The sequence below is a fragment of the Eleutherodactylus coqui genome, chromosome 7 (assembly GCF_035609145.1).
Source record: "Eleutherodactylus coqui strain aEleCoq1 chromosome 7, aEleCoq1.hap1, whole genome shotgun sequence".
In the NCBI taxonomy this organism is placed as follows: Eukaryota; Metazoa; Chordata; class Amphibia; order Anura; family Eleutherodactylidae; genus Eleutherodactylus; species Eleutherodactylus coqui.
The window spans coordinates 100993521-101065609 of NC_089843.1; the positions used below are offsets into that span (position 1 = coordinate 100993521).

General features: G+C 44.7%; 1 protein-coding gene across 2 annotated transcripts; it reads right to left on the minus strand.

Annotated features, from left to right (window-relative positions):
- Window positions 1-12237: 12237 nt before the first annotated feature.
- Window positions 12238-17658, minus strand: CDKN2AIP (CDKN2A interacting protein). Of its 2 annotated transcripts, none has more exons than XM_066573494.1 (3): window positions 17298-17658; window positions 14872-15002; window positions 12238-13251 (listed from the first exon to the last, which is right to left on the minus strand). In XM_066573494.1, the coding sequence occupies exons 1-3, from the start codon at window positions 17549-17551 to the stop codon at window positions 12551-12553; spliced, it is 1086 nt and encodes a 361-aa protein (XP_066429591.1). In that variant the 5' UTR covers window positions 17552-17658; the 3' UTR covers window positions 12238-12550. The 2 variants fall into 2 exon arrangements, with proteins under 2 accessions (XP_066429591.1, XP_066429592.1); XM_066573495.1 differs by having other exon boundaries at window positions 13075-13251; window positions 14903-15002.
- Between the last annotated feature and the right edge of the window lie 54431 nt (window positions 17659-72089).

The window sequence follows — 72089 nt, forward strand, 5'->3', positions numbered from 1 at the left end:
GCCGCTGGTCCCATTGAAAGCACTAGCGATATGTTGGTTCTATACCGGCGTCTTTTTTGCGCTGAGAGGCGAGAGTTTTCTCGTGCTCTCGCAGCGCAAGAAAGAGAATATCGCTAGTGAGTGTCCACCCTAAGGGCGCCCACCCACTGGCGATTTTTTTTTCTTTGCGTTTTGTGTTTTTTCTCAAGAGCAATTAGAATTGAATGTACTCCTGTCCACTGGCGTTTTTTTTTGCGTTGCGTTTTTTAACATAGGAACTGTCAGTTGCATATGTGTCCTTATTTTTCTCCTAATGCACCCATGAAAGTCAATGGAAATTAATGGAAAAGCCGCGAAAACGCCGCGAAAAACGCGCGGAAAACGCCTTAGGGCTCCCACTCACTTGCCTTTTTTTCACGCGTTATAGCTTGCCTTTTTTTCACGCGTTATAGCTTGCCTTTTTTTCAAGCGATTGTCAATGGGACTTTCTAATGTTAAAAACGCTTTGCAAGTTGGTGCGTTTTTAACATTAGAAAGTCCCATTGACAATCGCTTGAAAAAAAGGCAAGTGGGTGGGAGCCCTTAGGGCGAGCACCCACTGGCGTTTGCGTTTTCCGCGGGAAAAAAACGCAGCGTTTTCGCCGCGTTTCTCGCGTTTTTTCCGCCCGCTTTCCGCTGCGTTTTTCGCGGCGTTTTCGCGGCGTTTTCGCGGCTTTTCCATTAATTTCCATGGAGAAAAATAAGGACACATATGCAACTGACAGCTCCTATGTTAAAAACGCAAACGCAACGCAAAAAAAACGCCAGTGGACAGGAACACATGTTATCTCTATGCCTGTGCAGGAAAAACGCAAAACGCAAAACGCAGGTAAAAAAACGCCAGTGGGTGCTCGCCCTTAATCTGTTATATCTAATGTTACAGATCCCTACAGCCGAGGATTCCTAAAGACAACAAAACCAGTTATACTGAACCTTGTGCCGAGAGAAGCCCAGAAGACTGAAAATGAGATCCCTGGGACTGCTGTGGATGGTGACCAAGATATCTGTGGGGTACAAATCAGCTGAAATACTCTGAGGGGTCCTACCCACTAGCGGTTTTTTAATGCTGCAATATCGTTGCATTTCTTTTAATGCACATGTCAATGGGACTTTGTAATGTTAAAATCACATTGCACAAAAATTGAGATGCGATTTTAACATTAGAAAGTCCTATTGACATTTGCATTAAAAAAACGCAGCGATATCACAGCGTTAAAAATCGCTAGTGGGTAGAAGCCCTGAATGTGTAGAAAGGCAAGGATCATGTATGTAAAACTGGCAAATGCCAAAGAAAATGCGATGTAAAGATGCCTGTAAAATTCTGTAACAAACCGCATGCGGACGACTCTCTGCATGACCGGCTCCATTGCCGGCCATGTGTTCTTTCTTCTGGCGGAGAGTTGTCCGCACCTGCAGTGCAGCAGTCTTATCGTGCAGAAACACAGGCGGATCGGTGCCCATGTGACTGAGCCCTTATCATGGCACAGTGGCATACATGACCCAAACACAGTTCTGATATTAGATTAACTCACTAAGGGCTCGGTCACACAAGCAGAGATCTGCATGTTTTTCCGTGCGGAAAATAAAATGCATCGGAGGTGCGGACAAAAATCCGCACCTACCAAAGAAAGAACATATGGGTGGCAATGGACGTGGTCATGCGGATTTTTTCCTGTACATGGTGCGGTTTTTTTCCGCCCAGAAAAATGTGTGGATCTCCGCTCGTGTGACCAAGCCCTAAGGCCTCATGTCCACGGGGAAAATCAGATCCGCTGCGGATTTTAATTCTTATTTTCCCCGTGGACATGAGGCCTTAGGGAAAGGCAGCAGCAGCAGCCAACACCTGTACAAGAGCACTGCATAGACATTGCTGGAGTCATCCCTTAATTTAGGTGACAAGAGCTATCAAGGCCTCATCAACCAGCTATGTCCAATTGTCTATACGGTGCAGCGGAGAATAACACAGCGGAGAGCAATCAAGTGTCCCAGAACAAAAAGGTTTATTTTTATTTTCCTGTTTGTATGGGTTTTTTTTTAATGTTATTTTGTATTGTTCATTATATTATAATATTATTATTACACATTAAAATGGGCCTTCCTTGTGACAAATGCGGAAGGGGATCTTCCTTCGACTGCTGATACTGGCTATTTATGTTATCTGACAATAGGGGGGGTCTGCCTGGATTGTTCAAAAAACCCACCTTCAAAGTAAGTGATGTCCTACATTCCCTGTTGGTGTTTCAGCGCTTTCAGTTAGGCCCACTGTCCACGGGCGGATTTGATGTGCGGAACCCGTGTGAGAGATCCGCAACTCGAGCCGCCCATAGGGATGCATTAGCATTCGCGGAACAATTAAAAGCATGTGGATGACCTTTTCCGGTGTGCGGATTGCAAGAAATCGTAGCATACTCCATTTTCTGCAGACTCCCACACGGACAGCTACCATCGAAGTCAATGGAAGCCGTCTGATTAGCGGCACACCTGCAGCTGCCACTGCGCCGTCGATCTGCAGGAAAGCAGATTTGGAAAAAAAAACACTGCGCTTGAATGCATCCGCTGTGCAGAAGAAAGAAGATCCGGCCGGGATGGAGAAGAGCCGCACCGCAGCCGGACAGGTGAGAAAATGTCAATAAAATGTCCATGGCTGCGGGCACGGGTGGAATCTGCTGCGGGATTCCGCACTTGGAATCCGTGCGTGCCCGTGGAATGAGGCCTTAGACCTCTGAGCGCGTGCCTAGGGTGTTCAATAAAGTGCGGGCGCCCAATGCTTTGCGTGGTTTTTATATTTGGATTTACGCAGCGGATGCACTGAAGTCATCATTAAATTGATTTTTTACCGCTTGTGGGAGATCGCAAATTGGGTTTTTTTCCATGTTTGCGGATCATCCGTGCAGTGACACATCTGCCATCCCATCTTTTCCCCACCTTCCTAATTGATTTTAACCTTCACATTCACAATGAATCAGCAAATATATTTACGGACGCACTGTGAATTGTAAGCTCCCAGATGAATGGAGCACATCCGCGCGTGATCTGCGGTAAAATGCAGCATGCTGCGATTTAGTGCCTGCGCACATCGTTATGACCTGGCTGGGGACCTATTACATCACATCACCCCATAGACTTCTGGAGGAATTGAACATTATAATTAACGTATTTTATAGTTTTCATTAGATATCAGTAAAAGAGCATTCTGAGAATGAGCCCCGTTGTGTTCACGTGGTCACCGCCTCGCTACCTGCGTTACTATGACTATGACTGAGGTCCCGCCCCCCTCAAGCCGCTCGGCTCTAGGAGCTTCTCCGCGGTAGGCAGATGGACGGGCAGGATTGTAGCGCGCTCAACGAGCACACGACACTTGCTGTGCCGGATCCGGGGACTTTCCCCTAGGCTGTGCGAGGAACGGCTGTCCTCAGTGCGTTGCCTAGACGGCAGGTCTTCAGAATGCCTGACACCCTCGTCGTGCGCTCCTCCTTATATACCCCGGCAGCCGCGCGAGACGTAAGCTTATGGCGACCCCCTCAAACACTGCCGACCGGCTGGTTATGTGGTGATACTGTGTCCCCCGGTACCGCGGGCTGAGAACTGTCTGCGGTTACCGGGGATATATAGGAATAAGCTAGTGGAAATAACAGTAGGTACGACTAACGCTGAATATTAGAATATGAGCTCCGCCCCCCTGTCAGGTGGCCTATAAACGTGATCTACACTCAGAAGAGGTGGAGTTGTACCGCGGCTGTTTACTGGTGGGCGTGGCCAGCCGTATATGAGACGTTCTCTATGCTGCGACGGACTACTGAGCCCTCACGTAGGTGTGAGCGCCCCCTCTGGCCGGGCGCTCGTATTAGCATTGCTGGAATGTTACCTCATACACTGTGGTTTCTGACATATAGAAGTAAGAACAATACAAATTAGGGAAAGTGCTTGGCTCCACACCCATATCCAGTGATCCAGTGCACATAACATATTCTAGCTGCGGGAATAAAGAATGGCAGTCTTTCTGCCTCCGTAGTAGATGAGGCTCACGGAGATAAACTGCCACCCAGGGGTGTAGCTAAAGGCTCATGGGCCCGGGTGCAAAAGTTTATCTTGGGGCCCCCAACTTCTCTTAACTCTTTAAGGGTGACTACCCACTAATTTCTCTTTTTTTTCCTCCAGGGGTCTATGGGACTTGTAATGTTAAAAATCGCATCGCGCAAAATAGCACTTTCACTGTAAATTGCGATTTTGCTATGATGCGTTTTTAACATTAGAAAGCCCCATAGACACCTGGGAAAAAAAACGCAGCAAATTCGCAAACGCTAGTGGGTAGTCACCCTAATGCAGAGGTGTAACTTTAAGCTCCCGGGCCCTAAAACATGGTACAGGGCCCCCAACTATAATGCTTTACTCATAGTACTGGGCTCCCAATATGGAGAACAGAGGCCTTATGGGACCCCTAAGGCTCCTGGGCCCGGGTGCAACCGCATCCTCTATAGTTATGCCAGTGCTGCCACCGTTGGTAATAATGCCATCTTTTCTTCCCCTGCAGGTAAACTGTCACCATAGGTAATGCCACCTTTGCTGTCCTCGTTATTAATAAAGCCTCCTTTCTGCCTCCTTCACATGGACGCTGTGATCTTCAGGCCGCCCACGTCACGACCGCAGTGCGGCCAAAAATGAACAAGAGACAGCTGCGATCAAGTCGCGGATGCATCCCGTTTTTTCGCCAATGTAAAAGGCTCTGGGTGTGGCATGTATACGCTGCAGCCTGGGATACCGTCGGGCGAGAGTTTAGAACATAGGAAATCACGTAGCATGGAACCAGTGCTCCATTTACACCATGGTTAATCTGGCCCTCCTGTCCCATGATCCTAGGGGGCATGCCACTGTCCCACCCGCTACCATGTCCCCAACTCTGCTAACTGCTGTGATGTGCAGTAAGGGCAGCGTCCCGCCATCACACTCAGTGGACCTGACAGGCATCACACACAGCACAGCTTCACTCCTCCCGCGGCTCCGGACACACAGTGATGGGAGCAGGAGCTGGGAGAGGAGTGAAGCTGTGCTGTGAGCGCCGCTGCTCAGGTCCTGTGAGTGTGATGGCGGGGCACTGCCCTTACTGCACATCCAAGTAATTAGTGGAGCAGGAGTACTACATGAGGGGTCAGTATAAGATTAACAAAGATGGGTTACAGAGGGGACATTATAACTATGTGGGACCATACGGCACTATTATCTTGTGGAGCCACAGTGAAGGCACTATTACTATTTGCAGAACTGCGAGGTGCATTGCGGATAGAAGCAGTTGTGGGAGAGTGTGCAGAGAGGAGTCGTGGTACAAAGAACTTCTAATGGTGATCTAGGCCGAGAGAGAAGAAAAACAAAAAAGGAGGTCACCAATCAGAGGTCACGTCATCTGTGATCACTACGGCTCCCCTGTAATCACTATCACTGGAGGTAACTGCACTGTAATCACTATCACTGGAGGTAACTGCACTGTAATCACTATCACTGGAGGCAACTGCACTGCAATCACTAAAATAAAGTAGTAATAAGCAGTACTTTGTGATTGTTTCTGGGAAAAGATGCCAGTCAATATAACCTGTAATCCACAGGTAAAAAAGACAGAAAAACGTTCACAGCCAGCATTCTGGGTGCAGTAAAAATAGCTTTATTCCTCCATCATTCACCTCTTTACAGGAGGTGCACACAGAAAGAGTCAAGCAGGTGAGCATGGCACACAGCTCCCCGGCCTCGTACAAGCACTATAACTTAGATTATGGTGCTTATAATTGCTGACAGGTTCCCATTAACTGTATTATACAGGTTGACATAATTGCAGCAATGCCATGTATGAGCAGCATGGTGGCTCAGTGGTTAGTACTGTTTCCTTGCAGTGCTGGGGGCCTAGGTTCAAATCTGTGCATGGATGACACAGAGTTTGTATGTTCCCCCAGTGCTTGTGTGGGATTCCTCCCACATACTAATAGGTGACTTTACATTGTGAGTCCCCATAGGGGAATGCCCGATCTCAGATTGTGTACAGGGCTGTGGAATGTGTGTTTCTCTTTGTTTTGCAACATGAAACCCTTTTATTATGGAAAAAAATAGTTCTAGTTTTATTTGCTGTGAACCCTTTATTTTTAATCCCACTTGGCGACTTCACAATGAATTGTTTGATCGCCTCTATGCTGTAATATACATGGTATATCAATACATTATTGTCTATTAGCAGTACAATCTGTTAGGCTGAGCCTTTGTTAGATCCCTGGCTTCCATAACAACTATTGGCATCCGACGATACGAGGCAATGGGCTCCTTCTGTATAGGCTGGACTGACGAGCGAATGATGTCAGAGTTCACTCGGGCGGCCTGTTTGTACAGCAGATACATCATTGGCTCCTTCACACGAGAAATCATTCAGTCAATCACATTCACCGCATGAGTGATGAGAATGACTGAGCGATCGGTACTTAAAGGGGTTGTCCCGCGCCGAAACGGGGTTGTTTTTTTTTTTAAACACCCCCCCCCCCCCGTTCGGCGCGAGACAACCCCGATGCAGGGGTTAAAAAAACAAACAGCACAGCGCTTACCTGAATCCCGGCGGTCCGGCGTCTTCATACTCACCTGCTGAAGATGGCCGCCGGGGTCTGCTCCCTCTGTGGACCGCAGCTCTTCTGTGCGGTCCATTGCCGATTCCAGCCTCCTGATTGGCTGGAATCGGCACGTGACGGGGCGGAGCTACACGGAGTCGGCATCCTGCACGAGCGATCCCATTCATAAAAGAAGAAGACCCGGACTGCGCAAGCGCGGCTAATTTGGCCATCGGAGGCCGAAAATTAGTCGGCACCATGGAGACGAGGACGCCAGCAACGGAGCAGGTAAGTATAAAACTTTTGATAACTTCTGTATGGCTCATAATTAATGCACAATGTATATTACAAAGTGCATTATTATGGCCATACAGAAGTGTATAGACCCACTTGCTGCCGCGGGACAACCCCTTTAAACTGAATGATTAGTGAACGAGCCAACGATGGTTTTTATGCCAGCATAAGATGAACAGTGAACGAAAAGCGAATGATGTATTGTTTGATGTCCGATTGTTAGCTGCGTTTACACTGAAGGAGTATCGCTCATTTTCACTCATTTGAACGATTATGCTGTGTAACAAGTTTTAAAAAAAGTTTCATAACAGAAAGTAATTGATATGTTTCTGTAAAATTAAAACCTGCCGATTACATTGGTAATATTGAATAATAGCAGTGTGTCTCACTTTCAAGTTACGAACCATGGTACTGGTGCATCTTGTCTTCACCAGCAGAATGGGTGGAGACAAACTGCCCGCCCACATCTACGCCCACAACTTGGGATTCGCTGTGCAACAGAATGGCTGGAGTCAAACTGCACGCCCCCAGCTTCTGATTGGCTGGCCTGTAGCACCCATAGACCTTACCGCTGCAAACATACCAGGGGAGGAATGCACTACCGGATGGTTGACGGTGGCAGCGTCTCGAGTGGGGAAACAACAGCAGCTGCTGTCAGTCCTGGCCAGAGCCGCCCAGCACAGCGCCACAGTGGTAGCCCAAGAGCAGCTGGCACTCCGGTCTTCGGCATAGCCGAACAGCACAGCGCCGGAGCGGAGTGCCAGCCGTCAGTCTGGTCCTCCCCAGAGCCGGCAACTGTCAGTGCGGTCCTCCGCATAGCTGGCCAGCCACAGCGCCGGAGTGGAAAACAACTGTGATTCCGGTCCTCAGCATGGCTGGGCAGCAGAAGTGCCGGAGCAACTTGCAGCTGTCTGTCAGTCCGCTCTTCCACCCAGGTCCTCGGCATAGCCGGGCAGCAGCAGCTTGGAGCTTGTGGCACCTGACATGCTGACAAGCTGTGTGCAGGGAGCAGCCAATCCACTGCTCGGAGCATCACCTGCCCCTTTCCTGTCACTGAGCCAGGCCAACCCATGTCTCCACCCCTAGCTCTGGTAGAGACAAGATGCACCAGTACCACGAACCATTTCCTTTCTTTAAGATAACAGTTTGGATGTGCCATAATATTACTATTCAACTATTTTTGGTGAAAAATGATGCTTGGATCTTGACTTTCTCCTGTAAGAAGCACTACTTTCCCTAATGTAAAAACCAGCAAAAGTTGTCCATCATATTCAGAATGCACTTCCCTTTGTAACGGTCTTCAATGACAGATGTCTTGCATCTGTAATAAGCAGTGAATAGAACCTATTGAGTTCAATGGGTTCGTTCACATGAGCATATTGTTTTTCAGGATGTACAATCGCATGAAAAACTACGTAGCATGACCTTGTTGGGGCGTATTACACACTGCAATATGCAATTGAAGTAAATGAGCGGGCACAAAACACAGTGAGTACACAGGAAACCTGCTTATTTGCGCACCATTTCAATGAGCCTAACTACGTTCTTTTTTCCATTTTGTCCCATAACTAGAAAACTTTACGTGGCAGAAAAAAAACAGATATATTTGAATTCGGCGCACTAAAGTTACTATGAGCTTATCTGTTACAAAAATTGTGTTGCACGGTGTAATTTAGACAGGACGAATGTCGGGCAAACGTGTCCTCACTCCCGTGCTGTTGCACAGGAGCTAGTAGTGTTGGCTCACTCACAGAGTGGTCAGCAGGGGGTCTGGGCGGCTGCAGGAGATTTCTCTCCTCGCTCTTCCCTGCCCCTCTCCATTGACTTAACATAGCGGCCATTCAATACTGAACAGCCGCTATCTACACTGACCGATCACCTCATCGTCCATCGTTTATGTAGCATAAACGAATGACGATGAGCGTTCAGTGTAAATAGCAGCCGTTCAGGACTTTAGTGCTAATTAAGATTGGGACTTCATCGTAGCAATTCTTCATTCATATGATTTTGTGGTGCGTATGAGCCAACGTAAAAATGCATACGGTTGTGTGAAAGAGCCCGCAGTGAAAAATATGAATTTCCCTAAAAGTTTCTATAGCATTTAGCATTCTATCAAAGAAATACAACTACGGCAGAAAATCTCCCGTTAATAGGGCATTCCAGGAGTTTTTCTTCGTAGTGGAAGAGACGGTGTAACAATTAATCAATATATAACATGTTACTAATTATATCTGTTGGTTATCGACTTTCCATGAGCAATGTCTGTATTTCCACCGACATCATGACCTTGCAGTCCCGTCTGTGCTGTAGATGTCCGCTGATACATTAGGAGGATCTGCTCAGTCCCTATGCCGGCGGTGTAGCAGCTGTTACACATAGTCAGTGTTATCCAACACAGTGCCAGGCACTGGCGAATGAGGCTGCTGCCCCAAACCGGGCTGGTGTATGCACTGTTGGCACTGCTTACTGAGGAGGCCGCACTTTTGAGTGCTGCTGTGAGAACCACTGCCAATGGATGGCAATATCAGCAGGCCCGGGGCAGGGAGAGAAAATGGGCAATTGCTCATCATAGTGCTATCCGTGTACTGTGCAGAGTGCTGCCTAGATGGTCAGCATAATACACAAGTATATCCATTCATTCATTCTCGCTCTACCCGTAATTGCCACATCAGCAATTGTCTCTCACTCCATTTAAAATATAAGTAGCCATTACAGTTACTTGCATTTAAGAGAAGTTCAGCTGTTGCCTTTTTATATGCGAATTCTTCCATCGCCTACTTACATTTTACAGAATATTTATGGAAATGCGAATTCATGTTAAAAGTAGCGGTAGCATGACTTTGCATTTCCAAAATATTGAAGTTACCTATGGGCATTATATAAAGTCTATGTCGCTGTGTTTTATACACTTCAGATAGGCAATTGCTTGATTGGTGACTGCTCTATCATTTAAAAATTACCCTTGCTTTGCTAAGAATGGAAGTCTACCACAGGGCACATTATCACTTTTCTGGGGGAACATTTGGCTTTTGTGGGCATCATCAGAAAGTCTACAGGAAAGATAATGGATGGACTTACTACAGTATTGTGTGATGATTTAGGATGATGTTGACTTTAGTCTTGGAAAACTCCTTTAAGGACTATAATTACATGGCAACCTGTGAGGGCTCCTGCACATCTGCAATTGCTAGGTGACTGTACTTGTTCTATTAAAGATATAGAACCATAACAGAAGGGAATCGATCTTATTCCCATTTTATTTGAGTTTTTCGGCTCAAAAAACAGAATAGCCAGGTGGAATTCAAGCAGAAACCGCAGATGTGAACGAGCCCTCACTCCCTTTTCCTCTAGTGCTTACATGGCCCTCTGAAGTATAATGAGGCGGGCAGGGAGTACAAAACTGTTAAATGTATGCTGACAGGTCAGGAATGGATGCATTGTACTCTAGAGGTCTGCAACGAGGGGTCAGCGGTATCACAGCCCTACCCGCTGCTGAGAGCTATAGGAAACCTCCCAGCAACTTCTATAGCACAGAGTGGTAAGCACAAGATGCAAAGTACACACTGGACAACTAAACCATACAGGTAACATAGTATACTAGGCTGAAAGAAGACACTGGGTCACGGGGTATAGAGCTACCTCCCCTGTCCTGGGGTCACTGACATTATTGTAAGGGCATTTCAATAACTAAGCCAACCCCTTTCTAAGTCACAGCTGATGGAGGGACAAAACAAGGGGGCTAGCCTAGTTATTGACTTGAGCTGGGCAGCCAACCCATTACTGATGCTGAAAATAAGGGAAATGGAACGCAGCGCCACCTATTGGAAGGCAGCATTCCTACAAGTCAATGTTACAAGGCTTGCATAAAGAGTCTAACCATGACAGGGAATTAAAAGCCAAGCCAGAATCCCATTCTTTCAATTTACAGTCATTATTACAAGGCTTGTATAGAGTCTAACATTGACTTGCAGGAATGCTGCCTTTCAATAGGTGGCACTGTAGAGGTATTGTTCCATCACCCTTATTTGCATATTACCCAGAGGAGCATGAATGGTCTTATAAGTCTCCTCACTCACCTACCTTCAGGAGAAAATATGGAATTCCTGACCAGCAATGGAAGCAGATAAGAAACCTTATATTACGAGATGTAATGAAGAAACCAGACTACAAGTGAAAGTGCTAGTACTACTAGTCCTAGACAGGACTTCCCAGCCAATATCTTTAACCAGGATTATTATTAATGCTCTAAAATAAAAGAGCTCAGCAACTGCCAAGCTAAAAGAGGGGAAGAAAAAATAAAAATAAAAAGAACAACCCCTTTTTAATATTTACCTGTGTCTCTCACCCATTCCAGCCTCACCATGGTCCAGGTTCCCCACTAATCCCCTTCACATCGCAGCGTGGCCATTGTCCACACAAACAAAATGACTTGAGACTTCTGGCCCAGTATAAACAGGTAGTCATTCATCTTTGAATAAATACCTGTTTGCAGTGAATGGAGGTGGGAGGTGGGGGGGGGGGGGATTGGAAGAGATCTCTGGCAGACTGACTCCCTTCACTGCACGACTTTCAATCCTGTGTGAAAGCACAGGAAAGATAAGTCACCCCGTCTAAAACCACCCGTACCTAATGATGTCAAAAGAGCAGCTAATCCGTATGCTCTGACCTGGAAAACTGGAGCAAGCATCATATGTGTAAATCCAGCCTTAGGCTGGGTTCACACGGGATAGAATTTCTGTGCCGACTTTCTATGCAGAAATTCCGCCGGCATTTTTTATCCTGGGATAAAGCAGCGAAGTGGATGAGATTTGCAAAAGTCTCCTTCACACACTGCTGAGAAGCCATTGCAGCCAAGGCGCGATGAAACTGACAAGCCACGTGGAATTCAAAGCCGTGGCAAGTCAATTTTATTGCAGTCTACGCTGGGGCCATCTCTCCTTTCTATGGGGAAAGATGGCCGCAGCAGAATGCAGGCGGTGAGTTTTGAAGCTGCATTTCTGCTAGTGGAAATCTTACGGTATTTCTATGCTGTCCCACTGCGGTCATTCTGCAAGTTTTCTGTGGGATTTACGCCCCATGTGACCGCAGCCTTAAGTTTTCCTTTTAATGCACAAACAGCAATATTTCAAGTACCAGCAATAAAGCTCACAGGTCACCCAGTGAAAACCTACCTAAAATGAAGTAAGAACATTAAGCACTATGAAAGTCACATTTATTGTGAAATCTATCATTATGACGCAGATTGAAATAAACGGTTAATGGAAAATAAAGTTATTACTTATAGCCCCAATTATACTTGCCAATACCGAATTTCTAAAATGAGTCAATAAATATGAAAACAGAAATCAAATCAGTTCCAAGTAACTTTATATTGTTCTTCTGAGAGAGAATGCGCTAAGCTTTAAAGGGATTGAAAAGTGTCAAATAATTAATCATAAAATAACATTAAAATCATATGAATTGTGTCGTACATATAAAACAGCACAAGTCAAAAACTTAGGTAGGAAAAAGAAAAAAAAGGAAACCTTTCAAGTTGTCTAGCCAAACACTCCAGTTAAGATTGGTAACATTTTACCTATTAAAACTCAAGGAAAAATACAAAATATTTGATAAACGTAACATTTAATGTATAAAGTAAGAGGCATCTAATCTCGCAATTAAAGTCATATTATTTCAAGGGGGTTTTTCACTGCTGGGGGCAAGTTTGGGCAGCGCGATTCCTCATCCAGTAGTGCCAAGTCTTCGACGTCTTGGCCACAGTATTTTCTCTTGCATATTTTTACTACTACTTTCTTCTTCAAGAAAACTTTTATTGCCTCCCTGGAGGCCACAGCTTTGGCATTTTCTTTTGTTTTGCCACAGCCCATGCCTAAATAGACACCTTGGCATCTCAGTTCGCACACTATATTTTCCTGAGTCGTCTTATTTTGTGGCAAATCTGCTAAGTCCTTCAGAGGCACAAATGCGATGTCCAGTGTAGAGCTCAAGGACTCAACCGAAGAGCTGAGAACCTCTGTATGGTTTAGGTTGGGGCTGAATCCTCCTGAAGATACCAGCTTCCAAGCTACTCTCTTGTACAGTCTGTTAAAGAACGACTGGCGGCACTTGACGTCCTCGGAGGTCAGCCTGCGAGTACCTTTCCCTGTATTACCCTGTTTCTGGGCTTTGGTGGCTGGCCGAGAGTAACTGTTACTTTTCCATTCCTGAGCAACAGGTTCACAAGATCCTGCATCTGTCCTTTGTGCTTCATTGTGAAGGGTATTTTCAGTAGTAGCATGTGAACTTTGCTGGTAGTCAGCCTCTGAATGCCTCGATGTCCCATCAGTAGACTTCACCTTCTTGGAAGGCTCATAGTCAACCCTTTCTGCATAAAAGAAGAAAATAAAAAGGAGAGATTACACTTTTCTTCATACATGGCACATCAGAGTAAAAACAGCTGCTGAGGAGCAACTTACAATACTATAGTAATAAAGGCTAGATCCACCTTCACAAAGTATATCACATGAGGAATAAAGCAACACTGCAGAAAGTGATAGATTTTCTACAGCTCCCATGTAAACAATATGTCTCCATGGTAACAGCAATTCCGTAGTTTGATCTAGCAGTCATACATAGTCCCTTCTACCTCTACTGTATTTATGGCTAACCTACCAAGTGTATATTAGCACAATGTGTCCAATTAAATGCAGGATAACATTTTACAGTAAATTAACATTTTTCGTAGTTGGTCATATACTGTATTCTACAATCCGGTTGTAAAACAGCCAAAGTTTGGTAGTTTTAGTCACAAAGATGAGAATTGTTTTTTTCTATTCAGTTGTGGTGAAGTCTAGCAATATTGGTTGTCGCTCTAAATTAGCTTCTCAGAAACCAATTATCAAACTGACACTATTGATAAGTTTGCCATAAGTTGCTGAGAAGCTAATTCAGATGGGACAATCCATATCTCAAGGGATCGCACTCCGTGCCTATTGTTAAACAACGCATGGTCCAAGTTCTATTGTTCTCTGTTTACAGCCTGCAGTGCCAGTGATATCCTGTAAATGTGACACTAGAGGGAACCTGCAGCGCAGGACACAGCCGGGGCCGCGGGAGGGGAGTATATGAACATGTGTTTTACTGTATGGGAACAGATTTACTGTAAATATATAACTCGGACCACCTGTTTAGGCAAAAAAGGGCACAGACTTTGGCTGCTGTTCTATGAATATACTGACACTTTTAGGTAAAAATAAAGCCTCTTCCAGGAAGCATCTATTGTGTTCACATGAACGGTCATGGACAAGATAAAGGTCTAGAAGAGCAACTCAGTGTGTTGTTTTTGCAGTGTTTTTGGCAAACACGAACTAATTGTCTTCTGTCCCTTTTACACGTGACGGCAGTGGGGTAAACGACTGCCCGAGTGCTGACATCACCGCTCGGGTTCTCAGCGCACCTGCAGAGCGTCCAGACCGACAGACGTCACCGTTGGATTGCGGGCTTCTCGCTCAGCGTCTCACGCAACAAGTGAAGTGCTGAGAGTTTACACGCAAAGACAAGCCCGTGATCCAGCGATTGTTTTTATGTCAACTTGAAAGTCAGCGATAAAAACCTGTAAGCAAGTAGTTAGCAATTTCTGTGCATTTACACGGGACGATTATTGCTAAAATTGGTTTTGAGTGATGATCGTCCCATGTATATGGCCCATTATACAGGACCCAATCACATCTGCGCCTTAGAGTCTGGCTAGTTTCCATTGTTCAGCTCCATCCTTGAAGCGGAACAGTGAAAATGCCGGAACCGCCACATGCCGGAGCCAAACAGACCCCGCTGACTATAACGGGATCACTCCAGCTTACGACCCGCATAGTGATTTCGTCTAGGAAGTATTTGCTCCAAAACGGAACTTCTGGCGCAGATGTGAATGGCGCCTTACCGATCACCGATGGGAAACATTGCGCAAACTCATAGTAAAGTCCTATTGGTTACATCTATGTCTGCTAACCATTGCTACTTGCAATCCCTCTTTTCTTCACCTTGGAAACCAGTTCATCGCGGGTGGTACGGACTGGGGCGTCAGTCACCTTTATATTTTCTGCCATTTTAAGGACTCTATCCATAACTGGTTGAGGATAGCTAAAAAGAAAAATAAAGAAAGGTGTAGAAGAATTTATAGCAGTCTGCCAGAGCAATGTCACTTGGTCAATCTGTAAAATTATGTATCATGGAGGGGCTATTTAGAAGGTGGCATGTGTGGCATCGCTTGTGTGGGTGCAGACGTATCCACTACGGCACTTAGTAGATACCGTGTTTCCCTGAAAATAAGACAGTGTCTTATATTAATTTTTGTTCAAAAAGGTTTAACTTTTTTACATGTATAGCTGCCTGGACACTATTTAAATTGACTTTTTTAATTAACTGTTAGCAGGGCTTAATTTTGGAGTAAGGCTTATATTTCAAGCATCCTCAAAAAGCCTGAAAAATCATTTTGCATCCTCAAAAATTCTGGAAAATCATGCTATGTCTTATTTTCAAGGAAACAGGGTAGGTTCCCATTGAGGATAAGCAGAGCTCGTCCTGGCCCGGTATTAGGCTGCGTTCACACATGCAGATAGTGATGCATGTGTGAAAATCTACACCCTGAGGGTGTGTTCTCACATGGTGGATTTTGGGGCAAATTCAATATCAAAGTTAGGAACATGTTCCATTGTGGAGCGTACCTCTAGTTTTGCAAGGCAAACAAGTCTGGCGCAGGACTTCACAATATAATCACTCCCCTAAACCACTGTAATAGGCATTCTGCTGTTACCCAGCAGCACGGACCTGCCATGTGACTGATCATACAGCTCATTACACCATCAGCATGCCACATGGACCCAGCAGACGGTTAGTCAGCATTGGACGATTATGCCATACACACAACCTCAGCTAATGACCAACCCACCCATGCCATTTATGGCCAATTGCCCTAGCAATGGGTTGAGAATATTCAATGATTGGCCAAAAAAGCAGAAATAAACACGTTTAGCTAACCCTTATGTAATATGTATGATCAGCTTACAACGACCCTCCAGTCTGGGCCAAAGTCTGTCCAGGGATTAGAGGGGAGATGCGCGTAGCTCTCATATGCTAAACGTCCACTGATGTCTATTGGGCCGCTCACACCCACGGAGAAAGAAAAAAAACAGCATGTGCTATGCTGGTGTGTAATATGCAACTATGTGGGCTACAGGGATGTAATATATGCATGGACATGTATGTTTGCTGCGTTCTGCATATTTGGGAAAAATCCCCAGGACACATACGCCCGTATGAGCGAGCGCCAATTATTCTCTGGTCTAAACAGGTAATCGTTTTTAAATGACTCGCCAACAACTTTGCAGGGAGGTGCGCTTATTCGGGGGATGCGGCTCCCACTAAACGGTCCCACCTTACTGAATATTTTGCCCTCCCGCTTAACACTCAAAATCCATGCAAGTGACCCTCCACTGAACAGTCCCTGCGGGTCCTCAGAAGCAAGCTCACTGCCACCGGCTGGACCGTTCGCCGGAGGACCGCTCACCTATTTACCCCGTTTCCCTGAAAATAAGACCTACCCTGAAAATAAGACATAGCATGATTTTCCAGAATTTGAGGATGCAAAATGATTTTTCAGGCTTTTTGAGGATGCTTGAAATATAAGCCCTACTCCAAAATTAAGCCCTGCTAACAGTTAATTTAAAAAGTCAATTTAAATAGTGTCCAGGCAGCTATACATGTAAAAAAGTTAAACCTTTTTGAACAAAAAATAATATAAGACACTGTCTTATTTTCAGGGAAACACGGTATGTGGCTGTAGACTCAGTAACCCACGAGCATGCGTTGGGGAGGGAGTCAAAAATCTAAAATACACGATTAACAAAAAGCCTCCCGCTCCCGTACTTAATCACTGAATAACGGCGCCCGTGTAACGCCCCCAACAGGTCAGTGATGGTAATACTGAACCATAAGTCCTCCGTGTGACACAGAAGTAGTTTGTACGTCGCACCGACTACTCCGCCACCGGTCGCCCCGTGTAATGTCCCCTTACACATGTCTGGCGGGCACTTTTCGCACTAGTCACCCCATCTACAGTGCTGCCGTAATCAGCGGGTACATCCTGGTAGACGGGCAACAACAACTTCCATGGATGTCAATGGAAAACATCCCACAAGGAGGTTCCACACAACCAAGTATCATAGCAACTCTGCAAAGTTCCCTTCTGCCTTGTATGTGGGCACTGAGCTGCTGGCACCACATGGCACTGCCTCCCAGACAAGCACTTCACCCTTCTAGAAAGAGACTGAGCGGTTGCCATAACAATGCGGCCGCAACTTCCTGCCTCTGGGCGGCGGAGCTGCCCGGACATGCAGTAGTCGGCTCTCCAGGCAGGGGGCGGCACCGCGCACGTACCGGCAGCCGGAGAACACATGGTTGGCCCACACCATGGAGTAGGCGAGCAGGCGGTCCAGGCCCTTGTCGTTGGCCTCGGGAGGAGGCGGCAGCTCGTCCCCACAAAAGTCCCTCATATTCCTCAGGATGAACTCCCTCCGGTGCCGCCACAGCTTGTCCGACTCGCACTCCCCCCGCACAGTCTCCACCCAGGCCGCCGCCTCCCGGTTCTGTTGGAGGTACTCGGATACATCGTCTTCGCCCGCCATTCCCATCCGGGGAAACTGGCAGCGCAGCCAGCCGGCTCCAAAACCGCGAGAACTCCGCCAACAGCTAGGAGAAACTCCGACCACACCGACAGAGCTACGTCACCGCCCCTCATCGTTACGTCACGTGCTTCCGCTACAGCACGTGACTACATACGGGCGGCGCGGCGCCATCTTAGATGAGGGCAGAGTCCCACAATAAATAAACGGCGTCACACCGCCCTACCCAATCCAGCAGTGATAATGGTGGAGGCATGTGAGAAAAACATTGTAGCTGCCACGGTGCAGGGCGCCCGCTTCAGTTACTGTTGCCACAGTAACAATAATATCCCATACCAGATGTGTGAGAACACTGCTGATTAGTGGGGATAGTTTTCTACCTCACCCATTGTTTACACGTAGATGAAACCAATATTAAAATGCACACAAATTGCTGAGTCTTAATAAAAGTTGGGGAACAGGGACATGGGCTGCCATGTTGGTGATATCTCTCCAATGCCTACACTGTGCTTGATTTGGGGGGGGGGGGGGCATGGCCCGAGCGCAATAAGGAAAGAAGATGGGGAGCGCCAGCCATACCGAATGTCAAAGGAGGCAATGAATTGATGGTTGCAACTAATTGTGTAGTGTGGGCACAAGGCGGATTATAACCGTGTGGGAAAAGGGGGACATGTCTTTGGGATTGTGCCCCCGGCTGCTAGCGCGGCCTCCATGGGGCTCTAAAGCCGCCTTCACACGGCAGAGAAAATCGCATGAGATTTATTAGTTGCGAGACGCACAAATCTACCATGAGTATGAAACCCATTCTTTTGAAGGAGCATTTTTTTCCTGCATTGCAGTGTAGGAAACGTTGTGGCATGTCCGATGTTTGGGCGCTCCCGCGCATCGCCTCACGCATTGTTTTCAATGTACAACGTGCGAAGTGCGTGCCAGTGCGATGTGAGGTTTCTCATTGAAAACAATTGGAAGCACTTGCCGGAGGATCGCTACTTTCCTGAAGGGATGCAAAAACGCCTCACATCTGCAGGAAATCGCCACAAATAAGCGCGATAACGGGCCGAGTTAGACGCCCCAATATCGCACTATCCTGTGAAATTAGCCTTTAGGGAATGTTCATTCGTGGCAAATGTACTGCAGGTTTTCTGCAGCAGTATACTTGCACCAAATGGTGAAGATTTTGGTGTGGATTTGCTGCGGATCTCAACCCTTCAATGAAGTGGTCACATCTGATGCGGATTCATTCGTTGTGGATTTTACGTGGATTTTTCCACTGTTGAAAATCGGTAGCAAATTGGTCATGTGTGAACATACCCCAAAGCTGGTCCACACAGGGGCTGCGGAAACATACCCCAAAGCTGGTCCACACAGGGGCTGCGGAAACATACCCCAAAGCTGGTCCACACAGGGGCTGCGAAAACATACCCCAAAGCTGGTCCACACAGGGGCTGCGGAAACATACCCCAAAGCTGGTCCACACAGGGGCTGCGGAAACATACCCCAAAGCTGGTCCACACAGGGCTGCGGAAACATACCCCAAAGCTGGTCCACACAGGGGCTGCGGAAACATACCCCAAAGCTGGTCCACACAGGGGCTGCGGAAACATACCCCAAAGCTGGTCCACACAGGGGCTGCGGAAACATACCCCAAAGCTGGTTCACACAGGGGCTGCGGAAACATACCCCAAAGCTGGTCCACACAGGGGCTGCGGAAACATACCCCAAAGCTGGTCCACACAGGGGCTGCGGAAACATACCCCAAAGCTGGTCCACACAGGGGCTGCGGAAACATACCCCAAAGCTGGTTCACACAGGGGCTGCGGAAACATACCCCAAAGCTGGTCCACACAGGGGCTGCGGAAACATACCCCAAAGCTGGTTCACACAGGGGCTGCGAAAACATACCCCAAAGCTGGTTCACACAGGGGCTGCGCAAACATACCCCAAAGCTGGTCCACACAGGGGCTGCGGAAACATACCCCAAAGCTGGTCCACACAGGGGCTGCGGAAACATACCCCAAAGCTGGTCCACACAGGGGCTGCGGAAACATACCCCAAAGCTGGTCCACACAGGGGCTGCGGAAACATACCCCAAAGCTGGTCCACACAGGGGCTGCGGAAACATACCCCAAAGCTGGTCCACACAGGGGCTGCGGAAACATACCCCAAAGCTGGTCCACACAGGGGCTGCGGAAACATACCCCAAAGCTGGTCCACACAGGGGCTGCGGAAACATACCCCAAAGCTGGTCCACACAGGGGCTGCGGAAACATACCCCAAAGCTGGTCCACACAGGGGCTGCGGAAACATACCCCAAAGCTGGTTCACGCAGGGGCTGCGGAAACATACCCCAAAGCTGGTCCACACAGGGGCTGCGGAAACATACCCCAAAGCTGGTCCACACAGGGGCTGCGGAACGCCTGCCTCAAATCCCGCACTATGTGGTGACGATTTTGATGCAGGTATTATCACGTATTTCTGTGCGCAATTTGCCTTCTCACTGAGAAGAGGTTAATTCCGCAGCGGAAAGGGCGATAAAAGGGACGCGCCACGGGATTGTATTCTGCACCGCATGTCAATTTCCACACAGGTTTTGTGCGGGTTATTACCACAGCTTGTGGGCGAGATTTTCAAAATGTCATCCACTTTGCTGCTACTGTGAATGCCGCGGAATTGCCGCATGGAGGGTCTACACGGAAATTCCACGGCAAATTTGGTCCGCCTGGACCCCCCAAAAGATACAGCAATGAAGCAGAAAGTTAGAAATGAAAGTGGCGGATAGCCAGCAGTCATGAAAAGAAGTTGTGCAGAGGGTACCCAGACTGAATTTTTGTCTCAGGCCCTGTGAGCTACCACTGTGGGCCTAAAGTAGCGCTACAGAGTCGCATGGCCGCAGTACAACTGAGAACTGTGCCGAAATATCTCCTTCCTTATCCCACGTACACATAATTGCATATTTTTACACACACTTATGTTGTCAAACACCATTTGTTTACACATACACCATTATTTAACCCCTTAACAACACAGGATGACACAGTACGTCCTGCACATTTGGGGTATGTATGGAGGGGGATTGCAGGTCGACCCCGCTCCATACAATGCGGGTGGCAGCTGTTTCTTACAACCGACACCCACCTGCAACAGCTCTTATAAGCCGTGCCGCTTAGCAGAGCTGTTAACCCTTTAAATGCAGCCGTCAATTGTGACAGCGGCATTTAAATGCCCCGACCGATGTTCAGGAGTCCCGTATGGCCCTCTGCAATGAGATCATGGGTAGCCGTGCGGTTTCATGGCAGCCGGAGCCTGTGGCTTGATAGACTGCCTGTCAGATTGCGGTATAATGTATGGCATTACATCATACTGCAGGAGCAATCAAAGTATCGCAAGTTCTTGTCTCCTATGGAGACTAAAAATAAATATAAAAATCAAGTTTAAAAAAGTTTTACTAATTATTTTTAAAAAAGTAATAAAAGTTAAAAAAAACTTTTGCCATATTTACAATTCTCACAGAACAGATTCCTAAAAAATAACTTTAAGGCTGGGCTCACACATGGAAGATTCCTGACGTAAATGTTGCGGTTTAGCCGCAGTGAAAAAACGCGACATTTCCGCCGGGAGGACCCCCACGGCTACAGCCCGGCCGCTCGCTCTTCCAAGGAGCCGCAGCAGGAAAAAAAAATAGACATGCTCCGGTCGGCAAATCCGCGCTGCAGCGGCGGTTTCTGCTGGATTAGCCGCAGCGGATTTGCCGTCCCGTGTGGACGAGATTTCTGCGAAATCTCGTCCACTTGGCTGGCTAATCCCGGGACTAGCGGCCACTTGCGGATTTGCCGCAGCGAAATTCCGCACGGAATTTCCGCAGCAAATCCGCTCCGTGTGAACCCAGCCTTATTTATTCATTTCAAAACTTGGCTCCAAAAGAAATTGACAAACAAATATACCTATCAGTGTCAACAACACCTTGTAACCAGCTAATATAGTTCTTCAGTGTACCAGAATAAAACTACTACAACAGGTGAGTATCTCAACAGAGATACAGTAGTCACTTAGTTGGTCAGGTGATCTCTCTTTTAAGGTGCTGAAACACTGATAGACAGTGCAGCACCACACAATAGGGGCCTATATAGATTCGCCACCTATTGATACCCGTTTAGTACACAGAAGGAGGCTTATATAGGCCTCATTGGTCAACTTAAAGGGGTTGTCCCGCGCCGAAACGGGTTTTTTTTTTTTTCAACCCCCCCCCCGTTCGGCGCGAGACAACCCCGATGCAGGGAGGTAAAGAAAGCTCACCGGAGCGCTTACCTGAATCCCCGCGCTCCGGTGACTTCTCTACTCACCGCTGAAGATGGCCTCTTCCTCCGTGGACCGCAGCTCTTCTGTGCGGTCCACTGCCGATTCCAGCCTCCTGATTGGCTGGAATCGGCACGTGACGGGGCGGAGCTACACGGAGCTACACGGAGCCCCATAGAAGACTGCAGAAGACCCGGACTGCGCAAGCGCGGCTAATTTGGCCATCGGAGGGCGAAAATTAGTCGGCACCATGGAGACGAGGACGCCAGCAACGGAGCAGGTAAGTATAAAACTTTTTATAACTTCTGCATGGCTCATAATTAATGCACAATGTACATTACAAAGTGCATTATTATGGCCATGCAGAAGTGTACAGACCCACTTGCTGCCTCGGGACAACCCCTTTAAGGCCCATTTAGACACAACCATTATTGCTCATAGTTCGCTCAAAAGCCATCTTTTGAGCGATGATCGTTGTATCTAAACACGCGACCTTCATGCACTGTTCAGGCACTATTCGCTCATCACTAACTTTTAGCAAGCTAAAAATCAGTGAGGAGCCTTATCAGCGCAGCTCGCTGAGTTCTCAGTGGGATACCAGCTGATAGCTCCGAGAGCAAGGCAGCTGCCAGCGCTCCAGCTGTCTTCTGCATATCCCACTCAGAGCTCTCAGCGGGATACCAGCTGCACAAAAGGTGTGACCACTCATTAGAAAAACACCCTCAGAATAGGGGCACGTAATCTGGATGATAACCGGATGTAGAACTGGATATAAATTGGTGAATCCAACCCAGAAAAGCATCCAACATCCACCTCCAGCCAATTGGTACCAGTGCCGGATCACAGATGATTAGTAGCATCCATAAATTAGTGTTGTGATTTATAACTCGCTAAGGCTGCAAATCAGAGGGCCAGCAGAGAAGAACAACTGCAGACATTATACCCCCTCTTCCTCCGGCCCCAGGACAGAATTTTGTCCTGAAACTACAGAGTCACTTTAAGGATCTGCTGCAACTGAGCTCCCGCCCCTTTTGAACGATAATCGTAGTGTCTAAACGCGTTGCCATTGTGCAACTGAAAAATCACCGAAAGGGGTAACGCCAGACCATCTCTGATTTTTACGAAACATTACACATTTCTTTTTTACTAGAAAGTATATAACAGTCTCAATTTTCAAATCCATTGGGTCATGGGGTCAAGAAATACACAGGGGGGGGGGCAATTTTCTGAACAAGAAGCACAATTTTTATAATTCATAACTCGGAAACTACTGGGTGTAGGAAGATGTGCAAGGTGTCATTCTCTTAATAATAATATGGAGATTTATAAACACATTTTTCCTAATACTTTAATTCCAATACAAATGAAAGTAAAATTGGAACAAAAATGTCTAATTCTTTTTAGCTGAACCACTCCAGAGATAAAGTGAAAAAAATGTATATATACATATTATTACGAAAATAATGACACCTTGCACAATTTCCTACACCCAATAGTCTACGAGTTATGAATCATCAAATGTTATGGGCCTTGGTGATCTTCGCAAAAAATTGACCCTCCTGTATTTCTTGACCCCATGACTCGATGGGTCTGAAAATTGAGATTTTTATACACATTCTAGTAAACAACAAATGCGCAAAGTTTCATAAAAATCAGAGATGGTCTGGTGTTAACTCTTGGGTGATTTGTCCTGGAATGACCCAGCAACATTGTTTCACACATTTTCCCGGAAAAATACTGTCCAGTGACAGGAGCGCCAGGGGGTATATTCCCTGTAGTTGTTCTTCTCTGATGTCCCTCAGTTTCAGTCCCTGTTTTCAGCCTTCCAAGGTAGCTGCAGCAATTTTCTAACTACCTAATGCAAACTGTGCTCTGTTCTATGATTGGTCTATGCTGATCACAGGAACAGGTATGGCCAATCAGAATGCAGGTATGATCATTAGTAGTCTGGGCACTATTAATGCACTGCGGGGATTAGGTGGTTTAAGGATTGCGTTGGTCATCTTGGATGGCCAAAAACAGAACCTGGAATCAGCAAATCAGAGGGCCAGCAGAGAAGAACAACTGTAGACATTATACTCCGTCTTCCTCCGGCCCCAGGACAGAATTTTGTCTTGAAACTACAGAGTCACTTTAAGGATCTGCTGCTAATGTCTTGGTGACAGGTACCACAGGACACCTTCAGAGGCCTCGTGGAGTCCACGCCTCAACTGGCCAGAGCTTTTTGGGAAGCACAAATGGGACTTATATAATATTAGGCAGATGGTTTTATTAAGACAGTGTATACGATCAGTGTATATTCCTAGACATTATCTATGTACCAAAGGTGTTCTTATGACTGTGAAAATACACCTTTCAGTTTGTATAACCTGTCAATGAACCATGTGACTATGCTCCTCATGGACAGAAAAATACAAATGTAAGATTTAGAAATGTAAATACTGTATATCCTGGCATCCAATAAGATATTATCAGAAATTACGTAGTCTGGTGTGCAGTGCATGCGACACGGGGGATTCAAACTGACCAACTACCCAGAGATCAGTTTGGTCGTTGCACACGGCCAGGTGGAAGAACAACGACTGCAGGAGATCTGGTATGTGCGCCATCTTTACTTATGAACTGTAAAGCTTCACAAATTTATATTACACTGTAGCCTCTTGTTTTTTGATAACATCACAGTAGAGCCAAAAGGGTTTACAGCCATCGGTTATATTATCTACTGTAGGTTGTCTTACTCAGATATTCACAGATGATCGCACGGTTTTGAATACTGTGGAAATACATTACACTGGGGCCATGTATTTACAAGGCCAAACACCTGTTACATGGGCATATACATGAGGCCTAAGGGCAAGTTCTAATATGTGGAGCAACTCAACAACAAGGTCCCATTACCCTTACTGCCACACCGCAATGAAAACACAATCAGTGGGCTGCCTCTGTATTACACAAACTGTGGGGGTCCTGGATCTGTGGTACACATACCTGAAGGGGCACATGCGGCAGCCTCCGCGGGTACAGTACTCCAGGAGACAAGGTCTTAAGATTACCCTAGTGTCTAACCATGTTTCCTTGCTGGTTGCTAGGACATTGATGTGTGAGCTACTGTGCTTCCATCTGTAATCCGAAGCAATGAAACACCATGTCAGATTTTAAAGCAGTATTATGGTGATGGGAGATTTTTTTCAGTTTTCACTCATCCCCTGATCCTGAGGATGGAGGACCCATGTCCTTCCTATTCCACAGTTCAAGGTACGTTGTTACTTTTCTGTAGCGTACTGGAGAATGGAACCACTGGTCGCAAATGCTGCATCAACAGCTCCATTCTTCTCAATGACGCAGGCAGAAGTGTGACAATGTTGTGGAGACATTCCTGTGACCCCCTTGTGTGTGCGGCCGAGCATTATCCAGATGGAATACGCCTCTTGGAAGCTGCCATGAGAGGAACACATGAGGCTGCAGGATGTCCTGAACATATCTCTGAGCTGTCATTGTCCCTCGTACCACTACTAGGGGGGACTGACTGTTGTTTGCGATGCCCCCAGACCATCACAGCAGCAGGGGGCAGTGTTCCACTCCACAGCAAAGGCAGGATTGTGGTGCTCACCCTGAGATCTTCAGACTCGAACACGGCTGTCGTCAGTGGCCAAACTAAAATTGGATTCGTTGCTGAAGATAACCCAGTTCCACTCCGTAGCAGTCCAGTTTGCAACACGACTGCAAACGGAAGCGATGATGGGTGTCAAAGGCAGTACACATAATGGGAACCATGAGATCAAATGTCCTTCAGCCAAGTGCCTGGAAACTTTTCCAACACATACCTGTAATGATGATGCCACCTATCTGTGGACAATGAAACAGTCGATCCTCTATACTGGTGGTCTGTCAAGGGCGTCCTGAGCCCAGTCACCTTGTGTGTGTGCCCTCATGCATGCACTGTTCCCAACACGTCCCAACAGTATGGTCAGAACGGCCCAGAGGCGGGCAATTTGTCAATATGGCTATCCATCTGTCAGCCAGTCCTGCGTCATCCTCTTGCAGAGAGGGGCAGCGTATATCGGCCGGGCGTCAAAACCCAACCGATACACGCCAGTCTGAACAAGCCCTTAATGGCCCTTATTATAATGGCAGAGATGCACAGAATGAATTGTCACCCAGACAGGCTGTACCTGTAGGTAGCGTAGGGAAATCACCCTGAAATAGTTATGCCTTCCTGATGAACTAGCCACGGTTAAAAGTGGTTGGGGAAATGCGTCGATAGGCAGTTCATATACGAAAAATACACTTGATCAAAAATTTAGATCATGCTACCAGGGATGATAAGCTGGGAACTATCACCAGCCCTGATACGATATTTAGACATGGTCTGTTCATTTTTTTAGTATGGAGATGCATTTAGACTGCTGATTGTTTTTTGATTTATCCACAATCAGCAGCGTCTTTTGCACTATACCAATGATAAATGGTGCTACCCGCTACTATGCCATATGGACAGGGAAGCGCTAAAACTTTGAATGGGACTGTATGTGCTCGCATGATGAATGGAGTATGCAGATACTAAGTGTTCCGTTACATATAATAAACAAATACAACAAATAGGATGTATCCAGTGACATTGAATGTGAGTGATGACGTATACTCACATCCAATAGTGAAGTGAACACATCATTGGTTTTCGCTGTGGAAAGTTACAAAAAGACAGAGTTCTATCATTTCCATAAATATATACTTTAATATCTATTCCTGATCCTGAACCATATATTAAATACGGATAAGGTGATTGATCATTTTGAATGGACGTGGTTACAAACATAGTGCATTGATTACTATCAATTGAGGTCTAATAATTTATTACCTTCTATTCCCTGAATAAGTCCTTTAGAAAATAATAAACCCTGATTTATCGGAAAAATCTAGAAAGGGATATAGTTCCAGGACTCTGGGATAGTGCGCAATAATATTTGGCACTGAAGTAAAAGAAAAATTGGTCCTCATTATAATATTGGACTTGGATTACTATACCATGTTGGATGTAATTCTATTTTATGTATGTAGCTTCATAATTTAATGAATAATTATTAAAAGTTAAGTTTTAATCCATCTGTGACCTTTTCATGTGAATACACAGGATTTTTTCAGCCACGGTGATTGGTAACGCCCTTATGTCCAAGGCAAAAATGGAATTAGAAAATCTACACAGGTCTCCTACACGTGCTTTCCGTGCCAATAGGGAACTATTGGGCACCCACAGGTAATTAAATACCTGCAGATGTCATTTTCCCCAGGCGCGCAGATCGCACAAGCATGAAAACACCCACAGCATGCGCCATTTTCTGCGGTTTTCCCGCACGGGCAGCTTCCATTAAAGCCAAGGGAAGCTGTCTGCAGTAAATAGAGTAAGTCACCCAGCAGCAACTGAAGGCCAATCGAACCCCCTGGTGTGTTATAAATCCTATGCAGGACAAGGAGAGAAATGAATGCAAAGCCCAGCCAGGGTCCGGATCATGACCCACATAGATATCCAAGTGAAATATGCGGTCCAGGCAGCATTTAGATGAATAATAAATATAGATTCTTTATTCCTCCATAAAAAAGATAACTAGCAACGTTTCGACCCATCTCCTGGGTCTTTATCAAGCATTGACAAAGAAGACCCAGGAGAAGGGTCGAAACGTCGCTAGTTATCATTTTTATGGAGCAATAAAGAATCTATATTTATTATTCATCTGAATGTAAGCTGCCTGATCCGTGACACGGCCTCAGAGGACACTGTGGCTGTGTCACGGATCCGCGAGAAAGCAGGAGTTTAAAAAAAAGAAAGACGGCACATGCGCAAGGCACGCCGCCAGTGTCCCGAGCGCATCCGCCGTGCAGAAGAAAAGAAGATCTGGCCACGACAGAGGAGACCCACACTGGCCCCGGATAGGTGAGTAATGTAAGTTTTGGCCTTTGTCTTCGGGCACAGGTGGAATCCGCTGCAGGATTCTGCACTGGGAAACCGTGCGTGCCTGTGGTCATGAGGCCTTATGCAGATTTTGGTGCAGATTTTCCACTGCAGAAAATCCGAATCATTTCTATTATGTATGAACATACCCTAAAGTAGTATTCTATTTTATGTAAATAAAGGCTAATTTCTATATAATGAAAATTTAGGCAACCTTTCGGTGTACTTCACTGTAATTAATTTCTCACCATCTGTAAGATTTTGCTGTAAGTAAGCCCAGGTTCAACGTATTATGGCCACCTTTCTACATCTATAATACAGTCATGTGTCCCATCCCAACTGCCGGGTTTACTGACCTGCAATGTATTACAGATGCAGAACTGTGGTCATGTGAAAGTGACCTAAATTGAATCTTGCATTAAAAGGGTTGTCAATATAAAAGAAAAATTCTAAAATCATTCGAATGCATTAGGATAATATACTAACTACTCACCCTATTAATGTCCTCTGATTGCCATCAGCCTCTCTTTACATCTAGGCAGCTGATTACCTGGTGTCTTAGCATGACTGCTGAGGTAAGTGGTTAGCTGCAGTGACTACATGCTTAAATAGCCTATGACCAGCTGCCCGGGTGTAAATAAAAAACTGCAGGGACCAGAGTGGCAGGAACATTGATAAGGTTAGTATAAGTTTTAAAAATGAAGTAAAAAAAATGTTGCACATGAGAGAGAAAGAAATAGATTGTGAAATTAGTGCAAATTTTTAGTGGCGTTGCATTTTAACAGTGCAATCATATGTCATTTTTATAAATGTCCACAAGGGGGCACCAAAGCACAGTGCTGAGATTCAGCTGAGATTAGTTAGAGTACGAGAATTTCTTTCTAATGATTTGCTGTTGTCTGGAATATACCGAATAATATGACAACGCAATTTTCAGATTTTGATCTCAATAATAAGATAAGCTAAGGAAAGAAAATTAATTTGTCTTTCAGCCCACAGACTTAGGGCCCTTTTACGCTGGATGATAATTTTGCAGATTCTTGCTGGATCGCAGGAAGCTAAACGATAATCGTTCAGTGTAAATGCCGGCAGCGACTGCACAACAATATAATTTGTTCGTCATTCAGTTTCTGCAGGCATGAAAATCAAACGATGATTAACGTGTGTAAGCAGACTGTTGTTTGTCTATGAAGGACGCCCTGTTTACTGTGAATGTAAGCTGGTGGCGGTAGCAAACACGTGATTTACACGCCACCTGAATTGTGGATGGCCCTGAACAGGAAGGAGTTTGTTTGTATGCCCTGATACATGAATCCAACTTGGATATTTAACTTGGATACATTGACCCCAAAGGTCTTAAATTGGATTATTGAATTATTTGCTTGTTGATTAAAAGGTATTTTTATTGATTGTTTTTTACTATACATTTTAATATGTTTTTCACATTAAAATATGTAGTTTCTTAGATCACTTCCTGGGTTGGGAGAATCGGGAGGATATCAGGGTCCAGCAGGTTCTGGGCAGACAATCAATGCCTTTTCTTCAGGAACTTAAACGCAAATGCGGAGATATTCATATCTCCTGGCTCGAATACTTCCAGCTACGTTCCTTTCTTGCGCCTTGAGAAGGAAGCGGCACCCCGGGCTTGGAATTTACATCCTTTGAAGAGTTGTTTGAGTTGCAGTCCCCTCCGGAGCACGTATTGTCACAAATATACGGTCTTCTGATGCAGGAGTTTAGTCGCACAAGCCCAAGTTTCAAGTGGGCCTGGGAGCAGGAGTTGGGGGAAGAAATCACACATAGCAATTGGCAAAAGTCATTTATTTTCACACACAAGTTGACCATGGCATGCGCTGCTCAGAAGAAGGGGTACAAGGTGTTGGCCAGATGGTACAGATACCCAACGCGACTCCACGCGTGTTCCCTTTGGTGCCGGATATGTGTTGGCACTGTGGGACTGATAGAGGCACCCTGATACATGTCTGGTGGGGTTGCGATAAATTGTGCCCCTTCTGGGACAGGGTGTTTGCCACATATAACTCGATGTGCAGAAAATCCGTAAGCAACACTCCACGGATAGCTCTCCTCTCCATTCTATCGGGCTCCATTAGCGCTCAAAAGAGAGATCTGCTCCGTATGTGTATTGCAGCAGCCAGAGCAGTTATCCCTCACCACTGGCGAACTACACGAGTCCCCACCATGAAGGAGTGGCAACAAGAAATGCTATATCCTCATATTTATTGAGGTGCTATGCACGGAACACTCTCAAGAACCCGAAAAACAAGGGGAAAAATATAGAGAAACCTGGCGACCCTGGATTATGTTTGAGTCCTCTGCAGAGTTCACCAGCCTGTTTCAATAGACCTACCCATGAGCCTTGAGGGGGACACAGGTCCGCCAGAATAAGGTACCCACAGGAATGCCCCCTTTAGGTGCCCCACCCCGTCACTTCCCCCCTCCCCTTTTCTTTTGATTGTTCTGGTTTTTGTGCATGTGTGTCTTGTGTGTCATTGTTGAAGTGCCTTGCTATCCTGTCATGCTTGTTCTTTAACCCCTTAACGACCAGCCCATAGTGTTTTTACGTCCTCCCGAAGTGGGCTCTATTCTCTGAGGACGTAAAAACATGCTTCCTGCAGAGAATAGTGCCCCTCGGGCTGTGGACGTGACAGCTCCATGCTGTCGGTGTCCGCAGGTAGCTGACAGCATGGAGCTGTCATCCCGGGCTGTTCGGAGCCCCCCCCGGCATTGCGATCGGCGCTATGCAATGGATAGCGCCGATCGCAAAAAAAGTAAATAAAAGTGCCCAAAAAGTTAAAGATTCAGCTGCTCTGATGGATCGGATCCATCGGAGCAGCTGAAATTACTCACCGAGGTCTGGCACGCTGCTCCCCGCTCTCCTGCCGCTCCGGGGCCCGAAGCCGGTCTTCTGCGCATGCGCGCCAGGCGGCATTACGTCAGCCGCATGCGCAGAAGGCCCGGCGGCGCGGGAGATTTAAAATCTCCTGGCTCCCGGCTCCTGTAGGTAGCCGGGAGGCAGGAGATGTCAGCGGGGACTGCGGTGAGCGGTCCCCGGTACCGCGATCGCCGTTATCCAATGGTTAGCGGCGATCGCGAAAAAGTTAAAAAAAAGTTTAAAAAAAGTCAGTTTCACTTCCCCTCATGGATCGGATCCATGAGGGGAGGTGAAAATACTCACCCCCAGTCCTCAGCGGTGTCCCGGTGTCCCGATGTCCCGGGACCCGAATCCCCGTCTGCGCATGCGCGCCCGATGATTGACATCGGGCGCGTGCACAGACGGGCTCGAGCCCCGGGGAATTTAAAGTCCCTCTGCTCCTGGCTGCCATGTGTAGCTAGGAGCAGAGAGATTATACCGGGGACATGATCACTGTCATCCAATGGATGACAGTGATCATGTACAGTGAAAAAAAAGTGTAAAAAAGTTAAAAAAAAAAAAGTTAAAAAAAAGTTTTTAAAAGTTTAAAAAGCGTACGTTTCATCTCCCCTCATGGATCATATCCGTGAGGGAGGATGAAAGTACGTACCTAAGGCCCCCAGATTTATCCGCGGACCTTACCACAGCTTCTGCACACGCGCCCGTCGCCAAAATGGCGGGCGCATGCGCAAAAGCTGTGGATTGCCAGGATAATTTAAATTCTCCCTGCTCCTGGCTACAAAACGTAGCCAAGAGCATGGAGATTTAATGGGGGTCCGCGGTGAGCGGTTCCTGGTCACGTGTTCGCCATTATCCAATAATGATCACTTCCTGGGTTGGGAGAATCGGGAGGATATCAGGGTCCAGCAGGTTCTGGGCAGACAATCAATGCCTTTTCTTCAGGAACTTAAACGCAAATGCGGAGATATTCATATCTCCTGGCTCGAATACTTCCAGCTACGTTCCTTTCTTGCGCCTTGAGAAGGAAGCGGCACCCCGGGCTTGGAATTTACATCCTTTGAAGAGTTGTTTGAGTTGCAGTCCCCTCCGGAGCACGTATTGTCACAAATATACGGTCTTCTGATGCAGGAGTTTAATCGCACAAGCCCAAGTTTCAAGTGGGCCTGGGAGCAGGAGTTGGGGGAAGAAATCACACATAGCAATTGGCAAAAGTCATTTATTTTCACACACAAGTTGACCATGGCATGCGCTGCTCAGAAGAAGGGGTACAAGGTGTTGGCCAGATGGTACAGATACCCAACGCGACTCCACGCGTGTTCCCTTTGGTGCCGGATATGTGTTGGCACTGTGGGACTGATAGAGGCACCCTGATACATGTCTGGTGGGGTTGCGATAAATTGTGCCCCTTCTGGGACAGGGTGTTTGCCACATATAACTCGATGTGCAGAAAATCCGTAAGCAACACTCCACGGATAGCTCTCCTCTCCATTCTATCGGGCTCCATTAGCGCTCAAAAGAGAGATCTGCTCCGTATGTGTATTGCAGCAGCCAGAGCAGTTATCCCTCACCACTGGCGAACTACACGAGTCCCCACCATGAAGGAGTGGCAACAAGAAATGCTATATCCTCATATTTATTGAGGTGCTATGCACGGAACACTCTCAAGAACCCGAAAAACAAGGGGAAAAATATAGAGAAACCTGGCGACCCTGGATTATGTTTGAGTCCTCTGCAGAGTTCACCAGCCTGTTTCAATAGACCTACCCATGAGCCTTGAGGGGGACACAGGTCCGCCAGAATAAGGTACCCACAGGAATGCCCCCTTTAGGTGCCCCACCCCGTCACTTCCCCCCTTCCCTTTTCTTTTGATTGTTCTGGTTTTTGTGCATGTGTGTCTTGTGTGTCATTGTTGAAGTGCCTTGCTATCCTGTCATGCTTGTTCTTTAACCCCTTAACGACCAGCCCATAGTGTTTTTACGTCCTCCCGAAGTGGGCTCTATTCTCTGAGGACGTAAAAACATGCTTCCTGCAGAGAATAGTGCCCCTCGGGCTGTGGACGTGACAGCTCCATGCTGTCGGTGTCCGCAGGTAGCTGACAGCATGGAGCTGTCATCCCGGGCTGTTCGGAGCCCCCCCCGGCATTGCGATCGGCGCTATGCAATGGATAGCGCCGATCGCAAAAAAAGTAAATAAAAGTGCCCAAAAAGTTAAAGATTCAGCTGCTCTGATGGATCGGATCCATCGGAGCAGCTGAAATTACTCACCGAGGTCTGGCACACTGCTCCCCGCTCTCCTGCCGCTCCGGGGCCCGAAGCCAGTCTTCTGCGCATGCGCGCCAGGCGGCATTACGTCAGCCGCATGCGCAGAAGGCCCGGCGGCGCGGGAGATTTAAAATCTCCTGGCTCCCGGCTCCTGTAGGTAGCCGGGAGGCAGGAGATGTCAGCGGGGACTGCGGTGAGCGGTCCCCGGTACCCGCGATCGCCGTTATCCAATGGTTAGCGGCGATCGCGAAAAAGTTAAAAAAAAGTTTAAAAAAAGTCAGTTTCACTTCCCCTCATGGATCGGATCCATGAGGGGAGGTGAAAATACTCACCCCCAGTCCTCAGCGGTGTCCCGGTGTCCCGATGTCCCGGGACCCGAATCCCCGTCTGCGCATGCGCGCCCGATGATTGACATCGGGCGCGTGCACAGACGGGCTCGAGCCCCGGGGAATTTAAAGTCCCTCTGCTCCTGGCTGCCATGTGTAGCTAGGAGCAGAGAGATTATACCGGGGACATGATCACTGTCATCCAATGGATGACAGTGATCATGTACAGTGAAAAAAAAGTGTAAAAAAGTTAAAAAAAAAAAAGTTAAAAAAAAGTTTTTAAAAGTTTAAAAAGCGTACGTTTCATCTCCCCTCATGGATCATATCCGTGAGGGAGGATGAAAGTACGTACCTAAGGCCCCCAGATTTATCCGCGGACCTTACCACAGCTTCTGCACACGCGCCCGTCGCCAAAATGGCGGGCGCATGCGCAAAAGCTGTGGATTGCCAGGATAATTTAAATTCTCCCTGCTCCTGGCTACAAAACGTAGCCAAGAGCATGGAGATTTAATGGGGGTCCGCGGTGAGCGGTTCCTGGTCACGTGTTCGCCATTATCCAATAATGGCGATCACGTAAAAGTAAAAAAAAAAATTTGAAGTTTCATCTCCCCTCACTGATGCGATCGGTGAGAGGAGATGAAACTTTTTACCGGAGGCCTGCGTATTTGAATCCCGACGCGATCTTCCTCCGTGGACCTTCCAGGATTCTGCACATGCGATTGCCGGCAAAAAGCCGGACACATGCGCAGGAGTCAGGGAGCCCAGGAAACTTAAAATCTCCTTGCTCCCAGCGACCAACGGTCACAGAGAGCCTGGAGCAGTGACGGGTAGCCTCGTTGAGCGGTCCCCGGTCACGTGATAAAAAGGTAGCGATCTACCTTAGGCCGGTCTCACATGACCGGATAGGAATGACGGATTCCGCATGCGTCTGATCCGTGGTATTATGCAGATCAATCGCATTGGATTACACAATTCCGCTCACATTAGCGGGTCGGAATTGCGTAATCCACTCGCAGAAAAGAGAACGCAGCAGGTTCTATTTTACTGCGGATATCGGCAACATAGAGCCCATTGTGCTCCATGGTCGCGGATATACCCGCAGCCCATACACAACTACATTGTATACGGGCTGCGGGTACCCGCGTCATCGCTAAGCGATGGTGCGGGAAATACAAACAAAAAAAAGGTGTATTGTGCATGACCGCCTCTGTGAGTAGGCAGTTATGCGCAGTACATTACGCAGCCGTACGCAGGGTCACAGCCGGGCTCACAGATGGGATCCGCTGTGGGCCTCCGCAAGCGGATTCCGCCTGCACCCGCGTGAGCCCGGCGTTATTCAGACCGCTACCTGTGATACGTATTTTACAAGAAGCCCCGGGAACGCTCGCTTTCCTGCAGTTCCAGGAGCAGCTTGTTGAGCGCCTTCTGTGTGAGACTGCCGCACCTCATCAAGCTTACGGAGACTCACGGAACGCCACTTTTTACACCCCATACCCGCCACTGAGGTCATGAAATACCCCCAAAAAGCATGAGAGGAGGGGGGGGGGATACCCGGTTTTATTGCCCCATGGGCCCATTCCAACCAGCCTCCGTAATTACCCCTGTCTTCGGAAATACTACACAGTTCACATTTTTACTTTTATCTAAGATTTGCGAAAGCCAAAAAGGGCGTGGAGGGGGAGGGGGGGAATTTTTAGGGAGTCAATCTTTATTCTGTACAAATAAGCAATGGGGCCTGGAATTTATTCAGTTGTGCCCTAAAATCCAACAGGTGTTCCGTCCTTTATAGGCCTTGCCATGCGTCCTGTAAGTAGATTAGGGCCACAATGGGTATGTTTCTGAACTCGGGACAAAAGGGGGTATCCATTTTGGGGTGAACGTCTTCATTCCTATGTGCACTGTACAAAAAAACTGTTTTTAAATTGAAAAAATTGCCAAAAAAATTGAAAATCATAACTTTTTCCTTCTGCTTTGCTTAGATTCATTCAAATACTGTGGGGTCAAAATACGCAGTAGACCCCTAGATGAATTCGTTAAGGGGTCTAGTTTTCAAAATGGGGTCATTTGTGGGGGTTCTATATGGTTTTGGGCGCTCAAGAACTCTACAAGTGGGCAATGGGGCCTAAAAGGACTTCAAGCAAAATCTATGTTCTGAAAGCCACCGATTACTCCTTTTATTTTGGGCCCCGTTGTGCATGCGGACATAAGATTAGGGCCACAATGGGTATATTTCTGAAAACAGCACAAACAGGGGTATCCATTTTGGGGTGTAAGTCTTCCTTCATATGTGTGCTGTACAAAAAAAGCTGTTTTTAAAATGACAGAATTGCCAAAAAAACAAAAATCCAAATTTTTTCCTTTTGCTTTGCTTGAATTTATTCAAAAACTGTGGGGTCAAAATGCGCAGTACACCCTTAGATAAATTCGTTAAGGAGTCTAGTTTTCAAAATGGGGTCATTTGTGGGGGTTCTCTATGGTTTTGGGCGCTCAAGAACTCTACAAGTGGGCAATGGGGCCTAAAAGGACTTCAAGCAAAATTTGTGTTCCGAAAGCCACCGGTCGCTCCTTTCATTTTGGGCTCCGTTGTGTATCCAGACATAAGATTAGGGCCACAATGGGTATGTCTCTGAACACGGGACAAACAGGGGTATCCATTTTTGGGTGCAAGTCTTCCTTCATATGTGTGCTGTACAAAAAAAGCTGTTTTTAAAATGACAGAATTGCCAAAAAAACGAAAATCACAATTTTTTCCTTTTGCTTGGTTTGAATTCATTCAAAAACTGTGGGGTCAAAATATGCAGTACACCCCTAGATAAATTCCTTAAGGGGTCTAGTTTTCAAAATGGGGTCATTTGTGGGGGTTTTCTATGGTTTTGGGCGCTCAAGAACTCTACATGTGTGCTATGGGGCCTAAAAGGACTTCAAGCAAAATTTCTGTTTTGAAAGACACTGACTACTCCTTTCATTTTGGGCCCCGTTGTGGACTCAGATATAACAATAGGGCCACAATGGGTATATTTCTGAACACGGGAGAAATAGGGGTATCCATTTTGGGGTGTAAATCCTGATTTTCATGTAAACTATAGGAAAAAAATATGTCTTTAAAATGACAGATTTGCAAAAATATGAAATTTTACTTTTTCTCCTCTAAATTGAATTAATTCCTGAAAAAAAACTGTGGGGTCAAAATACTCATGACACCCCTCAGTGAATACATTAAGGGGTGTAGTTTTTAAAATGAGGTCATTTGGGGGGGTATCTATTATTCTGACACTCATGAGCCTTTCCAATCTCGGCTTGGTATAGGAAAACAAAGTGTTCCTCAAAATGCTAAAAAGTAATGTTAAATTTGTACGTCTCCTAAATAGTTAAAAAAAAACAAAAGTTTTTCCAATGTGCGCCCAAAATAAAGTAAACGGGTGGAAATATAAATCTTAGCAAAAATTTCTATATTATGTTTGCACATATTTAAGATATTGCAGTTGGAAATGTGAAAAAATGACGATTTTTTCAAAATTTTCCCAATTTTGGCGCTTTTAATAAATAAACACAATTTCTATCGGTCTATTTTTTCCGCCTAAATGAAGCACAACATGTGGCGAAAAAACAATGTCAGAATCGCTTGGATATGCAAAACCTTTCTGGTGTTTTTCCATGTTAAAGTGACACATGTCAGATTTGCAAAATTTGGCCTGGTCATTAAGGCGCAAACAGGCTTGGTCACTAAGGGGTTAATCCTCTCAGATTTTTCCTCTACTTTTTTTTTCCTTTTCCCCTTTCCAACGAAAGGGATTTTTACTTCTTAAACCGTAACATTCTATTATGATATGGGGCCCACCCCAACCTCTCAGTCCGTTTCGCACCGATACAGTAAAAGAATAGACGACTGGGGGGAGGTGGCCTAGGGGGTTACTTTTGGGTAAGTCGAACTATTTGTTTTATATTTGTGGTTAACATGAAGATGTGCCTAATTTTTGTACAATGTTAACTGAAGGTCCTGCGAGACCGGTCTTTATTTCTATTGCTATTGCCTAATGTCTGTGAAATATTTGAAACAAATTAATAATAAGAGATTAAATATAATATGTGGTTTCTTAATGCTCTAGAGATTTATAAATTTGTATGTATATTCATCTCTTTTTTCTTTTATTTATTCTCTTTTGGTGTGGAGGGTTGCTATGGCTGGGCTTCATTAAGGTGCAAGGGTTAATTGCACTGATTGGAAGGGGGTCTTTCTTGTGAGGTACTTACTGTTGTATATACAACTACTTTGGAGACCTGTGATGCCTATCCCTGATGAAGAAACACATTTATTTTGAACTGCATTGGATTTGGCCTTCTGTAGCTGCTAGTTGACATCACCAGCCTTTGTATCGGGAACATGCCAGTTAGATGCTAACGGCCAGAGCGCCGCTCACAATATTGTTTCTGCTGACTTCTTTTAAGCAATTCAGGTAGCCTGGCTATCTATCCTTATAACAGGAGAGTTTTACCTGGTGCTGGTCACCCTCACACGTGTAAAGATTGTGGATATGGAACCACTGTGTCAACCTACCGGGTAGATGAAGATCCGATCCAGCATGGCTGACAGCCAACCCCAGCGTGGGAGGTAAGATACCAGATGAACAGCCCCATATATAGATGGAAACTAGAGAAGGTATCTTGCCCTGAACTGATAACCAGGAGAGGGAGATCCCTGCCTATAAGCGGAGCACTCGTCCTGATAAGGATGACCCCACGGTTTTCCTCTAGGCGCTGACTTACCCTGGCGGGCCAGAACACCTATAGGACAAAGATAGAACAACACTGGGGAGTACAGAAACAAAGGAGGAACAAGCGGACAAGGATAAACAGGGAAGCAGACAATGGTAACAACAGAGTACACGAATGAAGAACACAGAATACAAGCAGAACACAAGGTAGCAAGGTAACTGCCGACGCAGTGGCTGGACAGGATGCGATGGGAACAAAACTCAACAACACTGCAGCAAGGGCTGAAAGGCCCAGGACAGCTATATAGGACGCTGATTAGAAAAGGTGCATCAGCTGAACAGGAGGCCTGAAGCTATTAACCCTAGGAGTGCTGGAAGAGGGAATATAAGCTCAGGGAACAGAGAGAATGGGACGACACCCATGTTTGCCAGACACAGAAGCAGAAGATTGTGTCTGAACAGTGCACCTAACAGCATGTATGAACAACGCGTCCCACTTCATCACTAGTGAGATCGTATAGTGATACTATTGCATTCCCCTCTCCTCTTTAACTCTGTTCTAATTGCTTTTATTATTATTTTACCACCTCCAGGCACTTTTTATACTTTTAAGCTACTGTGACGCTGTTATAATGGATGTTTATGTATATTACATTCTCCTCAGTTTTGGACTAGCAGTGTTACTGTTGATTACTACTCGCTTATTTCACCTATTTGCACACTAAATAGATTGTCTTTATAATTTCAAAAGTGACCTGTGTACAAACCAGTCCTCTGAGCAAGAGCTTAAAGGGGTTGTCCCGCGCCGAAACGGGGTTTTTTTTTTTTTTTTTTGTAACCCCCCCCCCCCCCCCCCCGTTCGGCGCGAGACAACCCCGATGCAGGGGTTAAAAAAACAAACCGGGTAGTACTTACCCGAATCCCGGCGGTCCGGCGTCTTCATACTCACCTGCTGAAGATGGCCGCCGGGATCCTCTCTCTCTGTGGACCGCAGGGCTTCTGTGCGGTCCATTGCCGATTCCAGCCTCCTGATTGGCTGGAATCGGCACGTGACGGGGCGGAGCTACACGGAGCCGGCATTCTGCACGAGCGGCCCCATTGAAGACAGCAGAAGACCCGGACTGCGCAAGCGCGGCTAATTTGGCCATTAGAGGCCGAGAATTAGTCGGCACCATGGAGACGAGGACGCCAGCAACGGAGCAGGTAAGTGAATAACTTTTGATAACTTCTGTATGGCTCATAATTAATGCACAATGTACATTACAAAGTGCATTAATATGGCCATACAGAAGTGTATAGACCCACTTGCTGCCGCGGGACAACCCCTTTAATTCCTACCTGTCTTCTCCAGACTTGCCTAATATACAGTATCCACATCCCAATTGAATCTTCTCTCTACTTCAATTTCACTTGCAAAAGCAAACAAAGCCAGTATCTTCAATTAAACCTTTTAAGGCAGCTGGGCCGGATGGCTTTACTAATAACTATTCTAAGAAATAGAATGATGTCTTTCCTCCTTAACTCACTGACGTGTTTAATAAAGTAGTCTCTGACAGCTATTTCGTAAGGATGTGCTTTCAGCATGATTGTAATGTTCCCAAATTCTAGGAAACAATATACTCACCCAGCCACTTTCCACCACATCTTACAAATAAAAGTATAAGCCATAATTATTTCTAACATGCTTTTTCACGTGGTTTCTGAGGTGTTTACTGTTGGCCAAGATGACTTTGTGGCTAGTACACCAGATTGGACCTGAGGTTTTAGTAATTTGATGCAGGTCGACTGCAAACCCCTTCTCTGTTCTTAGCGCTGTTTGCACATAAGGCACATAAGGCTTCATTGCTTGTACTTCTCTGCCACAATTGATAAGTTAGGTACCACATCTACTATTTTAGCACCTTATTCACACCCATGTGCTAGAGTCCTTTCTTTAGGATTCCTCTCCTTCTGATATAAACAACAGCACTTTGCAGGGGTGCCCCCACCCTCACCCCAATTATTTTTGACCTTGTGATGGAACCAGTGAGGGCTTCCATCAGGCCTAATTCATTGCATCTATGTGCCTCCAGCTTCTCATAAAATTGAATGATACAAGGGAGATATAATATTATTTTTAACCAACCCAATGGACTTTCTCACAGCTGTGCAAGATTCACTAGATTCCTTTGGTAAGGTCTCCTACTAGAAGGTTAGTTCCTATAAGTCTTAAATATTAAATGTTGGTATTGACACTGGTACATACGTACACTTAGAATCTTACTTACCCTGTTTGACGCAAAGATGGTATCAAGTACTTAGAAATGATCATTTCTCAGTTCCTTGTTGTTTTCTTATATTTACGAACCTCTCCTAAACAAAGGCACTCAACTTTTAGAAAAAAATGCCAAATATTTCATTCCAAGGTCCTATAGCTATTGTGAAAATGTTGGTGTTGTCTATTGTGTTGTAGAATTATACAACACAGGGGTAATTATCCCATTCCTCTTTTTCTTCCTACCACAGTTGCTTTAAATCATTTTAGCCTTTATTTGAGCTTGTAAGTCCAGAGTTCACTTATTCACCGTGAGACAGCCATTGCATCATGGAGGTAAGGGCCTAAAAATGTATATTTGGTGGTTCCTTGATTTCCTCTTTAGGAATTACTTAGTATGGGAGCCAGGACTTCTCATACATATCTATGCAGTCATTCTATACTACAGTCCCATAATGTTTCCAATCTCATCATCCATAGGCTGGCCCTCCATTTTTTGTGAAAAAAATGTATATCACTGTTTCTATCTCTAAGGCCGCCTGCACACGGGCGGGTCGGATCCAGCGGCGAGAATTCTCGCCGCGGGACCCGACCCCAGTGCCTGCAGGGAGGAGCGCGTACTCACCCGCGCCTGGCGGCCCCGGCTCTTTCATGTGCCGGCTGCCGGGCATCCGGCGCATGCGCAGACCGGAACCGGCGGCTAGGTGAGTGACGTTTCTGTGCGAGGCTCTGTGAGCCCCACACAGAAATAGGACATGCCGCGGTTTGTTTGCCGCGCGACATTTCGCGCGGCCAAACCGCGGTCGTCTGCATAGGAGTGCGTATTGTAATGCACTCCTATGCAGGCTTTCAGTGGCGGAAATCCTATGGATAATCCCGCCCAGGATTTCCGCCCGTGTGCAGGCGGCCTAAAGGTACCACGATCGGAAATGTACTAGACAATTATTCTCCAGTGGTATCTCACCCCTGTCTGTATTTCCAGGATGAGTTCTTTCTCTGCTGACCTTTGTTGGACAGACTGCAATTACTGGGGTGCATATCTGCACTTCTGGTAGGATTGCCCTTCTGTCAAGACATGTTTGACTACAGTTTTCACCCAACCCTGAGTTAAGGTATTATTGGCCAAAGTATCACTGGAAATAGCAAATTCAGGCAATGGTTGTCCTGTGTACAAGTAGCCACCGACAGGGCACTGAGTGAAAAATCCCTGATTTGTTGCAAACACTTGATTTTTAGCTCACCTGAAAACCACGCAACTGTTAGGCCATGTAAGTAGGTGATGCTCAATCTATGAGCGACGGCCTGTTTACTGTGAATGGAGGCAAGTTGGCTGGAATGTTCCCTGGCCACTCTGGTTCCATTCACAGAACGACTATCACTCGTGTGAAAGCAACGCACAGGAGCAATAGTCGCTGGGACTGCTGTCAGGCGCTGATGTGCCCAACAGTTGTCCCATTGCAAGGGACCTTTAGCCCTTTGTTTTCTAGGTCTTAAAGCAGAACTATTTTGGGTCATCTTAGTCTCATTGCCAAATGTATGACAAATAGATCTTGGAAAACTAATATGTTTTTGTCAATTGCTAAATTACATCCTCACATGGACTTTGCCTATGAAATGGAAAAAGCTGTCATCACTAAACTGAGTAACTGCACTTTTTTCAAACATTTGACATGGTAAAGAGGCATATCGAATATTTTAGTCATTGGGGGTTTCACTGCTGAGACCCCCGCTGATTGCTAGAATGAAGGGACTGCAGTGCTCATCTGAGCGCTGGAACTCTTCACCTGTCTTTGCTGCCAGTTGGCCCCTCTTGGCAGCTGAAGACAGACATATAGATGTCTATAGAAGATGTCTATAGACCTCTGAGTCTATCTTCAGCTGCCAAGAGCTCCCGAGAAGTGATGAAGACAGTCAAAGAGGCACAACACTTGGGTGAGCGCTGGTTCCTCCTCATTTTAGTAATCAGCGGGGTTCTCAGCAGCACTGATCAGCCCCCCCACTGATCAAAACTTTTGACATGTCACTTTGAAATATCAAATGTTTGAAGAAAGTAAACTTACTCTTTACTATTCTTCCTCATTTTCGAGTCCATTTGGATCTGTGGACTAGTATATCACCACACTGATAACTGCAGCTATAATGGCCATTTTCATTGTCTGTATGCTTCTTGATGCATGTCAGTGCATATTCTCATCTGCTCTGGTTTTTAAGTCTGTGCTATTATATTACATTATTATTTTCAGATACGTCACTCAGGTATTGATTTTATACCGCCAGCAGACATGACTTTTTATGTGTTTTTATGACCTCTTCACTTCTTCTCATTGCTATGAGTAATTTGTATGTATATGTTAAAGTGCAGTAAAAATCAAATCGAAAAACTAGTTGGAACGCTAAATGGCTCCTCAACCTGCTTGTCAGATAACCACAGGCCAGCATGTGATATATTTTATGTGGTAAAGCTACATGTTATTTTTGCATGCCAAGGGTCTCCATAGACGTCTATGGGGGGGTGCTCAAATGTGGGTGCAATACACAACAGGGTGTGAAATACGCTCTACACACCTGCCGCGAACAGAACACACTGGGATCTTATTAGGCTTTTTAGCCATTGAATTCAGGACAAGGGGGTGTCCATGCTATGCCTGCACAAAAACGTACATTAAAGTACACAGGTAAGTGCGCAAAGAAGCCTTGTTCACTGCAAAAGTCGTTGAGTCGAGCGTATTTGCGCATGCGCTTGCCTAAAGCCGCCCTCAGGGGACATTCCTGGAAATGTGCTGTTAACACAGGTGAAAGGCTTGTTAGTGTGTATCAATTCTCCTATCTAACAAGCCCTGTAGCTCTGTTGGCAATACATGATGACAGTAAGCTGTCACCCACTTAATGTAAACATACATGAAACACAGATCTTGACAGCTGAGAGTAATTGCTATATGAAGGATAAAAGAAAGTTGTGCAACTTCTCATTACAGGAAGATCGAAGCGCTAATCCCATTCTAAATGTGAAAATAAAGCGCTCCTCCGTTACATTCATATTTTGAAAATGCCCCATTCTCCTAAAATGCTTTTAGGCCGATTCCACACAGGCGGCAAAATCGCTTGATTTTCTCGCGATGCAACAGTACTACAAATCGCATGGATGTGAAGCCTATGCTTTCCAATGGGTTATTTCACATAAAAGATGTTTTGTAGGGTGCTACATTGTGAGAATATAAAATCGCGGCATACTCTATACAGCCGCGATTTGCGTTTTTTTTTTTTTTTCTAGCCCATGTTTTTTTTTCATATGAAGTCTTCCTTTGTGTTCCATCGCATCGCAAGAAAACACAGAGCCTGCTGGTCAGGTGTTTGAAAATCCCCGCCTCCAGGAAGCGCTGGCAGCTCAGCCAATTAGAGCTAGCGCTCATTGAACCAATTACAGCCATTTATTGAATGTCTGTGATTGGTTCATTGTGCGCTGGCTATGATTGGCTGAGCTACGGCACTCGAGAACCAATCACAGTCAGCGTTTCCTGGAGGTGTGGATTTTGAATCTGCAGACCAGGAAGAGCTGAGGGAAAACTCCAAGAAAGACATGCGGGGAGCTGATTTTTTAATGCTGCCAGGGATTATTTTCAGCGTAGGACTTATTTTGTAGCAACACAAAATCGTGATATCGCCGCAAGAAATGCGATATCGCTGCGATTTTTTTCACAGTGATATCCTGTCACCCGTGTGGAAGTAGCCTTATTTTTTCAGTTGCATACAGCTTAATGCCAGGGAACTGACCAATGTATACATGCTGATTTTTCTGCAGAATTTTCTGCATCTTTAGGTTCGTTTTGCCTAAATATTCTGCACATGTGAAAGGTCCCTATGTGATCCTCTGCTGTGTGGCCAGGATCTCAGGAACACATGCACACTAGCTCCCACACTAGCTTCATTTTCACATTTAGAACATATTGGATTGGGATTCCGGAGATGGGAATACCGCTTTAAGATTTATTTACATAAAACTGGAAAACATCATTACAATGTTTAGAAATTTTAGTCGTTACATTGACAATGCACAATTTATGACTATTTTTTGCAACTGTGCTAGTCATCACTCTTTACATTTAACATTGTAGCTGTCAGTTAAAGGGGTTGTCCATGGAGCAAAATGTTAAGCATATGTCCAGTGACTGATTGCAAAGTAATAAATCAGACTATCCTTACCTGAGTAGTCCTCTCCGGCACTCCACTCCTCACATTTCAGTCCACTTAGTTTCTGTGAACTTCCAAATAAGGGCGCCCAAACACTGGCGTTTTTTTCCCCTGCGAAATTCGCAGCATTTATTTCTCTACAGGGGTCTATGGGACTTGTAATGTTAAAATCGCGATCGCGCAAAATCGCGATTTCGCGGTAAATTGCGATTTTGCGCGATCGCGATTTTAACATTACAAGTCCCATAGACCCCTGCAGAGAAAAAAATGCTGCGAATTTCGCAGGGAAAAAAAACGCCTGTGGGTGGGCGCCATGATCGTTTCAGCCAAACACTGGTCTCTGCTGAAGTCATAGATTGGCTGCAAGAGGCAGCATGTGACTGAGCTATCTTGAAATGAGCAGAGACTGGTGGGACCCCACAGCAGCAGGGACTCTAACAGCGGAGGTAACGAAACAAGTGAGCATAGTCTGGTTTATTATTTTGCAAGCAGCCATTGTGCTTATGCAAAAAAAAAATTGCCTTAGACAACCCCTTTAAAATATTTAGATAAACTTAAAGGAGTTGTCTTTGTTTGGCCAATATTGGTGAAAAGGCAAGAGGGTAGGGTGCGCGTAGGGTGACTTCCATACTGCCCCCCACCGTTTATTACAGGATCGCAGTACTGCAGTCTTCTAAATAAAGAATGGCAAGGAGAGAATCTAAGATATTTAGAGGAAAATTTAACTCACAACTAGGGATGAGTGAGTATACTCGCTAAGGCACTACTCGCTCGAGTAATGTGCCTTAGCCGAGTATCTCCCCGCTCGTCTCGAAAGATTCGGGTGCCGCCGCGGGGCGGGGAGCTGCGGGGGAGAGCAGGGAGGAACGGAGGGGAGATCTCTCTCTCCCTCTCTCCCGCCCGCTCTCCCCTGCTCCCCGCCGCAACTCACCTGTCAGCTGCGGCGGCCCCCGAATCTTTATGGATGAGCGGGGAGATACTCGTCTAAGGCACATTACTCGAGCGAGTAGTGCCTTAGCGAGTATACTCGCTCATCTCTACTCACAACCAATGTTGGCTCTAAGCTTTTGTAGATAGTGAGTGGGGAGGTTAGTGACCTGGGCACTATTTCTTCTAAATTCAGTGATCCCAAACAGAAGCAAATAAATATTGCGGTGAAGCGCCAAATCATTTGCCATGTTTAGCTAGGTTAGTTAATGGGTTTACAGTAACATCTACATGAGGGAAGGAATTAATGTCTGTATTCCTGGTGAACTAGGGCAATAGATGGAGTTAACCTGCAACCCTGGCAGTCCAAGACAAGGAAGAAACCAATGGCGGTATCCTTGGTTCTTTAGAGCAAAGAAAGGGTTAATCTCAGCATCCCTGGAAGTCTAGGGCAGAGAAAGCCTTAAGGTTGCATACCTGGTGTAAAGTGAGTTACTGATCCCTCCAGGCTTCAATGTTGTCCATGTAGCAAGAAGGCTGAGACTAGAATGGATAGACTGCCATCCCTCTCACAGGGACTATTCCCAATGGCCCCTGTCCCTTATACAGATGGCTCTCATAGAGTTGACCAGATTTTCCCAGCGTCAAAGCGAGAGAAAGGGGTGTGGTCAGGGGGCGGGGCTTATCACGTATGGGGCTTATCAACGTATGATTTTACCTCCGTCTTTATAAAAAAAAGTACTGTGCCAGTTCAAAAATGGACAGGAAGCAAATTCCGCAGCACTTCTGCATCCAAAAAGGAGTCAAAATATGTACCATTGGTGCAGATTGTGACTAAAAAATAGACGCGTATCCAAGGCTGATTTCATACTATTCGGCACTCCCCCTTTCCTCCTCCGTAGGCTTCCCGCTGTTAGCGCTCCACAGCTTCCGGTTCTCAGTGGCCTCACCTGACCAGCGGCACTGCACCTGACCAGGCCGCTGGCAACAGGAAGCCGGGGAGCGCTGACTACAGGAAGCCTTCGGAGGAGGTGAGGAGCACTGCATATTATGACATCAGCTGCTGATACACGGCTCATTTCCAGTCAAACTCTGCACCAATGGTATTAATTTTGAGTTTTTTAGATGCAGAATTTGGTGTGTAAATTTCCACTGCAGACATTCCGCAGCATTTCCGCCACATGTAAATATACCCTAAGTCAGCTTGAGGTACACTGCCACATACAGAGTGGCCTCAGTAGTAATAGTGACCCCCACAGTAGCCTCAGTAGTAATAGTGACCCCTCACAGTAGCCCCAGCAATAATAGTGCCCCCATAGTAGGCCCAGCAATAATAGTTTCCCCTCAGAGTAACCCCAGCAATAATAGTGCCCACCCACAGTGGCCCCAGCAATAATAGTGACCCCCCCCCCCACAGTCACCTCAGCAATGATAGTGCCCCCCACACAGTAGCCCCTGCAATGATAGTGCCCCCCACACAGTGGCCCAAGGAATGATAGTGCCCCCACACAGCCCCCGCAATGATAGTGCCCACCACACAGTAGCCCCAGCAATGATAGTGACCCCCCTCAGTACCCCCATAGTACTAGCACTCCCCCTTAGTCCCATATACTCACCCTCCTCCTGCTCTTCACAGCGCCGAAGCTCCTCTCAGCTCTGCTGCCGGCGGCAGAAGTCTGTACACCTGCAGCAGTACCTCCTCCCCTCTGCTCTCCTCACTTGCAAAATCAAAGATGAAAGGTGAGGGGAGGGGGGAGGAGGATCCCAGATGCACACACTGCAATGTGTGTATCCGTCTGTGGCGCTGCAGTGTGATTACCAGGCACGGAGCTGTGGTACTCTGCCCGGTAATCACTGTAATAGTGACCAGATGTCACTGAAAGCGAGACAAATGCCTGTCTCGCTGGGGTCCCAGCAGAAGGCGGGACACAGGGTCCCAAAGAGGGACTGTCCCGCCTAAATCAGGACATCTGGTCACCTTATTCCCATGCCCCCATCTCTCTCATAGATTGCTTCCCATGATCCCAACTCTGTTACACAGACTTCTCTCCATGGTCCCCCACTGTCAGACTCCTCCACATGGTCTCACTTCTCACACAGACTCAGGGGCGTACCTATGGAGGGTGCAGGGGATGTGGTTGTACTTGGGCCCAGGAGCCTTAGGGGGCCCATAAGGCCTCTCTTCTCTATACAGTGAGCCCAGTACTATGAATAAAGCATTATAGTTTGGGGCCCTGTTACAGGTTTTGCATTGGGGCCCAGAAGCTTCAAGTTATGCCCCTGTGCAGCATGGTTTAGGTATGGGTACGGGTACAGATAGAGGGGGGGGGGGGCCCAGCTCACCTTTTGCATCAGGGCCCCTGAGCCTTTAGTTACGCCCCTGCACAGACTGCTCCTTATGCCCCTCTCCACACAGACTGCTCCTTATGCACTTACCTGTCTGACTGCCTTCCAGTCCCTCCGAGAAGGCTTATATTTGACCGCATTCTGGAACATTTTTTTGCGTGGCATACTGTACTACTGTACTAGCATTGGGGTAACAGAATGAACAGCCTCAGGCTTCAAAAATACGTACAGCAAAACTCATTGCAGAAGAGCCCACAATGGTTGAGATCTGGTGAATGTACCACTGAGTTCATTAGATTGGGAAGTGTCATGCCATCCAGACAATAATTTGCCTTTCCATTTCTTCATAAAATGGTTTTGTAGAGCTTAGCAGTAAGCTTTCCATCATTGTACTGCTTCATTATGACATTTGCACAAACTAGCACTGATCACAGGGGATGTTGCAAAATAAAGTACTGTAGTAGTATAGTAACATAGTATGTTAGGCTGAATGAAGACAATGTCCATCTAGTTCAGCCTGTTTCAACATGTTTTCGGGTTTATTATTCCGTGCTGTCTTTGGTAACCTTCCTACTTGTTTCCCAACGTTTAAACCAGAATGAACTTTAGAAACACTAGTGCAATATAGATCACCAGCTAGGACCAAATCAGCAGCCAAGTCGTTACCAATCAGTTGTGATTCATAGAAATCTTTGCTAAATCCCTTTAACAAAATATATCCCCTAAAAGTAAAACTTCTATGACTGAGGGTTTTACAGATTCATGCTAACCTTACTATGCTAAGTAGAGATTGTAATATGAGAAATGAATACCTATAGAGAAAATCCTGCCCACCTTATATAATATTAGAGAGAGTCCACGTTCAGCGTTTGTCTTATCCTTTATTAATTGACATATGTAGCTCAGTGATCTCAGGCACTCATGGAATGCAGTTACCTTACTCTAACCTTTTGTTAGACTAGATGTTACATTTGAGGTTAAGTCATGGAAAGAAATTGATTGAAACCAAAGGAGACACAGTTGGTGTCTGATATGCAGGTGGTACAAGTCACAAGAAGTTTTAATTTTTAGTTAATTTTTAATTTTTAATGATCAGAAAGGTGAGAACATATAACGAACATGGACAAACTGTTTCAACAATGGTTCCACGTGAAACAAGCCTAGACTGAAACATAAATGGTCACTGCACTTTGAGATAACTTGGGTCAATGTGACAACTAGCAATAGTGCAGAATACTTTATTTACAGAAAATGATGTTTTTGTGCTGAAAAATCCCTCAAAAGCTATGGCTGCTAGAGGTGTTCCTTCTTTCTAACTTGCTGCCCACTACTTGTTGTCTTGTGAGGTCCGTCTCTAGTAAGGGCTCTTTTACATGGAGGGAGATATTGTTTGTACGAGCCAACGATGACAGAGTCCACTCGTTCGCTCATACAGCCAGTTTATACATGCAGATAAGTCATTTAACGTTTCATTCACTTGATTGTTCAGTTGTTTAGGGCACTGCATCAGTAAATTTGAATGACTGAACGATCGTTGTTGACACTTAAAGAGTTGCGAACGAGCAATGATTTTTATGCCTGCATCAAATGAATGATGAACAATAAACTGATTATTGTTGGCTGACTTTACACTGAAGGATTATTGTTCAAATTCGCACAATCCAACAATTTTTAGAATAATCGTTCCATATAGGAGGGCCCTAACAGAGGCAATGAGCAGCATTACAGAAATTGGAGGTGGGTGGTGTCTTATGCTACCCATAGAAATCTAAGGTAGGAGGAAACTGCTGTAAAGGGGGAGAGACTCACACGGACATGGCTACTAAAATCACATCCACACTGCTCAGTACTGCTGTATAATACCCTCTATGCTGATGTTATTTATGTGTTTGTTCTACAGAGAGGGAGCAGAATTTGCTGTTTCCTTCATGTACAGTGCATGCAAGACATCATAACAGCTGTCTCCATCCACCACCTCAGGGACAACCAAAATTAGGAATACTGCCTTTCCATTTTGAAAATTGCCACAGCATTGAGTCAGCATATTTGTATGTAAGCTAGACTGCTGGCATTACATTAATTGAATTTGTGACACGTCTGTTGTTCAGAAACCATATGTATCCAAGTCATGCCATACTCATATTATCTGTGTAATCAAATGTAATAATGTTCTATATGGTATAAGTAGCCATTTTGTAGGAGTCATAATTACTGTTCTGAATGACAGTGTAGTGTAGTAGATTTAGCAGTGAAAAGTAGGCTAGGTCATCAATAGTTGATTGGCGGGGGTTGGCTGCTTGGGATCCCCACCGATCAGCTGAGTTAGGAGGCCACAGTGCTCAGGTGAGTATTGCGGCTTCACCTCAAGCCTGTGATATCACGTTCATCAGTCAAATGGCCTGAGAGAAGCTTCATACAGATCACTAAAGTGTTAAATTATGTTCTGCACATATAAGAAGTGAATTTAAAAAATTGCAATTTCACTATAATACAATGTAACATCTGAAGTATTCGCTTGTTGCGTAATCTTTCCTGTGTACTGTAGACTGGGTTCACTTTCTCATTGATTATAGGATACTTGATTATATGCTGTCGTAACAGTGGTGGATCCGGTAACATCCTCTCTTCAGGTAACTATTAGATCCATCAGACCAAAATTAGATGTGTCTTTCATCGGAACATGTTGCTATGTTGTAGTTCAGTTACTTAAAAGGGTTTTCTGAGTTCACTTTTTATGTAGTTTTGGGTCCCAAGTTCCCAATACTAAATAAAATCAATATACTTACTGCAGTGCCAGACCACCACTTTAGCACTCCAGTGCTACGCCACTTAACAGGTGACATCACTGTGCCAGGAGACATGATAACGTCCTGTAAACATCTTACATGGGCTTTTAATATAGAAGCCCCCTGGTAGGTTTATGGGATGTCACTGGTTATGTCCTTCCCGGTCTGGTATTGGCTGCAGCTGTCACATGAGTAAATCCACGTGACCACTGCCACTGAAGTAAACAGAGGACTGGAGCCGCAGCAAGAGAGCAGTGGGAGGTGAGTACTGTTTTTTATACTGTGTGTGTGTAATATATATGTATACACAAATATTATGGTATGTGAGCTCTGAAAACACTTTTAATATGAAATGAAGCTTAGAGTAAACAACATTTATTTTTATTTTTTTAATGTACAAAATAGGCAATTCTAAGCATTTTTGCTATATGTTTAGTCAGCCTACTGTAGCGTCTAACCGGCACTGTAGTAGCTGTGCAAGTCAGTAGTCAGGCTGGCCAGGAGTTGTTATCGGGAAATCTCGGTTGCAGTACAAATGGATGAGGCAGGTAATGTAGTCAGAGAGGAAGCCAGAAGTCATCAACGGGAAGTCTCAGTTTGTGGTACAATGAGATGAGGTGAGTAATGGAGTCAGAGAGGAAGCCAGAAGTCAATATCAGGAGGTCTTGCAGAACTAGCGGAGACGCAGGCAACATGGAGCTGGAATAAACCATGCTGTCAAGCAGATTAATCACACGCTGGTGCAATGGCAGGGCAAGGCTTTTATAGGAAGTCTAATCAAGAGGCGGGCGGAGCTAGGACATGGACAGAGTTAACAGGATCTGGGAAGAGGTATGCAGAGGAACTGTAAAAAAGCTGATGGCTCATTAAGAATGGCTACTGCTTGGAGTACAGCAGGTTCCTGGTTTGAGTCCTGACAGCCCCCTTTGGATGTCCCAGGGGCTGGTTTCCTGGGTATCTTTGAACATAAGTATGTTCTCTTCTGGCTCCCACAAGTTCTACTCCAGCCTGTATCCCTCTGTGTATTTGAGAGTAAAAGATCCATTCAACGTTATATGCTTCATGCCCCTGAACCTTCACAAGAGGGGAAGGCTGTCTCCCTGGGAAAGTATTCTCCCGGAATGGCAGTTGGGGCATTAGGTTCATTTTTAGGCTGCCCGGGAGCTTTGCCCAAGTTTGGGAGAAGGTACGTGGGTTTTTAGGTTTGTGGTGAATAACTATACTTTCTCTTCAACCCGGAAATGCGGAGCCGCTTGACGATATCAGTCTGCTATTTCTTTGTAGGTCTCCTGAGCTTCCAACCAGGCCTACTTTTATTTACTTTGAGTATCTGCCAATGCTGCCAATCTGTGGTTGACTGTCAAGACAAGAGTGTTGGCAGGAAGGAATGAAAACTGGGTGGGTCTCGTAGTTGGCAAAGAAGGGTGGAAGAACTATTGTTATATGTGAACTCTGCTGTTGGTAGATAATCCACCCAGTCATACTGAAGATGGGAGATTAAGCAGCAGAGATACTGCTCCAGAGTCTGGTTAGTTCTCTCTGTCTGGCCAGTGGACTGAAGATGAAAGGCAGAGGATAGACTCACAGTAATTCCCAGGGCAAAAGTGTCTCCAGAACTTCGAGGTGAACTGAACCCTTCTGTCTGAGACAATATCATCAGTAATTTCATGTAGTCGTAAAGTTTTCTGGATCATCAACTCTGCAGTGTGCTCGGCGGTAGGAATCTTATTTATGGGGATGAAGTGAGCCATCTTCGTGACTTGGTCCACGACAACGAGGATGGTAGTCATTCCTTTCAAGGGGGGCAGATCCACTATAAAGTCCATCAATATAGATACACATGGCCTGGATGGGACTGGGAGAGGTCATAGGAAACCCAGAGGGCGAGCTCATGGTATCTTGTTCCGAGCGCATATTTCACAAATTATTGAAGAAGATGAGAATGTCGTTGAGATATGCCACTACAAATTAAACCAACAGGTCTCGAAATATGTCATTGATAAAGTGCTGGATGGTAGTGGGAGCATTGCAGAGACCGAATGGCATCACTTGAGATTAGTGTCCATATCGTCTTCCATTCAGCTTCAGGGTGGATTCATACCAGATTATATGCTTCTCTGAGGTCCAGTTTAGTGAAGACCTTGGCTGTCTGAACCTCTCCAGCAGTTCTGGGATTAACTGGAGAGGATAGCAATTCTTAATAATATTCTTGTTTAGTTCCTGGTAATCAATGCACGGTAGAAGAGTAGAGTCTTTCTTTTCAACAAAGAAAATGAATGCTCCTGCCAGAGAGGAAGGGGGCCAGATGAAGCCCTTTAGATTTTCATCCAAATGTTCCCAAAGAGTATTTAACTCTGGTTCTGAGAGATTGTAGATATGCCCAAATGGAATAGAAGATCCAGAGAGCAGCTCAATAGGACAGTCATATGGCCGGTGAGGTTGCAGCTGGTCATCACATTCTTTTCTCTGTCTCCTGCCTGACCACAGACAGAAGAAGCTGTCTTTTGCTGCATACAGCTTCTCCTTTTTACATCGCGCTTGCTCCCTACTGAGTCCCCTTTCACTCTGTCAGTGTCCCAGTGCATTGGGCTGTGAGCATTAGACGCTAATACAGTGGCCTCACTCTCAACAATACACGTTATAAAAACTGCTTGTCATTCTCAGTTTCATTAAGAATATCCACAGGAGAACCGTATATTTTGCAATTATCATCTGGGTGCGTGGCATGTAATAACATAATTTTATAAGCATTAAGAACAGTGTTAGCGCAATTTTCGCTATTTCGGATATACTGTGCATTTCCAAATTAAGATAATATGTGCAGGCCTGGAGAGCCTTTCAAAGACCACACGTCTACATCATGTGCCCCTGAAGAAAACTCTGTCTTTATTCAGCGCGCGTAAACTTAAATAAGTTTAACACAGGAAGTCAGGCAATTTAGCAGTTACAGTGAGCTGATAGGCCATTTCTCAGAGGGAGGTATTTGTGAGGTAGCTTATGATGTCATCCATCTGGGAGGAACTTCGGTGAGCACGCTCAGTTCATTCTTGAATTTTGCTTCATGAGAGAAACATCCTGTTTTCTCCTCTCTGTTTGTCAAGGACAAAGACATTTCTATGCCATGTGCTTTCAATTGGACCCCCCCACCATCTGAAGTAGCCAGTTTCTTTGATCAAAGGTTCAGAATCAACAACTCAATTCCCTAGACAATGCTGATGGTATCACAGGATTAACAAGACTCAACAGATTCATGGCCATACAATGTATATGGACAGAGCTCAAACAAACCTATACAAATGGAATTGTAGTAAAAGCAGGTAGCATTGTTCTGTATAAGTAAGACCAATATAGATATGTTAGACCTCTATCTTATACAAAGAACTAACAAGTCACATACACATTTCACAGTTACATCAAAGCTTCCTACACCAAACAGGTTTGAAGTCCACATGAATGTTCATAGCTATTCGTATGTAAAATGCAGAATGGAGAATAAAGGAAAATACAAAATGGAGGATGAAGGACAAAATGGAGGGCTACAAATAGCCAATTATATTTGCACCACAATCCACCCTTTGGCTATTTGTAGCCATCATATCACTATTTCATAATGTGATCAAGAAACATAAAATAAACATACAATTTAGGGCTGGAATATGCATTTTGACATATCATGGTTTGATCTTCAAGTTCTATTAATGAACAATTAGCAGCTTCCAAATGTTTCCTTCAAATGTTCCATATTTTATATTCGTTCAATACGTCAAATATTAAAACATGTATATATATATATACACATCAGACAATAATATCATGGAACTTTTCATTCCGCTCACAATTCCCTCCTTTGTTGTGCGTATTTTCATTCTCCTGGATAGTTTTCCCTTCCTATTTGTGTTCTCGGGCCTTTCCCTACCACCTACAGGGGACCCTAGCTGTCACCTTCGCCATGTGGCTGCCTCCCGCAAGGGTGACACCACACGCCTGCTGCCCTTTCCCTGTCTCCTACATTATCCCTTCCTACTGCTGGGTGATATCCAGGATAAGGAAAATACCTCACAACACGTTACAGTTTCCCAACGGTATTCTAGGTAGATGGCTCCTGAAAGATTGATCTTTATTTCACGTTTTCTGCATAAGCCACCTTGTTCATAGTTTAGATGACATACAACATGTTGAATGTGACTGGCTTTCCAAGGTGTGATTTCAGGTTATATTGTTTGTTACATATTAACATTGGTCTGATTACACAATATGGCTGAAACATTGGTACACTTACTGCTACCTTATTGCATCTGTTGACATTTTTCTGATCTTTGACACATTACCAGGGGTGTAACTATAGAGGATGCAGTTGCACCCGGGCCCAGGAGCCTTTTGGGGTCCCATAAGGCCTCTCTTCTTCATATAGGGAACCCAGTACTATGAGTAAAGTATTATAGTTCAGGGTCCGGTTCCAAGTTTTTCATTGGGGCCCGGGAGCTTCAAGTTACGCTTCTACACATTACATATGAAACAGTATAACCCTCTTCATAGGATGTACGTCTTCTATTACCCTTATGAGGAAGAAGAGAAATGACAGCCCAATGACCCCAAGGGTCCTACATATAACAAAGGATTATGGGCTACATTTGTCTCCTTCCTCAATTCAATGTCTGACATGAACCCAAATTAGCTTTTCTTGAGGTTTCACTGAGATCGTAGTGGTTAACAGTACTTGAAAGGATTCTTTGCATTTTGATCTGGAAACACGGAGAATACACATTTATGAGTGACAGATGATATAACTCCTGATATAAGGCACTCACATGGGAGGTAAGGCCCTCCTTTTTGGCCTGGAATAAGCGTAGGCCTATTACAGCAGCATTACCAAACAAAACCTTCATAGGGACTCAACTTAGTCTTATATTTAGGCGTGGTTCTAACCAAGTAGATGACTAATAAAATGTTTACCTTTATTATTTATTATTACTTCTGGTGTACCCAAATATTCAAAATTACTTTCATAAAACATATTCTTAGGTCATATTTTCGGCGTGTTAAAAATTATTTTCATTTTTTTTATTTTTTTTTATTTCTCAAGCCACGCCTCCAAATAACATGAAAAGAGGTCTATGCAAACCAACAACTCTAAACACCTACGTGTGGTAGCTGTATGCTATCATTTTGCAGTCACTGATACAGATAGTCTGGCTCGCATCGAGAAGGTACCTTGACCAATTGGCCTGGATTGTAACGGGCGCATATCGTGCATCCCTGTACAAACCCTATTGCAGCAGTGTTGAACCCTGGGGTAAGCCAAGCAGAAGACACCATACCACACATTACCTCCTTGGATGAATGGGTTAGCTCAGGGATCAGGTGTGACATCACGGAGTACAGCGTGCAGGGGAGGCACAGGCATTTACCTTTCTGCCAGACCCCAGTAGCATTCCGCTCGCTTTTTCCACTCCTCCTTTTTCTTCTTTTGAGGCCTGTTCCTGTAATTCAAAGAACAGAGAAATATCTACACCTGTTTCAGGTGCAAGCAGGTTACCAGCCGTTACCTCATTCAATGGAAGTCAGGCTGCTGCGGTGCCTGCTGTCTGGTTCCTTCCAGCCTCAGTAGTTGTCTCTGAGGCATAAGCCTGGACTTTGATGATAAGTCACCTGTGCGGAAAGAGCTAAAAACTTGTAGAACAAAGACACTGCTTCTGCGTTCTGGATTGGCTTACTCAAGGACCCCATGAAACTTCCACTGTGCCACATAGATGTGAAATCGTATACGATTCCAAATGTGTACCTTAAGTCGGTGCAGACACAGTCTTACCTGCAGCCAGCTTACATATTTCAGTGAGCGCCATCACCTCTATTTCCTGAGTAACTGAGTGTCTCATGAGGAAAATAGTGGTTTTTGTACAATTACCTCTTTCTGACGGTTACCACTGCATAGCCTGTTTTGCTTGTCCATTTCCACAATATTTGGAACCATCTATGGGTAAAACTCAAGATTTACATTAATCATGGCAGTTTCAACATTATTGTTAGGACCCCTAGTTTCTCTTTTCATTAATCTTCCGACAATCATTATCATGTGCCTGCTATTTAATGTCATGGTCTGCACCTGCTGCCCCTCCTCTCAACCTTCTGAATTCAGTAAAAGACATGAAACGGCATTTGGAACTCTACCCCTCTTGATTGCGATATGTGAGGGTGCTAGCAGGGCAGTCTCATACATAGCTAGTCTGGAAGCTGAAAGATGTTTAGTTTGCACTCTATACAGTATTTTATGACCCCTTGAGGGAGCATGATGTTACGGGGCCCCACACCATCTCCGGTACCTGCACTAAAACATACTGCAAACAGGAGATGAAATATTATTATTACAATCTACAACCATAACATCTGCACCAATGATGGTTAACTACTAGTTTACTAAGGGACTCGTATCCCTGATACCCTTTGGGATAAACTCAATTACTGGCATCAAAAATGTACCTATTTTTCAAATGTAACTATTTTCATGTAAAATACTGTTAATTGAAAATGAGATACACTCTAAAATAGAACTTTTGCTATTATTTGACTAAAGTACTTATCAGATGTCTCAAGTACACAATTTTCTCATTTTAGTATCTTAATTCAATAATATTCAAAATAAATACAACTCAATATTTTTAAAACTCCACATACTCCAAGAACATATATATATATACTGTGGTAATCCTGGACTATTATCTCACACAACTACCCTCAGGAATAAAATTAGATGCCCCTCCTTTGGTCACCTACATTTGTTCAAGTGAGAGACCTAACATGGAGTCTAAGAGTGACCTTCCCTCTATACATTACCACAATATACATATATATATCAACATCCACTTAAATGGAGACACACTTCTCTCCTAGGCTGGTCTGTGTTGAGGGTGGAGCAAGACCTCTTCCTATTGTTCTTCCCTCCCATCTCCTTACATCACCTAGCTCCACCCCCTGTGGCCTGGCTCAGCGTTTGGTCTTTCTTGCCTCATTTCATTTCTAGCCACCGGACAGTACACACCATATAACACAATCTAACTCTCATACGGGCCCTTCATTAATACACAAATTCACACTCACTGGGGTTTTCCCTCACTCATACACAGACTGATAAGTATCTCATGTGAAGTAGAAACTGGGATTGTATTTACTGTTCATAGAACTTCCCATATTGAACAAAGTATATATATATAAGAAAAACTCTTATGTACCGCGGTTTTTACATATTTTGTTCAGAATAGGCTATCCAATGACAAACACCATACAACTTATGCCCATTTCCACCCACGTACTTATATTTACCACTCCAGATAGCAACTATTATCACCGTTCATTGTTAAACCTTCTACTTTTTCTTAACTCATTGACTTGCTTTTTCCTTCACCCATTTTTGTGTGTCCAGTTGTTTTTACAAACATCATCTCATTGAATTTGCTTGCGAGTCTGTGATTTTTCTCACACCTCACGACGCAGGTTTGGCTTATCTCACTAATAAGCACTTACTGTTTCGCCCCTGCTCTTTTATGTCGTAATTAGAAAAATCCTATTATTATTGAGATTCTCTCATCCCACAACTCGTAGCACAAACTTTTACTTTTGGCACTAGTCCTCAAAAAATTCGTTGGGCCCACTACAATTGGATAGGTATCTCGGCCGGCTCACTCTTCCATCAGACAGGCCTCTCTGCTGTCTGGTATCAATTACTCCAAGCCAAAATCCTTTGAGTTGATGACTACTAGCATGGCAAATGAAAGCATTCCATGTGCACCCCTCCCCCCACATAACAAAGGGAGACCTCTTCAGCCACATGTTGAACAATGGAAACTCACCGCATGGACACTCTCAGCAACTTTTCTCACTACTATAACCTTCAGCTAAAATTGCTTATATCAACTTTCCTTTTTGCTTTCTTTTTAACAAGTTATGCTACACATTCTTTGTTCCTTATTAACCTGCACAGTCTGTTCACACCATTCACTACTACAGAGAATATAAAACCCCATAGCTCACACCTTCTTACACTCAGAACATTACTTCACAGAGAACATAAAAACCACACAGTATATCTGCTTCATAGTTCTTTAGATACAGACTTATCATATTTCAACTCACCCGGCCTGGGGCGGATCATAGCAGAGAGGGAGAGATGGGACAGGTACAAGAATAGCTTATTACCTTGTTTGAGCTCATTATCTGTCCGTCTCTGCTTCGAAGTCCCCTTGTGTCCGGATAACGATGAAATATCTTCATATCTCTGTATCTTCATTATCTCAGCAGTGCCTCCAAATTTGTTAGCGCAATTTTCGCTATTTCGGATATACTGTGCATTTCCAAATTAAGATAATATGTGCAGGCCTGGAGAGCCTTTCAAAGACCACACGTCTACATCATGTGCCCCTGAAGAAAACTCTGTCTTTATTCAGCGCGCGTAAACTTAAATAAGTTTAACACAGGAAGTCAGGCAATTTAGCAGTTACAGTGAGCTGATAGGCCATTTCTCAGAGGGAGGTATTTGTGAGGTAGCTTATGATGTCATCCATCTGGGAGGAACTTCGGTGAGCACGCTCAGTTCATTCTTGAATTTTGCTTCATGAGAGAAACATCCTGTTTTCTCCTCTCTGTTTGTCAAGGACAAAGACATTTCTATGCCATGTGCTTTCAATTGGACCCCCCCACCATCTGAAGTAGCCAGTTTCTTTGATCAAAGGTTCAGAATCAACAACTCAATTCCCTAGACAATGCTGATGGTATCACAGGATTAACAAGACTCAACAGATTCATGGCCATACAATGTATATGGACAGAGCTCAAACAAACCTATACAAATGGAATTGTAGTAAAAGCAGGTAGCATTGTTCTGTATAAGTAAGACCAATATAGATATGTTAGACCTCTATCTTATACAAAGAACTAACAAGTCACATACACATTTCACAGTTACATCAAAGCTTCCTACACCAAACAGGTTTGAAGTCCACATGAATGTTCATAGCTATTCGTATGTAAAATGCAGAATGGAGAATAAAGGAAAATACAAAATGGAGGATGAAGGACAAAATGGAGGGCTACAAATAGCCAATTATATTTGCACCACAATCCACCCTTTGGCTATTTGTAGCCATCATATCACTATTTCATAATGTGATCAAGAAACATAAAATAAACATACAATTTAGGGCTGGAATATGCATTTTGACATATCATGGTTTGATCTTCAAGTTCTATTAATGAACAATTAGCAGCTTCCAAATGTTTCCTTCAAATGTTCCATATTTTATATTCGTTCAATACGTCAAATATTAAAACATGTATATATATATATACACATCAGACAATAATATCATGGAACTTTTCATTCCGCTCACAACAGTGAACAGTTATTTTTGGAAAGTCTCATTGTTGAGCACATCTATGCACTGATTTCTTTGGACTGCTGATGTAACTTATTCTAATGTGCCTATAGGCTGCTATGGGCGGGCAGGCTTCTCGCCATGTAGCTTTCACCGCAACCTTGATCCATAGCCTAAGGGTTCCTTCAGACGACCATATGTGCAATTGCACATGCTTCAGCAGAACGTATTTGTGCCATGAATAAGTTTGATAAGGCAGATTTGTGCATATATTGGCGCATAGTACTGTACACATGTATGGAGTCAAGTAAGGAATTCATCACTGGAATCAGGGACTCTGTCACTAGTTTATGTTGTACTCAAGTATAGCAACATAAATCTGGTGTTGGGGTCAGCCTTCACCTGTTTTTCATTTTTCTTTTATTATTTATTAACATTTGCACATTTATCTGCTGATCACTGAGATATTTATACAGGGCTATGATCAGGAATGAAGGTTCACACAAATGTTTGGTCAGCCAGAAACCTGTGTAAAGGGGCCTTTAGTTGAATGCTGCACAGTTTTCGATCATATTTTCAGACTGTGAGTCTATTAATTGCAATGAACATAATTTTTAAAGCAATCTATAATACGCAGAAGGAAAACATCTATATGTCAGTCTGTAGGACTAAAACAACAAGTCTTGCAGAAATCTGGCAAAAAAGGAGTTAATCTTCTTCGTGACCATTCCAATTATAGTTGGGGATTGGTTGGAAGTGAGGCTGAACCTTCTTGTTCACCAATGCAGACAGAGTTAGGGTGTATTCACACAGGCGATTTTCACGTGCAAGATCTTTCCGATTGCAATATGGACAGAACTCACATGTGATAAGAAAACATTAATTTCAATCTGTTTATTCACATGAGCAATTTTTCTCTTAAACCAGTGGTCTGAGATAGAAAGATCGCATGTCCTATTTTTGGGCATTAGTTGTCCAAGAATTGTCCGTTATTCCCTACGGGTGCTTGAAAGAAAGCATTGCACTTGTGTGCCATTCAATTTGCATCTAAGTGTAATTTTTACCATTTTAACTATTGGAAGAACATACGATTTTTTTTAATTTAATTTTTTTTCATACGCCTGAAAAACGCATGTACAGTGAATACACCCTCAATAGGAATTTTGCTCCCATGCATTCACACAAGCCTCATTTTACAAGGTGGATGGAGATAACGAGGCAGACAAAATAGATTCATATAGGCTTTTTCTTTATTACTTGGAACGTAATATGACAAAAGGGAGAATATGAAAAATTTTCATGCCCATTTTAAATGTGTTTCTTAAATACAGTAAAAAATAAATCTATTATAGCAAAACGGTATTACAAACAACTTTGGGAATGAACAGTAAGTCAGTAAGGACTTAAGGCTCGCTTAGATGACTGTATTTACGCTGCATATTACGTGCAATATTTGTGTGCGTAATACACAGAGACTAGAACACATTGATTTCAATGGGTTCGTTCACATAAAGCATTTTTTTTCACATGATGTGCAATAAGGTAAAAAAAATACTTGATATGTCCTATTTTGGTGCATATAACGCACCGCAATAGACCATTGAAGTAAATGGGCCAAATACACAGTGAATATGCAAGAAATTTGCATATTCACTGCATATTTACACAACATAACAATAGGTCCGTCTTTGTTCTTTACGGTGTATTTGCTCACACAAAACTATGCCAGAGTGTGCAAAATACATGGGCATAAGTGATTTATTAGTTGTGTAAATACACAGCGTATTTACACAACCAAATGCGCTAATGCCCATGTGAGCCGGCCCTAACTGACATCAGCGTCAGAGGTTGTGTTAGGAATTCTGTTAAAGAGAAAATGACATAGCACAGCATGCTGCAATATTTCATCCTGGGTCATTCCGTGTCAGTTCAACCAACGCTCCCGGTCGACCATCTCAGATTTCAATGAAACTTTGCATAAAGATAGACCCTGACCCTAAACTAAGATAGCCAGAATATTAGGCTTCAAAGTGCTTTGGTTCACGAGCTACAGGTCTTAATCTAGGGGGTTGTCATGTGATTACAGCGCGCAACCTGAAAAAAGTGGCGATTTCAATCCATTGCCAAGCCAGTTCCAATGACTCTAGAGCAATGAAACTTCACACACTAGGAGAACTTTTGGTGCTGAATCCAGCTAAGCTACTCAGACTGCCACTCTTATCATCATTCTGCCACCACTGCATGTCAAAGTAGCTGAAAAATTCTATCGCGCAAAATAAAACTCATATTTTAAGCAGTAATAACTCATAATCAATGCAATCCAACTCAGCTCTGAATTTATCAATGTGTACTCCATAGAAATGTTTCTCATTATTCCCATTATGGACCCAAAAGGATGCATAGCTCTTAAGATACAATGAGTCAAAAATGGCAAAAAACACTTTTTTGCAAATTTTTCCCTTTTTCAAAGGCGCAAATCGGAATGTACTCCATTTTTTTTTTCATTTTTGTTCTATTTGGAAGAGAATTTTTTGCTCTACAAGATTCGATGTTTTTCATTTTGTTCCCAGACCTTCTAGATGGGAAAATATTAATGCCTGTGAAGGTCCTATGCACTCGCGGAGGTCAAATAATAAAATAAGTGTAAGTTTTGCATGGATGTATAATTAGTTTAGAAATCATGAGAAGGTAAATTATTTTTGGAATGAGACAACTTTTTGTGCTCAAGAAACCTATGTGATCAAAAATTGCATGGTGAGTTCAGGTGAGCCCCAAGCTTTGGCCTAAGATGGTCAGAATATCATTGAGTGTTGCATAATGATTGTGGTATATTACAGTGATCACTAGGCTTATTTAGCACTCTATCCATATTGGATACTAAGATTATCGAAAGCTAGCATTTGTGTAATAAATAACTAGTTATGTGATCAAAAATTGCATGGCGAATTCAGAACTAGTTATTTATTACACAAATGCTAGCCTTAGATAATCTTAGTATCCAATATGGATAGAGTGCTAAATAAGCCCAGTGATCACTGTAATATACCACAATCATTATGCAACACTCAATGATATTCTGACCATTTTAGGCCAAAGCTTGTGGCTCACCTGAACTCGCCATGCAATTTTTGATCACATAACTAGTTATTTATTACACAAATGCTAGCTTTCGATAATCTTAGTATCCAATATGGATAGAGTGCTAAATAAGCCCAGTGATCACTGTAATATACCACAATCATTATGCAACACTCAATGATATTCTGACCATCTTAGACCAAAGCTTGTGGCTCACCTGAACTCACCATGCAATTTTTGATCACATACGTTTCTTGAGCACAAAAAGTTGTCTCATTCCAAAAATAATTTACCTTCTCATGATTTCTAAACTAATTATACATCCATGCAAAACTTACACTTATTTTATTATTTGACCTCTGTGAGTGCATAGGACCTTCACAGGCATTGATATTTTCCCATCTAGAAGGTCTGGGAACAAAATGAAAAACATCGAATCTTGTAGAGCAAAAAATTCTCTTCCAAATAGAACAAAACCAAATAGAACAAAAATGAAAAAAAAAAAAATGGAGTACATTCCGATTTTCGCCTTTGAAAAAGGGAAAAATTTGCAAAAAAGTGTTTTTTGCCATTTTTGACTCCTTGTATCTTAAGAGCTATGCATCCTTTTGGGTCCATAATGGAAATAATGAGAAACATTTCTATGGAGTACACATTGACAAATTCATAGCTGAGTTGGATTGCATTGATTATGAGTTATTACTGCTTAAAATATGAGTTTTATTTTGCGCGATAGAATTTTTCAGCTACTTTGACATGCAATGGTGGCAGAATGATGATAAGAGTGGCAGTCTGAGTAGCTTAGCTGGATTCAGCACCAAAAGTTCTCCTAGTGTGTGAAGTTTCATTGCTCTAGAGTCATTATAACTGGCTTGGCAATGGATTGAAATCGCCACTTTTTTCAGGTTGCGCGCTGTAATCACATGACAACCCCCTAGATAAAGACCTGTAGCTCGTGAACCAAAGCACTTTGAAGCCTAATATTCTGGCTATCTTAGTTTAGGGTCAGGGTCTACCTTTGTGCAAAGTTTCATTGAAATCTGAGATGGTCGACCGGGAGCGTTGGTTGAACTGACACGGAATGACCCTCCTGTAAAATACTAGAAGCCTGGCCAGAAATCAAACGGACCCCATTATAATGAGTCCATTTGGCGCTGTTCAGTTTTATCATATAGCGGATCCGTTTGGGCACTGGGTTCTTTTCTTCCTCCCATAACAGAGCAGGTAAATTGAATCCATAGCACTAGAGTAAACTAGCCCTAACTTGGACAAGAACCTAGAGTCACTATTTTTATACAAACTTTGGCCTTGACACAATCATGCTCCCATTATGGATGACTTCTGTCTGCTTCTGTTTCTACAGTGGAAAAGTACAGTTCTAATTTTCTTAGATCACAAACGCACATATTTACCTTTTAGCAGCGATGGCATGGTCCACATCTGTAATTTCTGCAAGCAGTGACATAAACCAAATGATTACCTGGTTGGAGATAATACATGGACTCCATTCTCTGTAAACAGTAATGCTTTGCAAAATACAATTGTCCACCTTAATTCATGTGCTCGTTTAAATGACGTATATACAACAGTTCAGAATTATTTCATGCCAGCCTGTCATTCTATCCGTAATTGTACTTTTCTGTTGAACAGCACAATACACGTAGAAACTGTTTCACATTAAGGCCTCAGTCACACGGGCGCATTGGCACCCATACACCGGCGCCGATGCGCCCGTGTGACTGACACCAGCAGACGGACATACCTGCAGACGGCCGTCTCTCTGCAGCACCGGAGGAAAGAACATGTGACCGGCTTCATTGCCGGTCATGTGTTCTTTCCTCCAGTGCTGCAGAGAGACGGCTGTCTTTAGGTACGGCCGTCTCCTTCCTGCAGTCACACGGGCGCATCGGCGCCGGTGTACGGGTGCCGATGCGCCCGTGTGACTGAGGCCTAAAAGTGAACATTTTTTTTTTTTTATTAGGCCGGTCTCACGCAAGCAGATTTGAATTGTGAATTCTGCAATTGCCGTTGGCACATATGATACGTGGGCATTAATAGGCATTGACTTTCGAAGTTTCCACTTGTCGGTAGGAATTGCGAATTGCACGAGCGGAAGAAAAAGCGCAGCATGTTCTATTTTACCATGGATTCCGTGCGTATGAGCTCCATTGGTCTCTAAGGATGTGTACGATCCGCAGTGTATACGCAATTAACATTGCATATGGACGCCGATTCGTACTCATGTTGCTAGGAGACCAGATACAAATGGAATAAAGAAAGCAGGAATTTGTGGGCAGATATTGCAGGACGGAGTCTGAGGAGACTGCTGGCTGCCACCTCCGTTTAATCTTCTGGGCTCTTCCTCCACAAGAATAAGGTTTTATTTTTCTTAAGTGGTTTATACTATTTCCAAAATAAGTAGAATAAAACCGCCAAATCTAGGGAGCATTATCCCGTTCTGATGGCTCTCAGGGCATCACTCACCATGACAGCACAAGAAAATGTCGCATGGGCGGTCACCAGAGTGATAGAAGGAAGTTTCCAGGGGGTTGGGATACTTTCTGATGTTATTTTGTGCTTGCGATCTTTCTTCCGTGTAGATGATATGTTATCCTACGCAGTATGTCTGGTCCGAAAACCCCATGCATATACAATTCGCTTCTGCGATCATTCACAGGTCTTCCTCTGTGGATATCCACATGTGGAGTCCGACCCGTTTGTGTGAGCCCGGCCTTAAAGGGGTTGTCCCGCGGCAGCAAGTGGGGTTATACTCTTCTGTATGGCCATATTAATGCACTTTGTAATATACATCGTGCATTAAATATGAGCCATACAGAAGTTATACACTTACCTCCTCCCGGTGTTGGCGTCCCCGTCTCCATAGCGAGGAACAAACTTCTTCTCTGGTCGCAGGAACAGTGGCGCTTGCTCACAGAGGATTCTTCTCCTAGATGGTCCGGGCTCATGAGCTGCGTCCTGGCTCCTCCCCCTTCTCAGCGTCATCGCGTTGCTCCGCCCCCGTCACATGGTGCCGATTAGCCAATGAGGTGGCTGGAATCGGCAGTGGAACGCAGACAGCAGAAGAACATCCACGGTGCACCATGGTAGAAGACCCGCGGTGCACTGTGGGAGGAGACCAGCGGCAGCCATCTTGGACAGAAGATTTTTTAAAGTTGCTGAACGGGGATTCAGGTAAGGGAATTTTTTTTTCTTTTTAATAACACATGTCAGCGGTTTTCCTTTACAGGTACTGGGGGACTGGGCAAAAAAAAATTTTAGCTTTCGGCACGGGACAACCCCTTTAAGTTAATTTTTTCTGCATTTCCTTGTAGAAAATATCCCTAAATTTACTTTTAAGCTTACTATAAGGAAATTTCCTCCACAACCTCTGAATAAATACAGTTTATGATGACTGTACTGTCACTGTACTGTACTGATGCGGCTAATGATTGTGTCACAGGGCATCCTGGTGGTGCTTACTATAGGGGTTCCCACCCTTTGTTTCTCCTATGTACACTAAGATTAGTATAGATTTTGTTGTACAAGTAGTAAAATGGCTCAAATCAGTGTGTCCAGACCAATTAATGGAGTTGTCCTATTCTTTTCTGATGTAGGATTCTAGCTGTTCCACAGCCCTGGGCCGTCTTTGCTGGATTTTTCACCTCATAATGTGCCAAATATTTTCTAATAACGAAAGGTCTGGACTTCAGGTGGCCAGTTCAGCACAAGACTGTTCTGCAAAGCCATGCTGTTGTGATGGATACAGTATGTGGTTTAGCATGGTCTTGCTGAAATATGCAAGGCATTCTCTGAAAGAGATGTTGTCTGGATGGGGAGGATATGTTGTTCAAAACCTCCATATACTGCTCAGCAATATTGTTACCTTTTAGGATGTGTAAGCTGCCCATGCCACAGGCATTAATGTAACCCCATATCATCAGAGATGTGGGGTTTTGAACAGTGTGCTGATAACACGCTAGATGGTCTATAAATGTAATTTTCTTCTATAGATTAGCTCAACATGCACCAAATTTATTACAATATGTGTCTCTTTTGGCACTTTTTACACTAATGTACTTTAGTTTAAGACCGCATATGAAACAGCAGTCTTAGTACCCCCTCCCAATATTCAAGTGTTGACTGTATAGTGATTTCGTTCCTCAACTCTTGAATAATTTATTGATGCCTCACTTGATGTATCCCGCTATCTTATTTGCCTTGTCAGTAGTTACCTGGGTTTTGCCTCCTGAAGTTTATTTTGCCATAACCCAATTAGAAAAGTTGTTTTTCAGGTCTCCTCTACCCATTTTAGCACCAGTTTTATTAATCATTATCAGTTCTCAACTTTCACTCTCTTCCCCTACAAAATGCAGAATGGTCAGTGACTATGCATAGGATATGGAGATCAAGAGTAGTATAAATTGGCTATAGCACCTGCTAGGCAGCAGATTGAGTTCTAATATATCACACTATTACTAAAACAGAATATATTTTTTCCTAACATTGTATCATACATCGTTTGTATGCTAATCCTGTACTTTTCACTTTGTAACAATTGAGCAAAGAAAATTCTGAAGCACTGTATAATGGGGATCCTTCCAACATAATAGTCCTGAGATTGGCATACTTCAACTAGAACACTGCTTTAAAGGGACACTTCAGTCAATTGTTCACGTTAATGAGCAATATAAGGCTATTATGGGTGGCTTACCTTTGTGATGTTTTGTAAAGCCACTCCATGTAAGTTAGTACTTGAGTGTGTCTTTAACTTCCTTTTTGTACACTGGTAATACTTTACAGAATTTAATTTACATTCTCAGTTAAAGTAGGAAGGAGTGATGTGTGGTGACCTAATTAGAGCATAGTACCCCCTCCAGGAGCTTTCTAACAAATAGTGTAATGTAAGAAGTCTTGAGGGTTTCTTACATTACTAATCTAATGCACTGTAGCTTGGGGGCTCCTGTATATGAAAGAGATCCCCCCCAAGGCAGAGTGTATTATATTAGCAATGTGGTATCTCAGTTTATTAGTAGGATTATCTCCTAGATCGTATCTATTATTTCATATTCAGTTATTTAGCTTGTATTTTGGGTTCTGTATTAGGCCTCATGCCCACGGCTGGGTCGGATTCCACCTGCAAAATCTGACCCGACCTGGGTGTATTGTCTCTGTCGGCGAGCCGCAATGCAGCGCGTGATGCGTCGGCGCTGGGCGGTGACGCGATTTCCCGCAATACTTCCTCTGTGCTCACAGCGCAGAGCATCGCGGGATGGACAAATCCCATTGAAAGCAATGGAAGCTGTCCGCACGATTTTCGTGATGAATAGAGGATGCTGCGATTCTTCCATGCAAGTGGAAAATCGCAGTTGATTTCTGCTCATGGGCGGGAGAGAATCTGTTAACATAGCCTGTCAACGGATGGCTGCTGTTGCGGAATTTGCGGCGGGTGTCTGACCGCGAATCCCGTAGCTATTATCCATCCATGGCCATTCGGCCTTAGTAAAATACAGGGTAGGCCATGGAAAAGATGCCTGGCACCATCCTCTTGAAAGCTGTTTAAGAGAAAATCTGTCTTTATTGCTCAAAACAACCAATCACAGCGCAGCTTTTATTTCTTATACTGTGAAGTAAAATTAAAGCCGTGCTGTGATTGGTTGCAACCAAGACAGATTATCTTTTAGACAGCTTTCATAAAAACCTGCCCAGGGTGCTGTAAAAACATTAAAGAACACATACCTACTGCAGCGATGATGTCACTAACACCAGGGACATGTGACCAAGGCAGCCAATCATCAACTCAGTTCAGCTAGCGATCAGCTGCTGTTACATGTCCCCGTGTTTGGCCCTCAGCCGGGAGTAGCGAGCAACAGAGGACCGAGCACTGATAGAATGAGAGTCGCAGTGGATTGGGTGAGTAAGTATAGGATTTTTCATGTTTTTACACCACCATGGGCAGGTTTCAAAATAATGAGGGGCTGGATAACCCCCTTACGTCTGACTGCAGACTGCTTATAGAAATACAGTATTTTGTATTGTAGTTTGCATAGAACTGTTGAAAAAAGGGCAATAATTCTGAATGTTTTTTTTCCTGAGTACTCCATTTAAAAGTTACTTTTAAGTTACTGACTAAGGTGTCCCTTTAAAACCTCGGAGCTATCGCCTTGCCAAACGACTCTCTTATATTGCTCTGTACTACTATATTTCTTCTTTTCTTCTTTCTATGCTAAGTACAGTTAAGTCATGTTCGCACGCAGTGTTCATTTATTAAGCTGAATTTATCACCTGTTTGTCGACTGTGTCAGATTTTCTATTCCTTCTGGACGGCATCAACTTTTTTTAAAGACGTCACAGATTTGCTGGCCACAAAAAAGCTATTGTATTGTTAAACAATGTGAATAAGACTGACGACAAGTACTGCAGGGAGAAAAGATTACTAACTGACTGATGCGCTAAGCAAGCAGGCTTAGAGGCCAAGTGGCATTATCATTCCAATCCTACTGAGATACAGCGGTATTATGAGATTGTAAACCTGTTTTTGCATGTATAGAAGGTCATTTCTGTTATTTAAGAACAATCACCTTAGTCAGTGATGAACAAGATTTTTTATGGGCCATTGTTGATCACTTTGCTCATTTACATGGTACAATTCCATCATTATATAGTGTGATTAATTAATTACTTCCTTTTTAAGGGCGCTATTACACGTGTGCTAGAAGCTGCCACTAGTGCTTGCATTTCACAGACGATTGCAGGGATGAACTTGTAAGTGAAAATGCAGTCCAGCAATTCGCTTTAAAGGGGTTATCCAGCTGCCAGACAACTCAACTTCAATAGAGCAGCCTGTAATCAAATAATAAAATTGAGATATACCTACCCCTCTGCAGCCGCCGGGATCCAGCTCTGCCACCCCACTGTGGTCCCGGGGATTGTAACAGATGCTGTTACAGAAAATCAGGTGACTGCTGCAGCCAATAAAAGGTTGTAGCATTAAAGGGGTTGTCTCGAGGAAGCAGTGAAATTTTTTTTTTGCCCAGTCCCCCTTATTAAGCAAACATTACTAAGCACCCGTGTAAATGACTTTTCTAGCCGGTTTCTACTTACAGTTCCAGCGTTTCAGCAACTTATAAAAAGTTTCCCCAAGATGGCCGCCGGCTCTTTTCCCGTCGCTTGCTGTAGCCCGACGTGCGCGCTCCCGAGACGCTGCCAGCTGTGTCTCCCTGACAACCAGACGCCCCGCAGCCGCCGACCGGACCCCACAGCCACCGACCGGGCCTCAGGATTGAACGCGTCCGACCACGGCACACGCTCTTGGGCCACAGTCACCCACCGCCAGGCAACAGGTAACCGGCGCTAGGCCCCGGTTCCCCCGCGCTAGGCCCCGGCTCCCCAGCGGTAAGCCCCTGGCTCCAGTGGTAGGCCCCGGGGCCCAGCGGTAGGCTCTGGGGCCACAGCGGTAGGTTCCGGGGCCCAGCGGTAGGCCCCTTCCCCCAGCGGTAGGCTCCGGGGCCCAGCGGTAGGCTCCGGAGCCCAGCGGTAGGCTCCGGGGCCACAGCGGTAGGCTCCGGGGCCACAGCGGTACAGTCCCCCCTACGCACACATCACCCCCGACCCCTCACTTACATGGGCGGCTGGGCGGCTTCACGGCAGGGCGGCTTCACGGCAGGGCTGCTGAAGTTTCTGCACGCCTCTCTAACAGAGGATGGTAGCAGAATGGCCGCTCCAGCGCGCTCCCGAGAAGTTACAGCTCGTCTGCGCATGCGCAGAAGAGCTGTAGCGGCGAGCACACTGAAGCGGCTCGTGCTCAGAGCAGAAGACCGGACTGCGCAAGCGCGTCTAAAAAAGCAAGCCGCCAGCTAAATTAGATGGAACCATGGAGACGGGGACGCCAGCAACGGAGCAGGTAAGTGAATAACTTCTGTATGGCTCATATTTAATGCACGATGTATATTACAAAGTGCATTAATATGGCCATACAGAAGTGTATAACCCCACTTGATTTCGCGAGACAACCCCTTTAATCACATTTAGCACTAACGAGCTCCATAGGTAAAAGTTGTCTGAACCCGCTGATTTCAGCTGGTCTGGCTATCTATCTGATGTGTATGGGGCTGTTAGATGATGTTGAAGAAGATAAGAATTGGGTACCATGAATTTCAGCACCTGATTTTTTTTGTTTCCCCTAGAGATAAGCCACTGCCAGAGCTGTATGGCAGTGGCTTTCTGCAATAGGACCATCAGGCACATAAGTGCCCCACGGTTCTTCTGACTATCGCTTCTGTTCTTTCACACAGGAGCAACAGCCGTTCAGTAATTAGCTGGAGCACGCCAGAGATCTTTTGTGGCCATCTGCCTCCTTTGACAGTGAACAGGCAATCATTCATAGAGAAATCGCTTACTAGTGGCTTCATTTTCAGTGAGCTAAAAAGAATATTGACTAATAAGCAATTTCTTACCTAGTACTCTGTCGGGTCCTGCGTTCACACAAGTAACTATGGCTCAAAATCACTCTTTGGAATGATCTTTTGGGGCCAAATGTTGGGCTGTGTAAACCATCCTTACTCCAATCTCTGCATGGAAAACATGAACACTTGGTCAAACCTAGCGTTCACGTGTATGCAGGAATCGGGAGAAATAGCCATCAACTGAACAAGTGTTTATCCTGTAGCTATTGAAGGTTTACGAGCACTTTTAAAGAAAACCTGTCACCAGATTCATGCTTGAACCTGGGACAGATATACCCTTTTGGCACATGTATGTCTTATCCTAAATGTGATTGTTCTCAGTAAGAGAAACCAAGTAATCTTGTAGATATGATACCTTTTAATGGCTAACAAAAACACATGATGTTATAGCGAGCTTTCAGATGCTCTCAGAATTCTTCCTCAGGCAAAATGAAACAGATCTGGATGGGGCATACATAAATACAAATGTACACACATGAAACGGCATAGAAATCAGAGACTAATTTATACTTAAAACAATATCAGACAAGACGAGCAGAGAGGTAAATACTTAATCAGTCCACTACTAAGGAATGTGACAGTTTTCTGATCTCTGCTTTGGTGCTAGGATGTGACAGGCCTGTGTGTTATCTCTTATTCAGACCTGCACATAAGGAAGATGAAACAATACCTCTGCAGTGCTACCTATTGGAAGGCAGCATTCCTTCAA

Excerpts from the sequence above, each read along its gene's own strand:
- CDKN2AIP (XM_066573494.1), bottom strand. The coding sequence starts at position 17,551 with ATGGGAATGGCGGGCGAAGACGATGTATCCGAGTACCTCCAACAGAAC. Across the intron at positions 15,003-17,297 it reads CATGTGTTCTCCGGCTGCCG|CTATCCTCAACCAGTTATGG; the intron begins GTACGTGCGCGG and ends TTTTCTTTTTAG. Across the intron at positions 13,252-14,871 it reads AGGGATTGCAAGTAGCAATG|AAAGGGTTGACTATGAGCCT; the intron begins GTTAGCAGACAT and ends TCTTTTATGCAG.